This window comes from Dipodomys merriami, unplaced genomic scaffold (assembly GCF_024711535.1).
Source record: "Dipodomys merriami isolate MVZ:Mamm:240054 unplaced genomic scaffold, mDipMer1.0.p SCAF_10, whole genome shotgun sequence".
Lineage (NCBI taxonomy): Eukaryota > Metazoa > Chordata > Mammalia > Rodentia > Heteromyidae > Dipodomys > Dipodomys merriami.
Window position 1 is genome coordinate 19,189,455 of NW_027202271.1, and position 72,089 is coordinate 19,261,543.

The window sequence follows — 72,089 nt, forward strand, 5'->3', positions numbered from 1 at the left end:
TGACACTGTTATGCCTGCTTATCAAACATATTACCTCCATATAAATGTCTCTAAGCAGTCCCTTGTTTTCTTTGTTTGAGGCACCATGGACTTGAGTATTATCTACAGTGCAGCTCTTCACTTCCAGCAAATAGTAAATCCTTCTTAACACTTTTGCCTCCTGATTGCTGCTTACTGGCTTTGTTTGGTCTCCCCAAGGGGAGAATCCACTACATTCAGTTACACACAGTCCTTATGGGCTTCTAGAGTAGGGAGATAGAGACAAATTTGGGAGAACTGTGGTGAGAGCTGAGTAGGAGAGGCCTTTGTAGGGATGCTGGATCTGGTCGGTGCCATCTTGGCCATGTGGCCTATAGGGAATTGGGTTTAATTGGTTCTTGTCTGCATGGTGGAGGGAGGGGAAGCTCCATTTTCCAGGTGATGGGCACACCTGAATTCCTAGAAGCAGGTGCGGTTACTTGGACTATAGATTACTGGGCCTGTCAGTCGTGTGCTTTGAACTTGAGTTTCCTGTGACCCTGTTCCCTGACCCTTCCACTATTTAAGCCTAAACCAGCTCAGAGCAGGGGCACCAGTCCATGTGTCTCCTGTCTGCTCCTGTCTTGTCTCCTGGCTCTCCTCAAATCAACATAGTGCTCCACTTCATCTCTCCATTTGAGTTGATCTAGTTTGTATGGCTCTCAATGTCTCAGTTTTCTAAGTGTTAAGTATATTCATGGGACTGCAGGTCTTTGTGACAATAGTCTGCCTACAGATGCCGGCTTTCCAATAAAGACTCCCAATTCTACCTCTCAAAATGTGGCTTCTCTGTTTTCTTTTTTTTCAAGTTTTTTAATACATTTTTTATTGTAAAAATATTGTACAGAGGAGTTAGAGTTACATGAGTAAGGTAATGAGTATATTTTTTATCAAGCATTTTGCCTCCTCCTTTGTGTTTCCCCTACCATCCCTTTATTCCCCACCTTCCCAACTACTCCTCTGCCCCTCAAAGTTGTAAAGTTCATTTTCAACATAGTGTCTGTTTCCTTGCTGTATAAGTTTCCTGATACTAATAATAGACCCTTCTGCAAAACGATTCTCACTCAACTTCCAGTTCTCCAGATTCTGCTTTAAACTGGGAATTGGGGGAAAGAAGTGAATGGCAGAGGGGACAAAATGTTTCTCCATTTCTGTATCGCCTGTATAGCTTCATCCATTACTCCTCCTGGAATGTATCCCCTGACAATCTAGACACTGAGCCTGTAGGGAACAGTGGAGTTGACCTTGGCCAAATCTTCTGCCCCAGAAGGTGATCTCACTTCCGGATGGACATACTTCCCACGTGCCTTCAGTTAATCCTTTTTCTGGATCTAATCATAGACTTTGACCCAAATCAGGTTGTAGGGATGGTCTTACTCTGCAGCCTCCATCAATTCTATCAGCAAGATGGGATCACATGGGTTGTTAGTCTGAGCTCTTTATATGAAATGATCTTGTGCTGTCTTTTTTGTTGTTGTTTAACTTTTGTTACCAATTTTCCCTCAACTTGAGGAAAATAAGAAATCCTTTTTGGACTCCAGGCCCTTGACTTTTCTTAAGACATTTACTTTAGAAAATTTATGTAAATCCTTTCTCTGTCCTTTGAAGTTGCAAGTCCTCTTGCAGCCTCTTCCTAGGTTTGCAACCCAGGAATATCTTTCTCTACTGCCTGAGAGCCGAGTCTTAGAAGGGAATGATTAAAGCAGGGTGTTGATGGTTCACGCCTGTAATCCTAGCTACTCTGGAGGCTGAGATTGAGGATTACACTTCCAAGCCAGCCTGGGCAGAAAAGTCTGTGTGACTCTCCACTAAACTACAAAAAAAAGCCCAAAGTGGAGCTGTGACTCAAGTGATAGAGCATTTGCCTGGAGCCAAAGAAGCTCAGGAACAGCACCCAGGTCACCCACAAATCATGGGGTGAGAGCACCATAAGGGGCCTTCCAAATTGCATAGTATTCTCCTATCATCCTGATAGGAGACAGTTTGCATTTGGGTAAGGCCAATTAATGAAAATAGATGGCACAAAATTGCTCCCAATTCACTGTTCAGCCATGTAAGTATTCTGTCTGACTCTCAAATGTAGAGCCAGAATATTAAGACTGAGAGATCTCTGAACTCAAAGGGATTATTGAGACATTATTTCCCTATGTCAGCTGGAAAGATCCTGGATGAGTTGTGAAGGTTGGTAAAGTGTCTTGTTGAATATAGAGCAGTTTTATCAGGGAAACTTGGGTTGGAAAGGCATACATTGTTTACACTGAACTTATGTTGACTGTAGATAGGAGAATCAGGATAATCTAAAGTGAAGAAATCTGGGGATTGGGGAACATCTGTAAGAAGAACTTATTGCTTTTGGATTGTTTTGAGGTCTAAGTAAATTATGATTGTGCCTAGGAGCTTCTTATCTGGGGATTTTGTTAAGGATTGTAACACACATTCAGAAAATATGAAATAGCTTGTGATTTCTGTTGGTGAAGGTAATTCACACCAAAAATGGTGACTTAAGATAAACTTTTTCATCCTCACCCCTTTACAACTAAACTTAATAACATCACAGCTTTTTTTTCTCATTTTTCAATATACAGACTTCATCTCTGCCCTCCACCTATTGCTGGCAGTAATGTCAGAATAAAATAATATTTTTCCTGGCCAGAAACCTGTTATGAGGTATATTTTAACACTTTTTGTTATAACATCCTTCAAATTATTCTCTTCTGGTCTTCATTCCTTGCACTTTATTACCAACAAAGTAATTGTTGGAAATATGTGTCTTTCCTCTCCTATTTTACTAAAATTTTCCTAGGAAATGACTGGGTCTAAGATACTCTATACTACATTCTACTGAAAGTGCTCAAGTCTTGTTTTCAGGTAAAACATTTTTTCTCCAAGCAACCAACAGCTAATTAACAGTAATTGCCTCTAAAATCATACCAACTGCACAGAAATGGAAGGACAAAGGGTGAACAAATGCAGCAATAGTGCTCACTGGAAAATGAACTATATAACCTGTGGGTAAAGATGGGAGGGAAAAACTGGGACAGTGAGCAAGGAAAGGGGTTAACATTGTTCAAAAGAAACATACTCAAGTTTGATAGAAAATGTACTCATTACCTTACTCATGTAACTGTAACCCCTCCGTACACTATTTTTACAATAAAAAACTAAAAAAATGACTTTACCTGACTTATGTAACTGTAGCTCCACTGTATATCACCTTTATAATAACAATAAAAAATTAAAAATCATGCCAAAGAAGTGACATTGATCAAGATATATTGTGTTCATCAACTGCTTTGTTAAATGTGAAACTTAAAGATAATTTTTGAAAATTATGCCAAAATACAGGCATGTTGGTTCACACCTGTAATTTCAATACTTTAGAGGTAAAGGTAAAAGGATCCAGAGTTTGAGGCTAGCCAGATTACATAGTGAATTCCAGGGAAGTATGAACTATATAGTGAGAATCTGTCTCTAAAGAAAAGAAAAAAAAGAAAAGATTGTGGCACACTGAAAATACATTTTTATTGTTTTTCTGCCAGAAGAAAATACCGTGAATTTTTTTTAATTTTTATTTTTGCAAAGACTAAGAGAAAGGACTCTGAGGCCAACCCCTATATTTCTATATGGAATCTTGGGTAGTCAGAGTTGGACTTAAATGGGGGGGTGGGAGGATCCAAGACAGTATAGGACATAGGAAAGTCTCCCAGTCCATCCTGGATCCAACTCTGGTACTGTGGAAGATTTTCAGGAACTTAATTAGGAGTGCATAGGGTCCAGAGGGAAATCCTAGGTTGGCTTCATTGAAGTTTTTGAGATGAGGTTTTTCCTTCCTCTGTTAGCTTGAGGCCTTTGAGAGCATTCCAGAAGCCACCTTTAGTCCCCAAATGTAATCATCCTTGAATCTTCTAAATGCCTTCAGCCATGGCAAAGTCTGACAGAAATTTAAGTCTTTGTCCAATTTATCCATATCATGTAGGTAATTCCAACCTCGTAGAGAAACCAATGTGCTGGGAAATGAAGTGATGTGCCTAAGTTCTTGCTCTATGGTTACAGCTCATACCAGCATCAGGATGCAGAATCCAGCTCTCTTGGTCTGGTCTTCTTCTTGATATACCATGCTGTGGGTCTCCTAGTGCACTCAGAAGTTTCAAGTGCTAAGGGGCAAGGGTTGGAATGGCAGGGATGTACAACTTCCTGCCAGAGGTGGGAAGTAGGATCTTCTGGGAAGCCATTGTTCTTAGGATATGTGTTATGGTGTTGGTTAAGAAGGCCTGAAATGTAAATTTAAAAGAAACACATGATTCATTTTTTAAGATAACTTTCTATGAGTACTGAACTTGATATAATAATAATAATAGTTGTTGTTGTTATTATTATTATTATTATTATTATTATTATTATTATTATTATTGTCAGTTGTGGGGCTTGGTCTCAGTGCCCAGGTGCTGTCCCTGAGCGTATTTGCCTCTACCACTTTGAACCACAGCACCACTTCTGGTTTTCTAGTGGATAGTTGGGGATAGGAATCTCACCAACTTTCCTGCCTGGGCTGGCTTCAAATCACAGTTCTCAGATCTCAGTCTCCTGAGTATCTAGGATTACAGGTGTGAGCCACTGGCATCTGGCTTTGGTAGAAATTTTTATTCTTCACTTGTGGAATGATTAATAAGAGTTCAGGCTCAGATGAAGCTTAGTGGTAAACCACATGATTGGCATGGCCAAGGACCTTAGTTCCATGTCTAGTATCCTACAAATGTTTAAGAAAGAAATATTTAATGTTTTTAGCAGCTGCAGCTACAAACCAGAGTCATGTGGCTTAGGATTTCTGGTCTTCTCACCAGTAACAAGATTCCTGGAGAGTTAACCCCTTATTCCTTGATAATTACAGCCTTACTTATCATATGGTAAGACTTTTGCAAAATGTCAAGAGATTTTGTTTTTAATTTTATTTCTCCTCAGAGGCAAAACAACCTTGGGAAAAATTGCAAATGGGGTAAAAAAAATACTCATGCCATTCTAATTTCTCCCTAAAAAACTTTCCCATCTGATAATTCCTCTTCAGAATTCACTTTGGAATAAAAATCACGGTCTCCTTCTATCAAATTAGTAACAGCAAATGAATTTATTGCATAAGGATTAAATGATGAAGGATAGTGTCTGACAGGTAAGAATATTTATTTATTATTATATTATAATATGGTAAAACATTACATCTAAAGGAAGGGCTGTAAGTAACCAGTTCACATAAATTTACCAAGAACAAAAAAGTGCTTCGGGTTATCCACTATTTGGGATATCAAAGATTAGCTTGCTTGTTTGACTTCTCACCTAATCCCTTTTTCTCCCCTCCCATGGCCTCTAGCAGAGGGGCCATAGAATCAAGTAGAACAAGAAAAACAAAACATTTTCCTTGCCTCTGCCTCTTAATGAGACCCAGGCCAACTGCTTGAATTTCAGCAACAGGGCACCATGACTGTGGACTTGAAATTTTGGGGGAATTGTGAGGAATGATGAAGGTCATCTATTCCCAGGAACTTGGAGGGAAATGAAGACACATCCTTGCAGAGATTAAATGAGAAAGGAAGTCGGTAGGAAGGAAAGCAACTGGCTTGAGAGTCAGGTCTTCTTTAAACAGAAAAGGTATCCTGTTTCTAATTTCAGATGTATTATGTAAATGAATTTGATAAAAGACAACTTGGAAGATGAAGTCCCTAGAGATTTTGTATGGCAAACTCAGTAGGGCTGGATTCTAAGTCCTATTTGATTGAGGCAGGATAAGTTAGGGAAAATGAGGCCTGATGAAGGCCACTCAGAAAAAATACAGTTAGAAACGGAAGTACTATCTTTGTTTCTAAGAGAGACAACAGGATGCCTTCCTTATCTCAAGGATAAGCATCTGATTATAGCAGCATACTTTCTTATCTGGAAGAAATGACCAGAACATCCTGGAGCATTAGAGCAAGGATAAGATACCCAGCTTTGCATAACTTTGAATTAAGACCACTGCCATAAAAACATATAAACATCCCTGACAGCCAGAGTTGTAGGTCCCTCTCCCTTTGGGAGCACATACACTGTTAGAGTGTGCCTTCTCCTTTCTGCTTGGCTGCATGTCTGTCTGCTTGTCTGCTTACTGACTTATTCAAGATAGCTCCACCAAGTTTTCTTACCATTATGACTTGTCCAGCAACTCTTATTCTGTGATGAAGATTAAGGACCCTAAGTGAGGAGTTCCTACTTTTAAATGAAAACTTCACAAACCTTCACCTGCATCTAGTGACCCTATTCACCTATGTAGTTAAGGAACACATAAGACCATCCAGTTGAACTATATGGGCAGTTCAGTGTTGCTACTACTTCCCAGCCTCTTTTCTACTGGTGACAGTGAGTAGTAGAATAATACCTGGTGCTTGACGCAGCACTATTTAGGGGCATCATTTCATTCTGGGAGATAATTACAGACGCTTGAAGAAGCAGACATGAGACGTTCTCAGTATATCTAAGTAACAGTCTCACCTAGCTCTGCCTTTGGTGGTGGTGAGTGAATTTTCCCATTCTGCATTTGTCAGACAGGTGTTCATTTTACCATCACTGAGCTGTTTTCATAACTAGCTCACTCTCTTGTGATTTCTTCCAAGATAATAGAGGACTAGGTTGAGAAAATTAGTGTATAGTTTTTTGAAAAAATAATTCAATGTATAGAATACTGGAGGCATTGGGAACCACTAGACTCAATGATTCAGCCAAAGACTATGTCAGAAAAAGAGATCTCTTATTCTTCCTGCAATCTAGAAGGGTTATCTACAAAAATATCCCGCTTAAAAGAACTAAGTGTATTTTTTCTAAAGTTACTGTATTTAATTGAATCTAGTAAACCGTCTTTGTCAAACTTATAATTATTTTATATTTCATATAAGAAAACCAAAAGGCAATTAATCTTCAGATTCCATCATTGGCAAGATACATCTTGCTAACATGTGGGGAGATGTGTGCTTTAGAATCAGCTTAATAGAATTCCTAGCCATGATCTTGCTGAGATGAAATCCCAATACCTTGCCAGCAAATAAAATCTAATAATCTACAGGAAATGTATAACTCAGTATCACTCCCTTACAAGTTATTCTAGTATTTTTGAGATAATAAAACTGAGTTAAAGTGTACACAAAGGATGAACAAGTTTATTAGAAGCAGTAATGCTCTGAGCATTGCCTGAAACCCATGGATAGCCCTGAAAACCATAAATACCAATTCTGCAGGGCCTAGATCCCTGGAATTTTCTTGTGTGAGGCTGACATCTGCTGGAAACTAACAGTGAAGCAAAGCTTTGTGTTTTAGCATTAATCAAATTCTTGGCAAGGAAACTTAGTTATAGGTAGATGATATGTTACCCATTTCTTCTTAAACATGGTGAGTCTAGGAGTTGCTGTTATTTCCTGTATTCCATGGTGGAGTTTGAATGGGCTTGAGAATGAAGATTTATTCTCCATGAATCTCTGATGCACGCAAGATAAAGCCCTTTGATGAATCTGGTATTTCTTATTATTTGTCCTTGATAAAGCCCTTTGATAAATCTGGTATTTCTTATTATTTGTCCTTGGCTGTTTATAAAAGTGGTCACAAAATCCACATGCTTTTGAGCACTGACACTTTGCCTCATTAATAAAAAAACAGAGTCTATTTTCCATCCTTTTGAATTTACATTAGTTCTACTGTTTACCATGATCAATGCTATATAAGAGGAGGAATATTGTGTAACGTTCTAACGCATCATTATATCAGATGTATAGGGCATATTCTTGTTTTAATTTGCATTTCCCAGATGGCATATAATGTAAAGTGTTTTGTCACATCTTTATTTGCCCCCTGTCTACCTTTTAGGAGGTGTCTGTGAAGGTTGCTATCCCATTTTTCAATCAAGTTGTTTGTGTTCTTATAGGTGATTGTCCCCTCCCCCACGGTATAACCCCTGCTTTCACTCTATTTGATGTTGGTACAATTTGTGGAGGGGAAGGGAAAAAATAAATTGTTTAAATAGGGATACAGGTGGATCCATTTCAACAATGAGATGTACAGACACTATGTCGAAAAATGAACTTTACAACTTTGGCAGGTGCGGGGGTGGAGATGGGAAGGGATGGGAAGGGGAAACAAAGGAAGAGGCAAGGATAAAAGAAATGTACTCATTACCTTGCTCATGTAATTGCAACCCCTCTGTACGGTATTTTCACAATAAAAAAATCCTAGACCAAACATTTAAAAATAACCCTAACCCTAAACCCTAAACCCTAAACCCTACCCCTAACTCCTAACCCTAATCCCTAACCCCAACCCCAACCCCAACCCTAACCCCTAACCCCTAACCCCTAATCCCTAATTCTTTGTATATTTTGGACAGTGGCCAATCATGGAATACATCTTTTACAGATACTTTCTCCCATTTGCAGTTTGTCTTTTTCCTTCCCTGACACTGTCTTTTGGAGAGGAGGAACTTATCTAATTTTGATGAATTCCAAATTATTAATTTTTCTTTTCCTTTTATGAGCTGGATTCAGAGGTGTCACATTGGAAAGTCACCAACAAACAGGTTATCCAGGCTTCCCTTTATATTATCTTTGGCAAGTTTGTCTTGCATCTTATACTTACATGTGAGATCCACTCTGAGTTAATTTTTTAGAATGAGTGTAGTCCGTATACAGACTTTTTTCTGCATATGATAGCCAGTAATTCAGTATTTATTGATTTTTTTGTTGTTGTTTTTCTTTTTTTGGTTGGTCATGGGCCTGAACTCTGGGCTTGAGTGCTGTCCCTCAGCTCTTCAGCTCAAGGCCAGCAGTCTACCACTTGAGCCACGGCACCACTTTCTTTGTTTTGTTTTGTTTTACTTTCAGTATTTATTGAAATGGCTATTTTCCACTGTCATTTTTTGCTCCTATGTCAAATATCATGTGTCTGCTTTGGGGCTTTCTGTTCTTTTGTATTGATCTTCTATTTTGTTAACATATCCACTCTGTCTGGGTCACTATCACTTTATAATAATTTCTTATGGTTGAGTCAGGTCAGTCCTTCAACTTTGTTTTTGTGCAAAGTGGCTATTCTTAATCTTTGGCCTCTCCACACAAATATTATTATCAACTTGTTGCTGGAGTTACCACTGGAATTACATCGAGTATGTAACCAATTTGGAAAGAACTGACTCGAATCTTATGCTTTAGCATAAAGTATCTCTCCATTTATTTAGTCCTTTTCTGATTTTTTTATATTATAATTTTCCTCACCTAGATCATATCAATCTGTCATTACACTTGTGCTTATTTTATTTGAAAGTATGTATCAATGTGATAATGAGCTTCAGTTTTCAAATTCCACCTATTTATCATTGATATATTAGAAAACAATTGACTTTAGTATATTAACTTTTGTAGCCTTTTGCTTAATAGTAGCAAGAGTTTTTTTTCTGTTTATACATAGGTGTTTGTATGTAGGTGATCATACTATTGAATCAAAGACATTTTATTTCTGCTCTCCTAATATGTAACTTATATACTCTTTTCTTGTCTTTGTGTGTTAATTAGCACTTGTAGCATGATGTTGAAAAGTAGTACTTAGCCAGCACTGGTGGCTCTCACCTGTAATTCTAGCTACTCAGGAAGCTGAGATCTGAGGATCGCAGATCAAAGCCAACCTAGGTAGAAAAGTCTATGAGACTTTCTCCAACAAATGGCTCAAAAAAACCCAGAAGTGGCACTGTGGTTTAAGTGATAGACCACTAGCCTTGAGCACAACGAGGCTGAGGAACAGCACCCAGGCCCTGAGTTCAAGTCCCAGGACCAGCCAAAAAAAAAAAAAAAGAAAAAAATGTAGTACTTAGAAAGGACATTGTTGCTTTGCTCCTGATCTCAATAGGGGAGCTTTGTAGTACTACCCTTTATAGAAAAAAATTATGTGGGATTTGAAGGAAAGTAGTGTTTCTTGGATAAATTTGGGTACTCTGTTGTTTGGCAAATAGATATTTAAAAATGTAATATCCTCCTGAAGGAGAGATCCCTTAATTAGTATGTAGCGACTTTCTTTATCTCTTCTCACAAATTTTAATTTGAAGTCTATTTTATCTGATATTAGGATTGCAACTCCTGCCTGTTTATGGGGGCCGTTTGCTTGGTAGATTTTGTTCCAGCCTTTCACATTGAAAACGTGTTTGTTTTTATGGGCAAGATGTGATTCCTGAAGGCAGCAGATAGAAGGATCTTGCTTTTTAATCCAACTACACAGTCTATGTCGTTTAATTGGAGAGTTAAGTCCGTTAATGTTGTGAGATAGGACTGAGAGGTAAAAAAAATTATATTAAGTGAAGTAATCCAGGCTCAAAGAAACATAGGTCCCATGGTTTCCCTTATTTGCAACAACTAGTATATGTCTGAGTCAAGCAGAAAAGGTCAGATAAGTTGATGTTAGGGAAATGAACCCTAAGATATGTATTCAAATGTTTTTCTCTTTCATGCGATTGTTTCTAACATATTTATAAGATTATTTCTTTGTTGCTTTGTATGTCCCTCCCCCACGGTATAACCCCTGCTTTCACTGTATAAGATGTTAGTATAATTTGTGGAGGGGAAGGAAAAAAACAAATAGTTAAAACAGGGATACAGGTGGACCCATTGCAACAATGAGATGTACAAGTCGTTATGTCAAAAAATGAACTTTACAACTTTTCTGGGGGGGGGAGGAGGACTCGGTGGGGAGGGGTTGGGGGAGGATGGGAAGGGATGGGAAGGGGAAACAAAGGAGGAGGCTACAATGCTTGATAAGAATGTACTCATTATCTTGCCCATGTAATTGTAACCCCTCTGTGCAGTATTTTCACAATAAAAAATTTATCTGCAAAAATTTTAAATCAATACTTTTTAAAAATCAAATTAAGAAAGTTCCTCTCTATATAAAAAATAATTATCACAAATAGGGATGAAGGCGTGAGCAGCAGTGGCATGCCTGCCTAGCAAGTGTGAGACTCTGAGTTCAAACTTTACTACTGTAAAAACAGAACAAAAGAGGAGGAGGAAGTCAAGGAAGAAAGAAAGGAAAGGATACTTGCAGTACTCTGGAAATTTTTATATTCCTTCCTTTGCAAGAATCACTTTGGGAATTTTTCTCTGATATTTACTCTGAGAACCCAATTGAGCTCCTGGAGGTAAAACGCACAAGAATGGGGGGACCACTACTACTGGATGGCCTTGGAGGCTCTCCTTCATGGAAGACAACACAAAGACTCCAGCAATTTCTTAGTTTTGGTCAAGGTTTCTTACTTTAGCACTGGTTCTAGGTCTTAGCTCTGACAAGGAAGGAATTTCTACACTCTTCTGTCAAGTCTCAGTTTGAGAGACAATAGCTTGTTCTGAAACCCCACTTCTCTGTTAGATCTGAGAAGAAACTGGATCTATTTTAATCTCTTTCTCGCTCCCTTTCTTCCTTTCTCTGTCTTGCTCTCTTTCTCTTTCTCCATTTCTCTCTTCCTTTGTCTTTCTTTTCCTTGTTTCCTTCCTTCCTTCCTTCCTTCCTTCCTTCCTTCCTTCCTTCCTTCCTTCCTTCCTTCCTTCCTTCCTTCCTTCCCTCCCTCCTTTCTTCCTCCCTCCCTCCCTTTCTCTGACTCTCTGTCTCTGTCTCTCTGTCTCTGTCTGTCTGTCTGTCTCTTTTTCTTTGACAGGATTCTTTTTTTATTGTGAAAATTCCGTACAAAGGGGTTGCAATTCCATGGACAAGGAAATGAGTACATTTCTTATCAAGATTCTTATATGTACTTCAGGATGATCTCAAACCTCTAATCTACATGCCTCAGCTTCGTGGGTAGTTTGGGTTATAGATGCACACCACTATGCACAGTTCAACATCTTAAACTTTCTAAACTACAGATAACATATAGTTTTACTGATGCGTAACTTCTGTGGTTAGTGATTAAGTGTGAAGATACTATCTATATACCCAGGTGGAGGAATGGTTAAAAAAGAAAGAATAGTTAGGATCCTAAAATAACAGAAATTTAGAATGAAAAGAACTAGAAGGAAAGGTCTTTGTGCATCTTGGTAATTTTAGAGTATTAACCAACAAAGAAAGTTCTTAAGTTTAGGAAGTGCGTAGAGAGTACTAAGATTCCCCCAAATGGAGGGACATCTAAACAAGATGCATTCACTTGATTAAAGAATGATTTCAATTCCTGCTGTTCTGGAAAAAAAATCCTAGATGCCATTACTTTTCTGGTCCTAGGAGAGAAGTCGTTAAAAGCAGCGGAGAGATGAATTTCCACTTCATTTAATAATTTTCTTGTCAGACTTTTCAAAGATAAAAGGTATAGCTCTGAAAGAGTTAATATTAAAAAAACACATAACTAGAGGAAAGATGTTTTAGTTGCAGTAACAATGTGTTTAGAATGACATCATCTCATTCATAAGGAAATGGAAAGACTTGGAAAAAATCATATTAAATGAAGTAAGCCAGACCCAAAGAAACATAGATCCCATGGTTTCCCTCATTTGTAATAGTACATATAAGCCTATATATATAGTAATAGTATGTTGCTATATATGTATATTATTCTAACAGATGTGCAGAATAGGTCAATAGCTATGTACATATGATCCTATAAGATGAAGCTAAGGTATATGAAGTCCAAAATATGGAAACAAGAGGTTTTTCTTTGCTGTTGTTTTTAATGTACTGTTTTTTTCTTTTGAGTTTTTCTTTCCTATGTTTAATCCATTTTGTCACTGTATTTGATTTTGGTTCCCTGGGTATTATACATACATCAGTCGGAATTAAGGAAGGGAAGGGGGACAACAAAATGGTGAGAGAAAGGACAAAGGGTGAACCAATGCAACAGTGATGCTCACAAAACAACATGTTGGAAATGAACTGTACAACTTGGTGAGGGAGGTCTGGAAAGGGGAAAGTGGGAGAAAAATGAGGGAGGGGGTAACACGCTCCACAAGAAATGTACACACTACCTTATGTATGTAACTGTAACCCCTCTGTACATCACCTTGACAATAAAATTAAATTTAAAAATATGTTTAAGTCTTTGTCCTGTTATGAGGAGAGAAGGAAGCTATGTCCCAGATGAAGAAAGGAATGCAGGGTCTAAATGTGTATAGCAGAGGGGTACAGAGAGCCTGCTGCAAGTTCTACGGTAAGGACTAAGAGAGAATGAAGCCCTAAGTAGGTGCCAAGATAGAAATCCAATGGATCGGTATCTACTACAAGACTTTTCTACAATGATGTTCCTCAGACTGAGTGTGCAAACAAGCTGTATCACATCAAGGTCTGATAAAATTGTTACTGATTAATCTAGGTGGTGGTGCGTGCCTGAAATCCCCACTATAGTGGGGGTATCAATAATTGGAATGCAGACCAAGGCCAGCCACTGGCAGAGTATGGAGCCCTATCTAAAATACATCTGGTTCAAAACATCAAGGACTTGGAGTATGGTTTGAGTGACAGAGCACCTGCTTAGCCAGCAAAGTGCCCTGAAGTCAAAAACCCCATTACCAAATAAAAAGAAGTAAATGCACATTCTCAGGTCTAGTCCAGCCCTACTCAATTAGAAACTCTGAGTTAGGGTCCAGACACTCATATTTAACAAGAGTTTTTGGTCACTTCATATCTTTGCTAAATCTGAGTACCACTGATTTAGAGAAGTATTTTTCATATATATCATATATATGCATATTCTATATACATACATATTCCATATATATACACACATATGAAATTATAGCATATGGGATGTCTCATCATGGATATATATGTTTAAAAATTCTCCCCAGGAGAGTAAAATATGCAGCCAACTATAAGACAGGGACCCACTTACTTTGTGAATCTTTGCCGAGGTAAGTCTGGTAAAAGTGGAGTTGTCTGGGTTTGCCAGGCCACTGGCTCTCCTCCTCTTCACTGTTGCTTTTCCCCTGTAATCAAGATCCCAAGAGAACTCAGTCAGAGCCCAAGAATGGTATGGAGATGTAAGGGAGGAAATCTGGCTATATTTGAGAAACTTGGCCTCTTCTGTATGTCAGGGACCCAGTAATGAAGAGGAAGTTAGAAGCTCAGGTGCAATTCTACATTCAATGCGACATACTTGTGAATTATATTGCAAATAATCATGGGGTTTCCTGTGTGGCAAAGACCTGAGAATTCCTCCATAGTACCCTGACAGTTGATGGCAGTACCATCTGCAGACCCAGGTAAGAGAACTGACAAGCTTCAGATGGTTCACACAGGTGAATTTAGACAATGCACTCATTTGACCTGCATTACTTCTAGAACATGCTCTGGTTACTCACTAAATCGGTGGGTCAAATGGACCTGCAATGGATGCAGGAAACTGCGCTGGCTTTTGACTGACTTCTGTTCTCTCAAAAGCTTATCTCTCCATGAATGGGGAGGGGGCATCTTTAGGCTTGAGCCATGACAATGGCTGGCCATTTGTGTACATAAAGAATTGTAGTATTGGATAGACAGGCTAGGTGTGTATGGTTTAGAAGATGTGTAAACATAAGATGAGAGGGGAGAGAGCAGAGACTATGGAGATGTTCTGCTTACTCCTGTCTTCTTGCACAAGAGCCCTAAGAATCTGATTTCCATATGAATCTGGACTTTTCCATCATGATGGCTACATATTTGTCAAGGCTGAAGAGAAAATAGTTTCTTTCATAGTGTTTAATGTATAGATAACCTTCATTTGTACATTTATGAAGGCCCCCCTGTCAGTGATAAGGGCAGGTATGTTCATCAAAACCTTCCATGGAGATCAGAACAGTTAAGAATTACAAAAGCAGCTTTGAAGCCTGACCACTCTGAAGCCCTTTCTCTTTCTCTTTTGCATAACATACTTGCCAAGATTGCTGAGTTTAATTTAAGAAGTGATGCATCTGGCCCAAACATGACCCCCATATCTCCTTTGCTCAACACCCTTTCTCCTGCATCTTCTAGGCAAGAATACAAAGGAGGAGCTTATCTCTGCCAGCCTCTCCTTCAACTTCAATCCACTCACCTCTTCTGAGTCAAAACTGTCCTGGGGCTGTTGGGTTAGAGATCGGTGCATTTCCGGTCTTGTTTGAATCTGCTTCCACTTCTGCTTGATGCTGGACAGATCCAATGACTCTACCTTCCTGTCCAAAGGGCTCTTTTGAAACAGGCACTTTCTTGCTTTGCTCTTGCTTTTCCAGAAAGTCTCATTCTTGTCTGAATGGCTTTCCTGCAGACCACACAGTTCGTTCCTTGCTTGCGCAGGGTTTGGGCTCCATGGTGACTCTGTTTTGTTTAAGGACTGTGTCCAGCAGGATGGATCAGTCTTCCAATGTAGAGTTTGTGGTTTTTCCAGGGTTCCTTGCAGTAGTTCTTCTTTCGGGCAGAGGACTAATGGAAACGAAGAAGCAGGAAATGTTGTATCTCCTATGGGGGGTGCGGGATCTTCCCCAGGGCCTTCCTCAAAGCCAGGTCCTTTATGGAAAACCAGTTTCTCTCCTCCTCTTACTCTATCCATTACTTCCCATACCACTTGGTCCAAGCTGTTCCTTTTCGGGGTGCTGCTAGGTGATGACAGCCGATCTCGGGAACCTGTATATAGGCACATTTTGGAGATAGCTTTCCGAAGGCGTTCTCTAGGTGAGTGGGGTTCAGGCTCTGGGGTCAGAATTTTGATGGATGGCACGTCGGTGGGGTTATAATTCCAGAACATGTGGGATGGTGTGAACTTCTGGACGGGTGTCTTAGACACATAGGAATAGAGACAGAAGAAGGCATCTGCAGTGACAGCCAGTGTTTGCACCTGCTTAAACCTGCCTGGGCACAAACATTGAACATGGTCATCTCAGGGCTCATCAGAAAATTACCCTTTTTTTTTTGTCAGTCATGAGGCTTGAACTCTGCGCTTGGGCGCTGTCCCTTAGCATTTCCTCTCAAGGCTAGCACTCTACCACTTGAACCACAGTGCCACTGTTTTCTGAGTGGTTTATTGGAGATAAGAGTCTCATGGATATTCTTGCCCCGGTTGACTTTGAACCATGATCCTCAGATCTCAGCCTCCTGAGTAGCTAGGGTTACAGGCATGAGCCACCAGCACCCAGCTCAAATTACCTTTTTAAATGTCTCCCTGCAAAAGCCTTCACAAAGCTTCAACTCCAGAGACAAGCTGCAGCTTTGTCTTGTTTAGATTTCAGACATTCAGCCTCCCCTTTGTTACCTTTCTTGACTAGATACCTCAAGTAGGAAATAAAGAATGGAATGAAATGCAAAGATACTGTAGTGCATTGGTTCAGCTGAAGGAAGGCCTAAGAGGGGCAATGGTGATCTGAGACCTCTTAGACTTTTTTTTTGGTTGGTCATGGGGCTTGAACTTGGACTTGGGCACTGTCCATGAGCTTCTTAGGCTCATAAGCTACCACTATGCTACTTTGAGCTACAGACCCACTTCCAGTTTCCTGGTGGTTAATTGAAGATAAAGAGTCTCACAGACTTTCCTGCCCAGACTGGCTTTGACCTGTAATCCTCAGATCTCAGCCTCCTGAGTAACTAGGATTACTGGTGTGACACACCGGTGACTGGCTTAGACTATTTATTCAAGAGAATGAAATAGGCAAAAGAGTTCTTCATTTTTAGTGGAAACAGAAGAGACAAAGGGTCGAGTGATGTTATTCAAGAGAAAGTAGGGTTCGAAGACACTGAGCCCTGTTGGGAATGGACAGGGTTTGGTGGAGAAGTGGAACATGGCACTGTGGTAACACTCACTAGCCAGCATGAGGCAGGGCTCCTCCATCTCAATCCTCTGCACCTGGGACTTCAGGAAGAGCTGAAAATCAATGCCCTTGGCCTGGGAAGGGTTGGTAAAAAATCTCGCCGGGATCCGAGATGTGTCTTTGTGGTCTTGGCCAAAGCCAAGACTGAAAAGGACATCTTCTGCATCTTCTTGTACCTGGTCCAGAATCTCAGAGATGCTAAAAGGGTGGGAGCGGGGAGAGTGGAGGGTAGGATTTAGGGCAAACATGAGTCAGCTTTCAGACCTACTGTGAGTCTAAAACATAGAATAACACTACAGAAGAGTGAAATTGCTTTCTTGCCATTTCTCTACCTTCCAGTGTGACTCTGAAAAAAGCTTTCACTACTCTGAACTTGAATTCTGATCAAAACATGGGATGAACATTCCATATCTGGTTATAAAGCCTCCATAAAGCATTATTAGCACAATGCTTAAAGCTACTTGTAATGGATGAAAACAAATTTAAGTAAATACAAAACCCTTTTGGAAAAATGAACAAAAAGCAATACAGAGTCAAAGAAATTCTGTGGTTGCATTCACTGGCCATTCCCTATTTGGGATGCTGTGTTAGATCTGGCTTTTGCCAAACGCTTTACAATGTCCCATTCAACTTTCCATGGGAGTTGTGTGAGACATCCAAGCATGAACTGTGCAGGAATTGAGTAGACTTAATTCCAAAGGTAAACATTCATCAACAGTAATGGAAATCTCCATGTCGGCAGGAAGTAGCCAGAAAGGACCACCACATTCCCTCAACCTGTTAAATCCCTTCAGGGCCTCAAATGATAGGAATCTACGTTGTTCTTATTGCTCCAAGTTGCTCCCATGGCCCGCTGACCACCCTCCCCAGGGGACTCCTCTTGATTCTCATGAAAACTTCACCCCTGACTTTATCTGCAAATGCAGGATGTCAGGAGGACACCACACACCACAAACAGGACAGCTTGCATAATAAACCCCAATTTCTGCCACAATGACAAAGCCATTCTAGAGAACTCTCATATTTGAACCCTAAAATTCCCACGTTCCCTTCTTGTTTCACCAACTCTGCTCGTTGTTACTTGGAGACTCTCTGCATTCATGAGAAAAGCCTGTTCTGCTTGGTTGAGGTTTCTTCCATCTTTCCCTCCTTCCTTCCCCTCTTTCCAAACAAACGGGTTCATTCAAAACTTGATTTTGAGAGCTATACTTATTTTTTATTGGAATCTTTAAGTAGTTGTGCGAAGGAGTTGGCATTTAATGAAGCAATTTATGAATGCCAGATATCTTGATCAATGCCACCCTTTTCAACATTCTTACCCATCTCTCCACTATGTTCCCCTTCCCTCCTTCTTAATGTTGTTAGATACACATTGGATTCTTCTGCATTTCTCCCTTCTTCTTCTCTACATTAGTTGAACCATTTCCCCTTGGCTCCACACCACACTTTCTGAGAACCCGCTTCCTGGTTTTTATTTTGCTCAACTTTGGTTTTGACTTTCTAAGAATTTGAGATCTCCCTTGAATCTATCATATTTAAACTTCTGTTTGCATGCTACCCAATGTATTTACTTAAGTTTGTAAGCCAAATCTAGCTTCCACGGGTAAGTGAAAACATGGATCCTCTGTCTCTCTGGACCTGGCTTACTTCACTTAATGGAATTCTATCGACTGCTATTTTTAGGAGAATAGGCCTGTGTCCCAGGGCACTGTGGCATAGCCATTACTGTTCCTTCAGTACAAGGTTCAGTTAGGGAGACACCTGTATTTTATATACAGCATCCAGCCCTGAGAAGAGGATTCCTCCACATACCCTAATATTCTTGATGCAAATATGATTAGATTTCTCTGGTATGCATTGAAAGTGTATAAAGGCTTTCATAAGCTATCCCAGAAAAATAATGAATGATAGCTGTTGGTTCAGTCTCCTCTGTGTCTTTCTTCTCTACCCTTGCAAACCCCCATAGACTTAGTACCTACCTTGAACTAGTCTTGTTAGTCCCACCAGTCATGCTGCTGGAAGCCAGACTACAGCCCAGATCAAGCAGCTGGCCAGGCCTGGCTGTCTGGAGGAAATTCCTGTAGAGATCAAAGCTGATGTCATATGAATCTTGTCACCAATCTTGCCACCATGGCTTCAAATACCCTTCACTGAACATTTTCACCCTCTGATGGTACCATGGAACATAGTCTATGCCTTCACCACTAGTTAGAAAACCTTTCCTGCTCTGAATCAGCAGCTCTTTGTTCTCAACCTCTCTGACTTTGGCACTTTCTCTAGTTTACTATTTCTTAAGGAGACATCATTCATCCCCGCTGAACCTAATGCTTACCTGGAAAAGAGCTTGCCATTGGCATTCAGTAGTGTGGCTAGATAAGAAGAGAAATGCAAAGAACAAGTTAGAAGGGGTCAGGGAACTCACCTGACTGTTTTTCTGAACTTAAAGAAAAAAGTTCTGCTATCTTCTTCTACCATTGCTACATGATAGATGAATTCCTCTGATTCTGATTCTGCTATTCCTTTCTTACTTTTTCTTTTTGGCAGTATTGAGGTTGAAATGTAAAATCTTATGCTTGCCAGGTAGGTGTTTGTTCTATCCCTTCTGCTGTGCCCCCATACTTTTTGGTTTCCATTACTTGGTTTTAATAACGCCACATTTGTGCTTGGGTCAGGCTAGGCCATGATCAACCCAATGTATTTTCAGAGCTGGGGTTGACAGGCATTACACTGCAACTGATTTTTTTTTATTGATTCAGATAAGTCTCACAAATTTTCAGCCTGTCCTCGCCTTCAATCGTGATTCTCATGATCTCCCACTTCTAAGCAGTTATGATGACAGGTTCTTAATGAAGCCTCAAGATTTCTCTAACATAGCCTGGGAGAGAATTCCCAGCCTTGAAGCTTCTGAACTTTTGACCCGTGATGTCTGGCCAAGAGCATTTGTGTCTTGAGGAGAAGAGCTATACAGCTCTTCAGGCTCAGGCTCCTGTTCTGCCACATGGGTCTCTATAGGTACCAGGAGACACTGGTAGATACATATGTCCTATCCTTTTTAAAGCACTTATCCTTTGGCCAGGCTGCCAAAACCTATCAGATTTCTTTGGGATTCCTATAGAGAAAAGAGTCTCTCAAATATCTGAGTAGCAAGCGTTATGGCAATTTTCACATCATTTTCCAAGGGGTCAAGGGAAGACTCCAACAATGGACCCGTAGGAGCCACAATAGGCTGGTGGGAAAATGTTTCTGATCACATGATACTCTCTTCTTTTACATGATATTATAAAACTATTTTTTCTCTCCAGAGGAGCCCAGGGAAAACCTGCTCCTTTCTAAAGTTTTTCCTTTTTATTCCACCCTTAGTTCAACCAATGTGTTGCCTCTTCCCTGGTCTCAGCTTCGGAGAGTGGCACCACTCACCCTCTGCTCCAAGGGTCAAGTCATCTTCAAAGCTGGTCTCATGACTATAGCACCCTATAAAATTATAAATCAAAGATCACACACATACCTACAAGAAAAACCAAACCAAACCAGAAAACTCAGAACACATGCACACCTATTTATATGAACATCAATATGTGTCTTTGGATTTACATGACAAGTACACTAGGTAGCCAATGTTAGTGAAACTACTCCAAGTTCAACATATGCTATCTCAAAAACGGAATGCATGTCTTGAATCAGAATTTCACATACACCCACTGGTAACTAGTCTCTGTGTTCTGTACATAATCAGCTATACAATCTTCAGATAAATAGTAAATTCATGAGGGTAGATATAACACACACACATACACACACACACACACACACACACACACACACACACACACATAACTGATTTTCTCATAGCAGTGGTTATCAGAACAACCACTCATACAGCCTGTGACTCAGCCAACAACTATTTTTTCCGACATCTTGGACTTCCCCATGACAAGTTAAAGGATTTTTACACGTCCTAAAGACAGCCAGGCACTTTGCCACACACATATTTTTGCATGTGGGTATATATAAACACTCTCACAACTTCACAGAACTGTATCACTACCCACACAGAACAACAGAATAAGTCTAAACTCACCATTGTCGATACACTGTCCTGTGACTTCAGCAAGCTCCTCTTCAGAGTTTCTAAAACCCAAAAACAATCACTACATTGTCCCACTGTGTTTTTTCTAAAATATCTTCCACATGTTCATATCACTTTCCGATAGCACACAGACAGTATTACTCAACTATCTGTGTGTGTGTGTGTGTGTGTGTGTGAATGGTACTGTCCTGTATGGATTTTTTTTGGGGTCCGGTCGTGGGGCCTGAACTCTGGGCCTGGGCAATGTCCCTCAGCTCTTCAGCTCAAGGCTAGCGCTCTACTACCTGAGCCATAGCACCACTTCTGGCTTTTTTCTGTTTTACTTATGTGGTGCTGAGGAATCAAATGCAGGGCTTCATGCATGCAAGGCAAGCGCTCTACCACTAAGCCACCTTTCCAGCCCCGTCCTGTAGTTTTTTTTGAAGCAGAACATTATGTTCTGCTAGCACTCAATGACTTGAGCCACAGCTCCACTTCTGGCATTTTGGGTGGTTTATAGGAGATAAAAGTCTCATGAACTTTCCTGTCTGGGTTGGTTTTGACTTGCAATCCCCATATCTCAGCCTCCTGAGTAGCTAGGGTTATGGGTATGAGCCACTGGGACCCAGCTAGCTTACTTTTTATATTACAGAACACTGAGATCCAGTGGTTAACTTGCTTCACAGATAGATTCATAGATCTAATCATGAGGAGATGATACTGAAATATACTACATGTTGCTATTATGTTGGTACTGCCTTGACCATCTTGTCTAAAATCTGCTTTGTGATGATCCTTCCGATCTTTAGCTAAAGTAGAAAAGGAAAAATAAGAAGGAAAACTGAGGAAGATATGTTAGAGGAGAGGAATTTGTGGCCATAACAAATACAAACATTTCTTTTATCTTAAAACTTTTAGAAGGTCCCTTGTTCACCCACACCCTTTATTTTTCTCAGAATTGTGTTCTTGATGAATATCATGTGTTTCAGAAAACAGAAGAAACAGCACCTTGGTTAGAGATATTTTTAGATTTTACGATATGATATTATCAAACATTTACCATCTCTACCAGAAGAAGAAACAGTTTTACAAAGCATATCATTACATCTATTGGCATTTTTTGCTAGTACTTTCCTCTTTTAATAGTGGATAATTCAACTATCTTTTCCAAAGTCTGAATTTTATGTCCTTGTGAAAAAATTGTAGGTAAAATTATGCCAACCTAGTTAAGAATTAGTAGTTTGAATGATACAACTATGAGTACAAATGGGTATTTCTTAGTATATAATTCTATAAGAATATTTTGTAATATAATACTATAAATACTATATTAGTAATGGAAATTAATAGTTGGTATGACCCCCAAAGAACTATAACTAATTCAGCTATTTACCACTAGAATGCTGCATTTATTATTATATTTAATATTTGTCTCATACCTACATTTAAAATTCTTTGTCTGAAATGCTTGGGATAAGAAGCATTTTAGAAACCTTATTTCCAATTTTTTTTTATTATTTTCACAAACTAGGAGGATAGTCTGGACTAGAGGCCCAAGTTTAAAGATAAATTTATTTATGTTTCATAAACATATAGCCTGAAGGCAACTTTTTACAATGCATCCAACAAAGCACACATCGCACAAAGTATGGAATCTTTCCATTTTCGTTGTCCTGGTGGCACTCAAAAAATATGAAATTTTGAAGCATTTTGCACAGAATTAGCAATGCAACTTCTAGAGCTACTACTCCACTTGTGGAAATGCCTACAATATTCTCCTTAAGAAATACTAGTCGGGGCTGGGCTGGCTCAGTGGTAGAGTGCTTGCCTTGTATGCATGAGGCCCTGGGTTCGATTCCTCAGCATCACATAAGCAGAAAAAGCCAGAAGTGGTGCTGCGGCTCAAATGGTAGAGTACTAGCCTTGAGCTGAAGAGCAGAGAGACTGTGTCCAGGCCCAGAGTTCAGGCCCCATGACCAACAACAAAAAAAGGAAACTAAAAAAAGTACAAGTCATAATAACCCAGAAAGGACACCATGGAGTCTGTATTAATTGTAAAATATAAAGACTCTATAAGAACTACACAATTTAGTTCTATAATACAACAAAAAGCAGTGACCTACTACTGCATACAAATACATGGATGAAAATCACAATGTTAATCATAAAAGTAAAATATAAGTACAGGCAAAGTAATACATGTTGTAGAATCCTAATTATGCAAAATTCAAGAAATTCTGAAACTTATTTATATTAGGGTAACTATGTTAGTTACCCTCAGAGGCAGAAGTGTAAGTAGAAGCGAGCAGAAAGGAGGCTTTTAAAGTGTTCATAATGTTCCGCTTCAAATTTCTTGGTTCTATTCCCCTGGTGAAGAATCCTCAAGCTGTGTGTTTAAGAATCATTTGACTTTCAGTGAGAATAGCTCATGTCTCTCCAATTTATGTTGAAAGTAAAAATGCCGCTGAAATATACATGATGCTTCAATAAAAAAATTACATTGAAATATGACTGATAAAATTCTTGGTTTGTCCAAAGCAAATTTCATTGATATTTATGTATTTTGGGGGTATTTATTCTAGAGTTCATTAGTTTGCTGGGCATTTGCAATCTCCTGTTGGCAACCATCCCAGCAAGAGCCTCGTGGGAGAACACTTCCCTATGTGAATGTAGGATTTACTCTAGCAGTACAGACAAGGAGTAATTGTATTGATGTGTTCTCACTGAACATGCTGCTTTGAAACTTCTTGGTTATCATCCAAGCATGAGGCATTTCAAGGGTTAAAGCACAGACCACAAACTTTGATGAGCAGGGATTGGATTCATCTCTGTTCCCTTCTTTCCTCCCATGCTTTGAAAGGTCCCTTAGCAAGGTCTCTTTCAAGTCTGAAATAGAAACCTTGAAGTAATACTTCTCCATTATATTCAGTTCCTAAACACATAGTAGAGAAAGACATTGTATTATGGAAAGTAGGTGGGTATTTCCATCTTCTTCCAGTACTTTCCAGAGATGTATGCCTGCAGATTTAAGTGGAGGCTTATCTGGATGACTTGGGGTCCCCAAATTGCCTCTGCTGAGTCACAAATAATATACTCATACTCCACAAAATTCGCATCCTGTAGTGGAATGGGCTGCACCTACATTCAATTGCATTGAGAGATAGTAACACTAACTTGCCAAAGGTGAGAATGCATTTTCTTAAAGAATTTGTCAAAAAAGAACATCTTGCTACCATAGGAAAGAAAATGTAAATTCAGTGGTTTTGAAGCCGAATTTGAAAAGTACTTCCCAGAGCACTGGCCACATTGAGACAGTTAACCAGTGAATATGGATTTGCTTTCCTCTGTGGCCCTGGTAGTAGAAGAATCAATGGCCAGAGTGATTTACAATGTCATACACTCCAAGTGTACTTTTCCTCTTACCACCATTAATAACCACCACTGTCATCACTCAACTTTTCTCATTTTCTCACAGAATGAAAAAGCACACGCGCATGTAGCCTAAGCGGCAGGGATGTATTCTGAGAAATATACTTCATCGATGTGCAAGTATAAGACTAAAATAGCAATACGATCTTAGGGTATTCCTGGTGTTATAACTAAAGTTATGGCTACACAATGCATGACTATAACCCATACTTATTAGAGGGAAAATAGAAAAGCATGGAAATATAGATTACATATATATATATATATATATATATATATATATATATATTTAAATCTAACAATTTCCTTTCCAGAGAGAAATGTAAGTGTGCTTTTCCAAAGCACAGAGAAGTGAAGAACTCTGAGAAATACCCTGCTCCCTCCCATGAGATTATTCTGCCTGTGAACATAGTCATACTTGCTTCAGAAAGAAATAACATATTAAGTTAAACACAGAATAGAATATAAAATAATAAAAACAAAGTAAATAATAAGGATATAAATGTTGTGTTTCTCCATGCTTTCTGCCCACTACTGGTTTGTATCCATTATTGAAAAGTTGATGAGTATCATTTTTGAGCATATGCTTTCTGATAGATAAGTAGGTGTAGATAGAGTGATGGATCAGTCTATATGTAGACTTACTTTGTGAAATTTTAAGTAAGTATAAGCCTCCTTTTATTTGCATTGATTTATATTTTATTTATTTATTGGTAGAACTTGGCTTTGCACTTGGCTAGGCAAATGTTCTGTCACTTGAACCAACCACACCTCCTCCAGCTTTATTTTCCTTTTAGGCTACTTTAGATGTGGTGTCTCATTTTTTGTCTAGGGCTCATTCGGAATATTTCCCTTTATCTATCTTCTCTACCATATCTGAGACCACTATAGTATTCCACCATACCTAGTTTGTTTATTCATATGGGGTCTTGTTAATTATTTGTCCAGGCTAGCAACTCTGAACTATCTCCACCTTCTGAGTTACAGAACTGAATTACAGAAATGAACCACTGTGTCCAGCTATTTTTTTAACTAAACAACACAACTAGGTTTTTTAGATTGGACTAGGTTTCTAAGACCCTGTCTTGAACTCCTAGACTCAAGCAATTCTCCTGCCTTAGCTTCCCAAGTAGCTAGAACAACAAACTTATGCTCATACTGTCAGGCCTGATTTAAAAGTTTCTCCTTTTAAGAAGCATCATAAAGCCCTGAGCACTTATACATGCATCAGTTCACTTCAAACTGACATGAATATTTGAAAATTTGTGATGCTGCTGACCTACTTCACAGGAGTACAAGAAGAAAAGAATTTGTTTGCTTATAATTGATCACACAAGAATTTATTTTCAAATATTGGGAGCTTTTACTCTTTAGACCAAATTCTTCATGACAACTTTGGGTTTGGGATTTTTCTTTGTAGAACATGGATGGGGAACGGTGATTTCTAGAACTGGCATTCTTGTATTTCTGAGAACTCAGAATACAGGGTGTGTATATGCATATTTTAAAATACGTTGCACCATTTCCTGTGATTCAGACTATCAGACATTGGGCAAGTCAAAACTTAATGACTGTTGACTTGAATTGACAGGAGTGGCTAAGATCAAGACTTTAACGGAGCCAGTGATTCTTCTGGGCAAATTTGGTCTAGCTTTTTAGAACTCAAGGCAGTATTTATTTCTATGTACCTCACCCAAACCTGCAAACATTTCTGTTACAATCATGCTTTTCCCCTTCAGCATTTTCAGGAGGGCTCAACTGGCTTTGAAGTCAATAAGATGAGGACACAAAGAAAATGTAATTTATAAACAACAGAATCAGACACAAAATAAATCCTTACTGGCACTGCCATCCAGAGTCAAAACAAACAACCTTAAGTTATTCAGTAGCACTCATTTCCTAACCAGCAAGCAAGGATGTGATTAATTTTTGTCCGTGAATATTGAAGGATATATGCAGTTTGAAAGATGTGTGTAGGAAGCATAAGGAGCAGGCAGAAGTTGCATAGGCTGAGAATAGGTTGCAGACGCTTCCCTTTGTATCTGTGGAGACTGATCTACAATGGTAAGGGGTGGTGGGATAGGGGAGTTTCTATTTTGAAGTGCTTCTATGGAAAGAGATTATATATTTTGCTTTGAAGGGACTAAGTTTTCACTCCTTTGAATGGCCCTCATGCTAACCCTGAGCCTTCCAGTTTCTGCAGTAGTAACAAAGAGCACAGCCCTGAATTGCTTCTCAGGTAGACTAGACCCTTAAATCTATGCTGAAGAGAGTCTAGAGCTCAGTCCAGTCATTCCCCATAGATATAGATTTCTATTTCATGTTAGATAGACCTAGCCTGGTGATCCTGTTATTCCCACAGTGACATTTGATCCAAAGTCTAAATCACCAATTGACCCCCAAATCCCTTCAACCCTCTTGCCAACCACCTTATTTTCTTAATTCAAACCCATTTTCTGAGTTCTCAAGGGTCACAGTTGTAAGCTCAACCAACAACCACCCACGTCCAGGTGATTGTCCAGCACTCACCCACAATCCTGCAGCCAGTCTTCAATCTTATTGATTGGGTTTCCTAGGAAAACACCAGTTCATTGTGAGAACTCAGTGAACCACCCCTTGCTAATATAACTCATCCCATTCCACAGGTTATCTTGGTGGAAACAATATGATTTTTTTTCCTCCCACAAGCCAACCTTCCTTCCTTCCTTCCTTCCTCCTTCCTTCCTTCCTTCCTTCCTTCCTTCCTTCCTTCCTTCCTTCCTTCCTTCCTTCCTTCCTTCCTTCCTTCCTTCCTTCCTTCCTTTCTGTGTAGGGTGATATTGCTGAGCTTTCCTGTTCAAGGCTAGCACTCTACCACTTGTGCTGCAGCACTACTTCTGCCTTTTTTGGTGGGCGGGTGGTTATTGGAGATAAGAGTCTTGCAGACTTTACTGCGCAGGCTGGCTTTGAATCACAATCTCCAAATCTCAGTCTCCTGAGTGGCTAGGTTTATAGGTGTGAGCCACAGGCACCCAGCTTCTGCAAAATTTATCTTTAAGCTAGGTGAAGAAAGCGCCTATTTTAAAGTATAAAAGAGGAATATAGCTGCATCTAAAGGTATCAGATAAGTCTTTTCACTCTGCCTTTCTCCCTTGCTCCAGCAAACCTGAAAAAAATGCCCAAGATACCAGGTTCACTGCTTTCTGTGGTGAATAAAAGAAAGAATATAAGGCAAAGTATCTCTGTAGCTTTAATTTCTCTTTTAACAGATAAGCAAGGGTGAGTTTATTTCTAACGGAGAGTTTGTTTTAGTCTTCTATCAGTGGTCTCAATTGAACCTCAAAGGAGGACTGAGAGGCTGGGGGCTACGGCTTCCCTAAAAACTTACTCCCTTAAGGTCACACAGCCTGTTTGTGATAGAGTTATGGCCAGATGTCAGGCACAGGTTGAGTGTCATCTTAACAAGCAGACAAAAGAGAAATTGCCCAAAACATTTGTTCCTAGAAAAACCCCTGTCCTGAGTTCTTACAGAAGCTTCTCAGAATGATACAACTATGTTTTATAATCTTATACCCATAATCCATTATTTTGTGTCACTTCATGCCCCCACTCCCTTACACTAATTTCAACTAGTCAAAATGAGACTTGTACTTTCTGCCATTCATTCTTCCTGCCACAAGACATCATGAGATGCAAGGCAATGTCTAACAACCTCTTACCTTCCTGGAAAACATCATCCAGGTTGGAAGGCTCGGGACCTGGGATATCCTGCAGGGCAGCCGCTACCTCCTCTTCAAGAACCTGGGTCTGCCAGTTCCGGCTCTGTCGCAGCCAGGCCCTCCGCTTCTCCCAAGACGTTGGACTCAACACAGAAGCCTCCATGGTCCTGGCTCACACTTCGGCGTCTCCCGGTAGGCTGATGCTGTCCTGAGAGCTGAAACACAGTGGTACTCCCTCATCCTCTGCTCAGGGCCTCCTCCACACACAGGATACAATCTCTCTTTCTCCCTCAAAGGAGTACGTACCAGGTTACGTCTTACAAATCAGTTAAGTCTGAAAGCTTAGAACATCACAGAATCAGAGGAACATGGGAAAAAGTTTTATGAGTTCAATGCACCTCTCCTCATGCTAGTTGAATGGCTAAGACAGTCTGTTTTCATCAGGAAGGAGTTTGGCAAAACATGATAATGTCTTTAAAATTACAAGTTATGAAATTCATTTTATTTTATCCTATACAAGATACATTGAAAATAAGTTTCAAATCTGAAAGAGCAAGCAGCTTTGCTGAGATCTCACAACCAGAATGTCACCCTGTCTATTGACGTTCTGAATTTGGGGGGGGGTAGGCTAATTTTTTTTCCTAGGTCATATATTAGGGCTCGAGATAGGATTTTTATTTTTCTTAGCAGGAACAAAACTTGCTATCTTAAAAAGAAAGAGACACTTCCTGAAACAATTAGTAGACAGCACTTTTTTTGGGGGGGAATCACTTTCTAATTTGTCGTCTTGTTTCTGCATGATTGAGTTTCTTACCCTGTTTCATATACTTATTCATTTAACATGATCTAACGGGCACCGCTATTTTCTTGCAAAAAATAGGTAATAATGACCCAAGACATAGACTCATAGAGGAAAAAAACAAGGATAAAATCACCTGGTTGTCCAGCTGGAGCTTAACAACGTTGAAGGCTAAGTGTTTGGTCATCCCGGCTTTGTTTCCCCCCTGGCCATACCCGCTTCCCACCACAGTGAAAATCACACACTGCACCGGGATTCTCTCTGTTGTACCCTCCCATTCCTTTGAGTTTCCTGAGCAGCATAATCTTCAGAGCTACACTTCTGTTAAAGTTATGGAATATTAAACGGAGAGAAACAAGACAAAAGTGTTAGTTTCCAGAGATTTCTGTCCTTAAGACTGTGGGGGGGGGGGGGAGTGGGCACTCACTTAATAGATACTATTTTTGAAAAGAATCCTAACCACGGGATATACTTCTAGAGCAATAAAATCGTTTTAGATGCCTCTCCCTTAGACAAAACATGTCAGGAGAAAAATAATACATAATTACTGCTGACTGATCCACATTTTTTAAAATTTCAGATCCAGTCCAAGACTGATTTCCTAGAGGAGATGGCAGTGAGTACTATGACCCATTGTGTTTACTCTGGGCAACTGACCCTAAGTGTCATTAGGAAAATATTTAATCAGTAAATTAAACATGTTGTAAGAAAGCTACGTACAAGGGTGGTTTGGGCAGAATTTGTGGCGAAAGGAACTTCAGAGAAGATACAAAAAAGCATGAGATGGGAAGGCAAAAAAAAGAAAGAAGGAAAGGCTGGCAAGATGAAAGGTTAAAAAAAACAACAGAGGTAGGAGAGGAGAGGGGGAATGACTGATTTTCACATTTCTGCCAATCATCACCTTGGAAATTGCAATCCCTTTCTCTTATTTCAGTTTCTGGGTGAGGACCTGACTGCTCTGACATTTAGCACTTTTAGTACTACATACTTCTGGATACAGTATTTTAGTGCTGAGTGTCCATACTGCCTAGCACAGTCTTAGACTCTCATGATAGCAGGAAGGTTTCAACATCCCCTATGATATGAATCTATTCTACATTTCTCCCACATCTCTGAAAATATCTCATGATGTTAGAGGCTAATTTCTTCTCCACCCCTTTCCAACCGCCTGTGTTTCTTTAAGGTTTTTTTTTCTTAAATTCCTTTTATCTTCATCTTCAGCCTTTGACACACTCAACCCAAAAATGCCAACTCTGAATCAACTTTCTCTCCCAGAAGCCAGGCCTAGATTCTACTGTCCATCTTAGCCCCATTCACTAAGTACCTTTCCTGCTCGACTTCTTATTTTTATCACTGATGTGCTTTATATAAATATTTTCATTATATATTCTGCTTTATTGCTCACCTTCTTTTTTAATCCTCATTCATCTGCTTTGCATTTATTTTTTTAATTGTGAAAATACTGTACAGAGGAGTTACAATTACTTGGGCAAGGTAATGAGTACATTTCTTATCAAACATGTTGCCTCCTCCTTTGTTTCCCCTTACCGTCCCTTCCTATCTCCACTCCGCCCTTCCAACCCCCTACCCCCTTGACAAAGCTGTAAAGTTCGTTTTTCGACATAATGTCTTGTACATCTCATTGTTGCAATGAGTCCACATGTATCCCTATTTAAACAATTTGTTCTTGCCCTTTCCCTCCCCACATTATACCAACATCAAATACAGTGAAAACAGGGGTTATAGTGTGGGGGAGGGACATACAAAGCAACAAAGAAATCATCTTATATATATGTTAGAAACAATAGCAATAAAGAAAAACCACTTGAGTCCTTATCTTGGGGTTCATTTCACCTAACATCAACTTATCTGACCATTTCTGCTTTTCTCAGATATATACTAGTTATTGCAAATAAGGGAAACCATGGAACCTATGTTTCTTTGGGCCTGGCTTACTTCACTTACTATAATTTTTTCCAAGTCTTTCCATTTCCTAACAAATGGGGCAATGCCATTCTTTCTGATGGAGGCATAGAATTCCATTGTGTATATATACCACATTTTCTTGATCCATCCATTCATCTACTGAGGAGCATCTGGGTTGGTTCCATATGTTAGCTATGGTAGATAATGCTGCAATAAACAGTTGTGCTGGTAGCTTTAGTATGGTCTTGTTTGTGATCATTTGAGTAAATGCCCAAAAGTGGGATTGCTGGGTCATAGGGAAGCTCTATGTGGAGTCTTTTGAGGAACCTCCATACTACTTTCTAAAGTGGTTGTTATTGTTCACCTTCTGATTGGCATATAAACTCTGAGAGGAGAGAGGTGCTTACAGGAATTATTTTTAGCTGCATTTCTAAAACAGAACCTAACATGTTATAGCAGAATGGCATACACTTATTCTCAAAGAAAATTAATATTTTGTGGTTGATTGTTCCCTGTGTGATTTTTATGCTTTAAAGACATAAAAGGTTGCTTCAAAACTGTACTCATATTATTTAACTATGTACTCACTAAGCAAGTAAAATATTGGCAGAGGGAAGGTTGAAAACTGGAGAAATAGCAAAATGTTATTCTATGACTTGTCTCTCCCTTTAGAGTCCCTATTATTGAAGACAGAGGCTGTATTTATTTGACTATTATCTGTATTTATCTATCCTGCATTGTCTGTCTTTATGTTCTGCTGGCAGAAGTTTTACTCAATGTAAATACCTAAAGGAAAATGCTTGTTGAAACAGAATTGTTAATGCTTAATGGATGCCAGAGAAAGGTTTGCAAATAAATGGTTATGATGTTTAAAGCAATGAAAAGACTTAGGTGGCTTAAAAACTCCACTGTTCACTGCAGAAGACAACTATCCTCAGGTAACTCAGATGAGAGTTTGATCATCTGAAGATGCTGCAACGGTCTCAGACTTGAGAAAAGAGATGCAAGGTAGCCATTCCTCTCAATGTGGTACACAAGACATGGAGAAATCAAACAAACGAATTGGCCCAATATCTGCCACACTTGAGCTTGTAAAGGCTGTTCATAGAGTATTATGTGGAAATCCTGTACAAAAAAACCACCAAAAATCAAAATCAGGAAAACTACAAATGTGTGGTTCATGGTGACAGGAGGAAAGTATAATGCTTGAATAAAAAACTGAGTATTCTTTGTGATAATTCGGAGGAAGTGGCAAATGATGATCAGATAAACACAGGCACACTGAGCATGTTTAAAAAAAAATGGAAGACCGATATTGAGATATCCTCTCTGAAGGCGTTGGGACCCCTTGCAATACCAAGAAGGGTCCAGAGGTGCTTTCTCTACGGAAGTCATCCAAAAACAACTGAATCTGGCACTGTGAAAAGAATGCTGAGCAGGAATAAGACACACAAACGTTCTTCCAAACTCCTTTGTCTAATTGGTTGGCTCTGGCAAGTTAGGTTTTCTAGTTAGCCATCATTTTTGTGTTTTTTAAAAAAAATAATTTTATTACCTTTCATTAGTTGTACAAAGGAGTTGTCTATGCAACAAAGTGGTTTATGGATACAGTGCATGTTGATCTTTGTATTCTCATCCACCCCTCTCTACTTACCCCTTTCCTCACAAAACTAAGAAAAATAAGGGAAGGCATAAGTCAAATGGGGATGTGTGTGAAAATGTTGAAGGGATGACATAGATCAATGTACATTGTATACATAAGCTACTTGTGAAGTGGCAAACAATTTAATACATATCTTTAAAAATTATCCATCATTCCATCACCTAGAGAATGAATTAATGGGATCCAGTGTTGTCTAGATTTACCCACAACACCCCTGCTTATGAATTTATTTTCAGACATTCTGACTTAGTTTGAATTATTTTAGAAGTCATAGCAGTAAAGGAAAATGCAGTCATGTAGTCTTCCTAGAAAGCATAGGAAAAGACCCAGTGGCCTCTGGAATTATTCCCCATTCACAAATTCCCATTCATAAATTAACATTGAGTTTCGGGATTACCAGACATGTAATTTTTACAGCTTCAGAAAACTGGGAAATCCAAACAAGGAAAGATTTTATGGAACCTAAATAAATGTGACCAAATCAGGTGTTACTTGTGGTCCCCTATTCTTGAATTTTCCACTTTTTTTTTTAGTTCCAAGATCAGTACTCACACTTAGTACCTAACATTTCAGTTCATGGATAGCACTCTACCAATGGAGCCAAGCCTCCAACCCTGAATTTTCCACTCCTTTGCCTTATTTTATCCAGATTTATCACCTTGTCTCCTCACACAAGTCCTATCTGCCCTTCTAAGCCCTGTTTAAGTGAATCTGCCTCTGTTCAGCCTCTACCAACTAGCACACATGCCTGTGTCATTTTCAGCAAGAGAATAAATGATATCCCCTCTGGTTTTATGCACCATCCCTGGTAATCTAACCCTTAACTCCCTCTCTTAGGGCATGGCACAGTAAGTTTCAAGTTGTGATTGGGTGAGTGAATGTTGTAACTGCAAAGGAGCAAGAATCATACCTGAAATCATAGACTAGAAGAACTTTACCAACTGATGCATCATGCGGCAGATGTTTCTGACTTTTTTCGAGACATTAAATCCTCTGCATGTCTTCCTTCGAGTGAAGAAGAGAAAGGCAGGCATACTTTTTCCAGTCCTTTGTTGGTATAGCTTCTGAATTATCTAAGTCTGACTAAATTTATAAAGCTTAATCTAAAATTTGTCCTATCTGCGTAGAACTGTTTCCCAGAATTTTCTGCTCTAGGTTTTTAGCCATTTCTGAGTCAAAAGTTCCTTCTAAAACCTGACTACCACATTCATTGATAATATTTTTACTATTCTGTTTATTTTATCCTCTACGAGCAGAAAAATCTGAAGCCTGCACATATCTCTCTCCCACTTTCTCACTAACCAAGGAAGTTCCCACACTAGTTCTGTTGCTTCCTGTCTAAATCTCCCCCAAGACCTTACTTGCCCTTCTATTAAGATTTCTAGCCCTTTGTCCACTTACCTGTCTTGCCCTAGAAGTGTCATTCCCAAATCCTCCACAACCAGTTCTGGAATCCAACTACCACTGAAGAGAATAATAGGATTTTTGTCATTTTGTACAGTACAGAATGTTTCATTATTCTACATTGTACAACAAATGCAGAAATTGTAAGATAAGATGAAGGTTAGTCAAGAAAAATCACTTCTAGTGGCTTAAGACCAGGGAAGAGCTGTATCTTCTCACCAAAAGTACTGTCAAAGCAGTAACTGCAGCAGTAGTAGAAAACCTTTAGGGATGCAGGTTAAGGTTGAACTGTGAACTTCATCTTCTCTGCGCTCTCTATGCTAAGGGACACAATCAGACTTCTCCTGTGCATCAGGGCAAGTGAGTCAAAGCAACAGGAACTCAGTAACTGATGTCCTTAAGTACCTTGTAGGCATCCATACATCTGACCTGCAAACTACTGCAAATTATTCCAGAAAAACACCTCTGAACTAATCCTTGTCCAGTGAGGTTCATGAAGGAGTCAATAGGTAGGATTTTGTTGTGCTAAGAGTTAAGCTCAAGTTGGTCTGAATGTGTTAGACAGTCTTTCCACTAACAAGAGAATACGAAAAATCACCTAACTCCATCATCCAATTGTAGTAGGGAATGTTATCTGAGATAAAGGAAAAGAGAAACTTTTGGATTTGGTGTAAATTCTCCACCTTGTAGTCTAGTAGAAGAGGCAGCATAAACCCAACATGATTTATACTTGTTGGTGTGGAATCTTAACAAGTATCTTTTTGTTTGTGTTATTAACATAGTTTTCTTCTTGACTCCAGCTAGGTCAATATGAGGCTGTTTTGCCTCTCTCAGCCTGACAAATTTTTTGCTTTGGACAAAAGCTCAATTATGTTCTACTTGAGAGGAGCAAATCTACCTAGAATAGAGTGTTTTAGGATTACTGCAACATTCAGAATATTTTATAATGGTTATGGGTGGCACTGAACCATCAGAGCTGGCAAGAATCACAGCCCTGTAAGTAGGGCCTGGAGCAATGGGTATTTATCAGACTTTTTATGGAAATAGTTAATATTTCAACAAGCATGAGACTAAGGACTTGTAATTGGCAATTAGCAGCTCTGCTTCAAATTATAATTATTATGAATCTGCTCTCAGTCTAAGTCATTCACTAAATTCAGGAACATTTATAGGAGTAAGAAAGAAGATGGAGGGAACCAAAGTTATAGTAGAGTCACAAAAGGATGCTGCCAAGAGGAAGATTTGAACAATGACCAGTGAAAATCCTTTGTTCTTATAAAATGCCCACAGGGATTAGAAGGAATACCTAATCCTGATCTTGAGAGAAATAGAGACACAGCAAGACAGAGACAGAGAGAGATAGTAAGAGATAGTGAAACAGAAAGAGAGAAAGACACAAGAAGCAGAGACAGAGAGATACACAGAAGGAGACAGAGACAAGAGATTCATACCTGTAGTGTCACAAGCAGTAATAGAGGATGTAAACGAGAGTCTGTCTCACAAATTCTGGGTCTCCAAAAGCATGCTTCCTTCCTTTATATTATGCAGCCTTCCTCCTCCCACTCACGATTCCTAAGGCCCAGTCTGGGGTGTATCTCCTGGGCTCTGAGCCTTCTTAGGGCATGGATCAGACAGGCCTCCCTTCTCTATCTATATTGTACCTATGGCCCAACCAGCACCTGTGCTTTGGGACTGAGAGTGAGAATGAGTGTAGTAAGAGAGGCAAAGGAAATGGAGCTTTCACGATGTGGCTGAGATACATCCCTGTCATTGCATTCCCCGGGGGTGCGGGGAGGATCCAAGATTAGCCATCAATTATTTTTGTTTGTTTCTAGGACAAGTTTCTACCTCTAGTCAAGTCACTGTCTCCCATTCTACATACCCCAAACTTACAACAAGCTCTCTTGTTCCTTCGGAGATGGTTTCCAATTCACTCCTATGTGACTGTAGTGTGGAAGACCGCCAGAACTCACTCTGAGAATAGCATTCAAGCATTCTTCTGTGGCCTAAGAGAGCATTTGAGTCTATGTCAGGAAAATGGGAAGGTAGGTATCCTTTGCTAAACAGTAGCAAGAAAAATGCCAGTTACTCAATATAACCTTTTTATTCTCTCCTCTAGCATGCCTTCCTTCCCATACAGGTTTAGTTAGATTCTTCAGGTAGACCATCTAAGTCCTCTTTTCTTTTTCCCATCTCTTTCTTCCTCCATTTATCAGGACGTGGCAAAATCATAAGGAAGGCTTGCAAATCACCACAGCAGATATTTAAGCTGTTCATTAGGCAGGAAGGAATCCCGTAACCCCAGTTACGGGAGAGACCACTTTTTTTTCATCTAGATGGGTTGTTCAGATCTCAGGAATGAGAAACAGCAGTTCACCTGGTTGGCTTATGAATGGTTTCACAAAAAGAGCAAAAAAGCAGGCAGAATTTTTATATGTGTTCCTGTGCCAGGGCTTGAACTCAGGTTCTTATGATCTAGCTTAGCTTTCATGCTCATGGATAGTGGTGAGTAGAATTCTTGATCACTGAGTTGTGTCTGGATTTATATCACTAATTCTTAAGTCTTATTTTCTTAGTAATGAAGCTGTTTCCCTTATGTACCTTATAGTCCAACTTCCTTTTTTATTTCTCAGTAGCTACATTTTTCTTCTCATCCCTCAGCTCATTTGAATGAATTATGTATATGCTCACTCCAAACCTCTGTGTTAGGTCTACATGGACAGAGGACACAGAACTCCATATATATTGAGTTAACCACTTCCATCTTGTTCTTTAGGTGGGAAAAGAGCTCTTAGCTTGCAAGTAGAAATGTCTGCTCTTCGTCCTTTACTGTAAGCCAGAGGGAAGCATATAAATCACAACATGGGCTGAAACTGAACATTCTCTCCATTTTCTATTTGACTTTGAAACATCAATCATGGACTGAAAAATGACTGTGTTGGGGCTACAGGGCCACTCCATAATTTTTACTCTCAGGATTTCACCTCCACTTCCAAGGAACGAGAACATGCCATTCCTATGGTTGTAAGTAGTTTATGGGTTGCCTATGAGGAAGAAATCATGTTCGACCTCTTCCTATTTCTCCTCGCCAGCTTCTCATCATGGATTCCTATTCTAACAGACAGACCACAAGCCTGTTTTCCTCTATTCCCAGCAATGCTTCATGGCATAGGACAATCCTGACCTGTGGCTCTAACCGCTCACTGGGTACAACTGGAAAGCCTGAAGTTTCGACATTCAAATACGGAAGCCTACAACCTCTGATGCACTGTTTAAAAAGTCCCTTTGACTCTCTACTCAGGGACATTTATGGTAGACAAAGTTATTCGTTCTTCCCTGGGTATTTCTTCTAAACCTTCTGTCTGCGCACACCATGTCTATGGGACTTTGTCTTGTTCGTGTTTGCTCGGAGGATGAAACTCTTCTCTTCTATCTGCTGGTGAGCTCAATGGCCTGCTGGGGTACGGGAAAACCCCAAATATGGAGGATCTTTCCCCTCCTACACCCTACTCAAGAGTCATGTAGGTGGTGACATATGCAGCCTGCTATCACTGAGATGAGGGGGTATGGGCAACTGATGCCCCCCAACCCCGGAATTATGGAGTTCATTAAGAGATCCATTTCTGAGAACTAGAACTGGAAAAATCACTCCTGACAGGAGATTAACTGCCTTGAGACATCGTGTCTGACATCGTCCCTCAGTGCCAATCTTCCTGCATGATGAACCCCACTAGACCTTACTGTAATTCACCTGCACCGCAACTTTCTTCTTCAGCTTTTAAAGAAAGAGATCCCAACCCACAGAAAGCAAAGTTGGGCCAGGTTAGATCTTCCCAATAGAGGCATGGTGACTAGAACAGGGCACATGAGGAAACTGGACATTGGCTCATCGAAGTCTCTCACTTGGAAAGAGGTGAACCCCAAAAATGAGTTTGGCAAGACTGAGGGAGGAAGTTCTTAGAGTGAGAAAAAATGACAAAAGAAAAATAAAAGTCCTAATGATGGATTCCCCACACCAAAGGAACCCATCCATGCATTGTGACCATTGAATGGTCACCGTTCTGGTAGTAGGGAGGAGAAGGAAAGTGACAGGCCATCCCCTTCCTAAGGTACAATGATGATACCTGCAAAGCTACCGTGAGGGAGGAAAGAGGTATTACCTCTTGGTAGGCCTGACATTTTCTCTAGCCTGTTTCCTTGTCTCCTAACATCATTCTAGATCACCATGGCCCCAAAGAAAACAGATTTAAACTGCTCTTACCTGACTGAGGGTAGAGACCTGAGTTGGAGAAAACAGAGTTCTCAAAGCTGAGCCAAGCCTTTCAGTGCGAGGAGACAGGGGTTAGAACAATGGGGTGTTCTCATGGTGTCAATCAGAAGGCGACTTTCTCCCTGTTCTCATTCAACTGCTGCTGCCAGCTGGAAAGGGGAAGCGGAAATGAACACACACACGCGCTCGCGCGCGCGCGCACACACACACACACACACACACACACACACACACACACACATCTGCACAGGCATCTGCACAGTCCCCGCCTTCTACACAGCCACATCCTTTGCTCTAGCTCTGGAGAATGAAGAAGAAAATATCGCTTACTGCCAAGCTCACAAGTGGAAGCCCTTCTGTTCAGTGGCCTCTGGTGTGTTTGAAAACAGCTCCTGATCTCTTGCTATTGAGAGAAAGTGGCATACCATGGAAGGACGTGTCTGGGTGACATTTCCATGCATGAACCCAAGAAGGAGCAGTATCTAAAAAACTCTAGCCAGTCACAGTGACCCACACCTGTGAGCCCAGCTTCTCAGGATGCTAAGACAGGAAGAATAGCCAGTTGAAGTGATCAGTCATCCAGAGCTTCTTTCAAAGACAAAATAAAAAGCTAGTGTAGCATGGCTCAAGTGGTAGAGTCCCTACCTTGCATGTGGAAGGCACTGGGTTCAATTCCCAGGACCACAAAATAAATTAATAAATAAAACTCCTACTGTAAATCATTTCATATTTCTCTTAGAGAAGGGGCTTAACACCCTTTGTGTACCAAAGTTGATTGGTTTTCATAATATTTTCATGCTTTTGTACATTTCCCAGAAGCTAGTTTTTTTTTTAATACGGTATAACATTGTAAGGAACTTTTCATTCTGTGTTAATTTCTTAGCACTGTGTTTTTATGTTTAGACAATGTCAAAGTTTTGCTTTCCTTAGTAAATGACTCCTTTTCTCAAAAAAATTAAAATCTGTTACACTCTAGAGACATTTTTCATTTATTAGTTGTCAGTTCCCAAAAGCCTTGTTAAGCTCTAAAAAGTTTCTCCTCATCTCTCCTTACCCACACATAGGGTGTGTGTGTGTGTGTGTGTGTGTGTGTGTGTGTGTGTGTGTGAGAGAGAGAGAGAGAGAGAGAGAGAGAGAGAGAGAGAGAGATATGTGTGTATGTGTTCATGCCTTATCCATCTCTCCCTGATCTCCTTTAGTACTATCTTGAGTTTTTTCTCTGTCTTTTCTCATAATATTTACTTATAAATGTTTATGATAATACTTATTATACAATGCATTCCTTCAATATGCTATTGATGATTGACTTTTCACCTGTTCTCTTCTTTCTAGTTTTCTAGCCACAACCACAGTTGGGGATCCTTTTTACCATGTCTCTAAATTCCATTTTCAATCACCAAAAGGTTGACTCCTCTGAGAAGTGACAGCATCACTATCATATGGTGGAAAGAAGCCTAAATAACATTTCTGTTCAACTTAATTCTTGAGTATAATAGGATGAGAATGATAATCCTCTTTTTCCTATTTCTGTTTTTCCTGTGCAGGCTGCTTTTGAATTACCATTCTCACATCTCAACATCCTGTGCTGTGAGGATTACAGATGTTAGCCTCAAGTCCTTTGTGTTTTCTTATTTTATAGAATAAGAGGTTCATTTGCTGGAGGCTCATGAGTCAAACCTATAATCCTAGCTCCTCAGAAGGCTGAGATCTAAGGATCATGGCTCAAAGCCAGCTCAAGCAAGAAAGTCTATGAGACTCTTATCTTCAATCAATCACCAAAAAACTGGAAGTGAGGCTGAGGCTTAAGTGATAGAACACTAGCAACAAGCACAAAAGCTCAGAGACAGGAAGTGGTGCTGTGGCTCAATTGGTAGAGCGCTCGCCTTGAGCTGAAGAGCTGAGGGACAGCGCCCAGGCCCAGAGTTCAAGCCCCACAACCAACCAAAACCAAACCAAAACAAAACAAAAAAAGCTCAGAGACAGTGCCAGGTCCCAGGGGAAGCAAAAAAAATAAATAAATAAAACAAAGTAAGATTTTCTATTTTTTTCCTAGATATAAGAAAAAGCCTGTGTACTAAGTGAAAACAAGTTTACTCACCATTTATTTGTGTTTCACCAGTCCAGTTCCTCATCCTACAGCTAGATTGTCATTCCCAGGGACTGCCCCTTGTTTTCATGGAATTTGTTGGAAACAGTGAACTAGAGCAAGAACCCTAGGAATTCAACTTGAGTCCCACAATACTTTCTTAGTTTTATTTATATGTTGGTATTCTCCACTGCCAAAGGGAGAAATACTACCCAAATTTTTTTGGACTTAGAAGTCTATAACAAGCCTCCAGAGCTGTATGGTTTGCTGTGGAGAATGAAAATGTTAAGTAACAGATATTTGGTAAGAAATTTTAATAGAAATCCTAGAAAATGCATTTTTAAAACTCTCATCAGTTGCAAAGCCAAATAGACACTGTTTTCAGATGATATTAACCTGTGGGCATGTCACCTGGGAAGTCTGGGAAGTTGGGACTATGTCTAAACACGTATGTGCCCATCCGACAGATGGATGGGGCTGGGCACAAGTTTGGAAGCCACAGAGCTGAAGGCTCAGTTGGCAGCTTGCCCAGTGCTGGGGCAGAGCCAGGACAGCTGTCCAGAGAGGCTGTCCCAGGGCAGAGAAGCCGCTGTTGATGGTCCCTACTCTGTCAGACAGCTGGGCTCTTCAGTCCAGGCCCAGATGCAGATCATCTGCTTCCATTTACCACTCGGATCTGGAGTTGGAAAATGCCTTTGCTTTTGTTTTTTGGGGGTGTGGGGGGGTAGGCATCTGTTCCTCCAAACTGCCCAGGTGGGATTCTTAGTGAATTTGTCCTCCTCCTTTCACCAAAGGCTTGAAAGGGAGAGAGTAGATGGAGTGCAAAGGGAAGAAGCAGGAAGTCAAGTCATCAACATTTTCTGGAATTTTCGCTAGACAGAAAATGTTCTACCTAGATCTTCATGTCCTTCTCCATTTTCTATGTTTTAGACATGGAGGCCCCTAATCAGCTGGCCCTTTCTCATGTGTGTGAGTGTGTGTGTGTGTGTGTGTGTGTGTGTGTGTGTGAGCACACACACATGTGCATAAAGAGAAATAACAACAAAAACATACCTGTCACTTTAAATAGCATGCTTTTTTAACACTTAAGATACTTCTAGAAGGAGAGATATTCCTTGTATTAATAAAATGATTTTTGAGGCACATTCTGAGGAAATTACATTGGGGAAAATTGCCTCCACCCTACAGATACTTCAGCTCTTTCCTGTTTAGATTCAGCAATAGCATTCATGGCTGTAGTCAGATGTGTGGAATACAGGATTGTTAGCCTGGTGAGCCTATGCTCCATCTTCCTTCTTTCTGATCCAACTAATTCAGCTCAAAGGCATAGGCCTCCTGAACGCCAGAAGTGGGATTAGATGCTGGGTGGTCTGTGTTTTAGAAGCCCACAAGGAGGAGAGAGCCTAGAGCCTTAGGATGGGGCAGAGTACACAGGAGAAGGAGGGATCTGGGGATTTAGCAGGATCAGTGTCAAAGTCTCTCTTCTAGCAATATACCTATCTAGAATCTAGACTTGAGAAACCAGAAATGTGGAATGGCTGTCAACTCAGCCTTTGTCCTTGAAAGAGAAGAGTAGGCTTCTGGCAGGGATCTCTCTCTCTCTCCCCTCCCCTCTCCCCCCCCCCACACTAATACACTGTGAATTCTCTCTCTCTCTCTCTCTCTCCACACACACACACACACACACACACACACACACACACACACACACACACACACAGATACCACTGTGAATCCTCACAGCAGTAGTCAGACCCCAGGGAGGAATGGAAAGGAAAAGGTATCCAGTGTTTCCTTGAGGGTGTATCAATAATTACGTGCAGGTGTTTTTTGTCTGTCACGCTTGGGGGAGAGAAGGAGGGATCCTAGGGAGAGGTGCTGAGGAAAGAAGAGAGGCAGCAGCCTCAAAGAGAATGTGAAAGGAAGAAGTTTGCAAAGCAGAGAAAGTGAAACTGGATGGAACCGCCCACCTAAACCACAGGAGGCAAACTTCTCCCAGCTGCCCCTCCCCCTCCCCCCCAGCCTGTTCATTCTCAGGCCCCAGTCCCTGCAGCTATCCGCCCACAGCTAGCACTGCCACCTGCTTTAGAAGGGCTAAGGAGGATGGGTGCGGTGTTAGATTTAATCTCCTGAAAGCACTCTACAGTTATATGCTCTAATGTTTGAACTGGTTCCTTCTGACCTACGGGGCCAAGGGGGCAGGAGTGGCAGAGCCTGTCCTTCAGGCTTCCTTGTACTTGTGTGGATTTCACATTCCTTCATGGCAAAACGGTGCAAGGATCCTATATGCTCCTTTAAGGTACTTTGCAGAATACTTGGTTTCCAGTAATGCTTGTGATCATTAAGAAAATCTTTAAGACACTATCTTGAAGATAATCTACAAAATGGGTGTTGTGATGGTCCAAAGAATTAGATGGGGCTGTGTTCAACCTCCTGACTTTGCCTTTAAAACTTCCTGAGCTCACAGATGAACTCCCAGACTGATATACTTCCACTGGCCACCAGGTGGAAGCCTACACTCATCACCTAAGCACTCAGTTGCCTGGGCAGGAATCGGAAACCGCTCTGTCCGAGGTGACTTAACTCAAATTTAGGAAATCAATTAACAGACCTTTCTAGATGATTCTGCTGATCTTTTGGCTTACAGGAGATTGAACCAATTCACAGGCTGAATGTGCAATTGATTGAAAGAAAACTCAAATTAGTGATTTTAAATTAAGGTTGATCAGGTTGGATAGAATTTTGAAAGGGTCAAGAGAAGAAAAAAAAAAAAGGCTGTCTTGGCAGAGATCTGAGTCTCCATAAATCCCAGGATGGAAATCTATAACATATGTTTGGGGGGAAAAATTAAGTTGTTTGGATGTTGCTATACCATGAGTGACATAAATAACCGAAATTCACAGAAGTTGAGATGAGAGACAAGAAACACTTGGACAGCATATTTTAGAATTAAAGTTTAACTTTTAAATATTTATTTTGAAATAAGTTTTGAACTTCCAGGAAAGCTATAAGAAGAATAAGAAGAACTGGGTACCAGTGGCTCTAATCTGTAATCCTAGCTACTCAGGAGGCTGAGCTCTGAGAGTCGTGATTGGAAGCCAGCACAGGTAGAAAAGTCTATGAGATTTGTATCTCCAATTAACCAGCAAATAGCCTGACTTGGGGGGCAGCGGGGGGTGATTCAAGTGGTAGAGCAACACTATGAATACATAAGCACAGCAAGCACAAAGTCCTGAGTCCAAAATCCAGTACCACTAAAAAAGTACTCAAATAAGTGTATAGCACAAATGGAAAATGTAATAAAAATAGGCTGTTCATCAAGTTTTTTAATATTTAAAAATGCTTAATTATTAAAAAGGAAATAAAGCTTTGAGTATAAAAAAAGCATAATGCCACATCACACTCGATAGTGGGAAAACCTTTTCTAAATGCTTCCTGATGTGACACATTGAGATACAGCATCACCAAGTCCATCCTGAGAGCATCACCCCACCATGGTTGATGGAAGAGACTTCAGACTAAGTAAATTGGGGAATCCCGCACAGACAGAAGCCTGTGCTCTCCAAATTGTCCTGCCAAAGAAATTAAAAAGAGACAGCCTTAGATTCAAGAAGGCAAAAAACAGACAGGCACCGGTGGCTCACACCTATAATCCTAGCTACCAAGGGGGCTGAGGTCTGGTTCAAAGCCAGCCTGGCCAAAGAAAGTCTGTGAGACTCTAATCTCCAATAAACCACCAGAAAAACAGAAGTGGCATTGCAGCTCAAGTGGTAGAGCACTCACCCTGAGCTGAAGAGCTCAAGGACAGCGCCCAGGCCCACAGTTCAAGCCCCATGACTGACAAAAAAAAAAGACACACACAAAAAAAAAAAAAACAAATAACAGCCATATGAAATATGTGATCCTGCACACTATTGGGAAAACAATACTGTTGAATTCAAGCTATAAATATTTTACCTATATTAAATTTCCTGAATTTGATAGCTATACTATAGTTAGATAAATCACTGTCCTTGTTTAGTAGGTAAACGTTCATGATATTTACAACTCTCCAAATACAGTATGATAAAGCAAAATACAAACAATTATACATGAGAATGATGGGAGTAGAGAAATTAAAATGATGGGTATAGAGAAATTATTTTGATTTTTGTTGTTTTTTATTTTGAGCAAATATACATTTTTAATATGAGGAAAGGTCATTGTTTTGTTTTCAAATGCTCATACAGTGAACTTTGAACAAAGTTATCCCCACTCATACCTTTGTGTGTGTATGTGTGTGTGTGTGTGTGTGTGTGTGTGTGTGTGTGTGTGTGTGTGTGCCAGTACTGGTACTAGGGTTTGAACTCAGGCCTCTTCCTTTTTTCTGCTCACATCTGGAGCTCTACCACTTGAACTATGCCTCTACTTTGGGCTTTTACTGGGTAACTGGAGATAAAAGTCTCACAGATTTGTCTGCCTAAGCTGGCACTGTCCCATGATTGTCAGTTCTCATTCAACCTCCTGAATAGCTAGAATTACAGGTGTGAGCCACCAGAAGCCAGAATTTTATTTTCTTAAGGAATGGAAAGTCACAAAACAAACAAGAAAAATGTTGCTTTGGGCAAAATAACATCTTAGCCATTATATTCAGTATTCAGGAAGTCTCTCTCTCTCTCTCTCTCTCTCTCTCTCTCTCTCTCTCTCTCTCTCTCTCTCTCTCCTTCCCCCCCACCCTTCTCCTCGTGTGTGTATGTGTGTGTGTGTGTGTGTGTGTGTGTGTGTGTGTATGTGTGTGTTCTCCTTTCTGCCTAAGACTCTGGTACTGGAGTTCTAAACTGTTGTTGGAATCTTTTAACTTTTAATCTCACACATAACAACCTCGATAGGTTATAGGGAGAGGAGATGCTTCTCCGTGAGGCCTTTTGTTGTATTTGCTCCCTTAGACAAGTACATTGTAGAAAGCACAGTCAGTACAATCCTAAATACAGAGCCACAATTTGGATTGGATGCAAGAACCTTTATTAAGCTCCAGTTCTCCACCTCTCTGCTACTTATTTCATTATCCATTTTCTCATTTTAAACCATACAGCAATCCTTCAAGGCAAGCGGTATCAATGATCTAATTTACAGTCTTTATTAGAATGTTAGTATTTTCCTAATAATGTACAGGAGCATACACTCTGTGCAGCCATTAGAGTGAGATCAAGAAACTTCTCCTGGCTCTCTGCACATGCGCTGTGAGGCTGCGCGTCCACAGAATTCACGAAGCAGAACTCATCTGTGCCCTGTTTGATTCTGTTTGCTAGGACCCAGGAGATTGTCAGGACCCTAGAGAAGACTTTTCTTTGCGGGGGTGGGGAGAGCAGGGTAGGGCAGATGCTGTGCAGCTGGGCAAGCAGAAACAGCAGTGGCTCCTCCAGTCCCTTGGGTTATCAGAGGCCCTGAGAGAGCCCCCTTCACCTGTGGGAGCATGAAGTGGCAACCATCCTCTCCTAGTTCCAGTGGAAGTGTTTACCTGGAACAGAGTAACAGAGTTCTGAAGTACAAACACAAAGAAGAGGAGGAAATGGGGCTTCTCCTCTGCTTCAACGTTCAAGCCAACAGACAGGTGGGGTGAGGCAGGGGTAATTCTGCCTCTCCCCTGTCAGGGGAGAAAAAAGACTGAAAGCTACAGGAAAAAATTCATTCTGAGAGTGAAGAAAAGGATCCTCAATGCGTCTCTGCCTGCCTTCTCACTCCAAAATAATTAGGCAGACGTTTGAACGAGGCTGGAATAGACCTCGTGTGAATAAAGGTTTCTACAGACCTTGGAAGCTTTCTGTGACTCGGTGGGTTGAACGAATCTTGCAGATCTATTTGGACGCAGAAGGAGGGACATAGATAGCCCTGCCCAGAGGAGCAGCCTGCTCCTCAAAGAGATGGCATTTAGAGACTGTGCTGCCTGTAGTTGGAGGCCTGGGCTGTCATTAATCAGCTCTTTGAGTCTGGACAAAGTGCCGGGCTTTGAAGCCCTGATGTCCTCATAGAGCAGGAAAGAAAAAAATAGCATCCCTGTCAGTGGGATGTGTGTGTGAGAGCAGGGACTGTGGAACTTCTGGTGCATCACCAACTACATGAGGAAGTGGGCAAGATACTCCACTTTTAGCACCCTGATCACTTCTAGCAAACGTGGCATTGGGTTGAGGGCGAGGAATCTATTTTCCATTTGTTTTCTCTCTGAATAGCAATCTCTTCCCTTGGCATTCCATGCCCTCCACAGAAGCAGAATTATCCGAGACCCAAGTCCACTTCCAGTCCTGACACTAGCTCACATTCAGTGCTGATGCACACTTCTTCAGCACTCAGAGTTTCAAATTCCCCAAATGTACGCTGAGGAAACCAAACCTATAGTGTTTAGAATCCGGCAGGCCTAGATTTGAACTCTATCTTCCCCACACTTACTAGCTGTATGACTCTGGTCATTTTATTTCATCTCTCTGAGCCTCAGTTTCCCCCCCTGTTAAAAGGGGGAGAGATGATAATACTGAATATCTTATCTGGCTTTGAAAAAAAAACTACTTAAGATAATAAGTATAAGCTGCTTACCCGGAGCTTAGCACCAAGTAAGTACCTTAGAAGCGATGCTGTCTAGGGCAACAGATTTGTTTTCTCCACTTAGGAAAGAATTAAAAGGCAGGGAAGTGTTTAAGGTAAACAGAGTACATTTCTTTGAAAGTGAAAGGAAAGCCACGAAAGAAAGTAGTGACATTCTGTATCCAGAGAGAGGCCTGAGTTGGAGTCCATTGGAATCCTCTTGGAGAACAGTTTTAATGTATAGGACTCCTTCTGCACCTTCTCTCCTGAGTTTTGTGCCCATTGCTTGATGGCTGTGTATGTGCTGTCCTGGCTCTTTTCATTAGTTGAGAAGGCACCATTAGTTGAGCAGGAGCCAGAGATACTATGGGAACAAGAAGCACTATGATGGGACATAGGCCATCAGCCATCCTTTGTGTCTGCCACTTTTGAATCCCTACCTACCCTACAGCTCCCTTTTCTTCTCTCAGAAGTAAATTAGTAGCTTGTGGGTTTTTTCTGCATAAATAAAAACCATCTGAAGGGTATTTTAGCCACAATTCTTCTGTCTAAACAGCAAGGAAAGAATGGATGTGGAACATTCAAATCCTTACCCGGCTTTCTTCATCTAGGTTGATCCGGTAAACGAGTATGGGAGAATATTTCCCCAAATCCAGCCATAAACAATTCCAATACCCCATAACTACTCTGCTTCAGCATGACTCACAAAGCCCATCCATCAACTCACACACTTACACTTTTGTCATGCAGAGTGGACTAGCCTCTTAACTGCACACACACACACACACACACACACACACACACACACACACACACACACACACACACACACAATATCTCAAAAGTCAAATTAAAGTCACCTTTGATCCATTGCCAGAAGCCCCCTCCCTTTCCCTTCTCCCAAGGGACTCCTCACCTTCCATTGACACCCCCTCTCCCCACCCCTTACTCCACCCTCTAACCCTGGCACACACTGGTCACCATCCTTACTTCCCCTCCCCTTCTCCATTGCTCAGTAATTATATTCTCCGCCTCCCAGTGTCATGCTAATACCAGTTCTTGCCACAGCTGCCCAGATTAAATTAGAGCTCCAAACCAGCAGGCTGATTAATTATATTTTCTGGGTTCGAATTGTCTTCCTCTACCTTTGGGGTACTGGACCAATAAAGAGTAAATGAGCACTGCCAATATTTGCTGAGGATATTTGAGTCTTCTTGCCTGGATGGTTTTTGTCCTCCCTCACCAATCTGCACCCCTTGAATTAGATTAGGCCAGGATGAGAGAAGGGAGTTTGACTCAAAGGACTTCCTCAAGGCCATCTATTCTGTTGCTGGCATTAGCCAGCTCAGCTGGGCCGTGACCACCATCATCTGGCCACCAAAGAGAGAAAGACACAAAAAGACACAAGGCTTCCTCTCTCTCTCAGAAAGAGTAACTGTTCCCACTTCTGTGGGTCTTCCTCGTCTTCCGACTGCATGTCTCTCCTCTAAGTATTCACTGCCTCGTGCTTTGCAAGGAGCACTGTTGAATTCTTTTGACTTGTGACTCATGTGCAAAAAATAAGGTGGCTCTCCTTCCAAAGCAACATTTCAGATCTGTTTGCTGTCTTCGACCTTTCCTTGCTCATGTCTAGAATAGGAGAAGTTTCAGTTTGCCCAGGGAGAATTTTCTTCAATGCTTTTTATTAATGTTTACTAAAGGAAACCAATCCTTTTAGAAAAGTATATATTCCGCTACCTTTAAGTAGGTGTCCAAAGGGATGCCTTCAACCAGTCAGCTTATAAGTGCAATGCTTTGTGATCCATGTCACCCCTTTCCCTCCCAACCCAGCACCTCCAATGGAAACATTCTTTACTAATGTTTATTCCACAGATATTGATGCCACCTAGCAGAATGGCTTTCGGAGAATGTAAAGGTATAATTTCTGTTTTCCAGAAGGTTCATGATGGGTTTAAATATGTATAGACAGGCAGGAACAGGAACCAGGAAGTCTGCACAACCCATTGCAGGCACAAAAGCTTTGGTGTCAGAATCAGAAGACAGCACTGAACAAGTGAACCTTGAGGGAAATCAATCTCTCTCTCTCTCTCTCTCTCTCTCTCTCTCTCTCTCTCTCTCTCTCTCTCTCTCTCTCTCTCTCTCTCTCTCTCTCTCTTCTCTGTCTCTCTCTTTTGTCAGTCCTGGAGCCTGAACTCTGCCTGTCCCTCAGCTCTTCAGCTCAAGGCTAGCGCTCTGCCACTTGAGCCACAGCGCCACTTCCGACATTTTCTGCTTATGTGGCGCTAAGGAATCAAACCCAGGGCCTCATGCATGCAAGGCAAGCACTCTACCACTGAGCCACCTTCCCAGCCCAGAAATCTCTTTTTGCAACATTAAAAAATTATCTTTAGGTAGCTGCATAAAGAGGTTACAATTGCACCTCTCAGTTTGTAAGTACAATGCAAGTGGATCAGTGCCACCACTTGCATCATTCCCTGCCATCTCTCCCAACCCCACTCTCCCCTCAAAGTTCCTAGTTCCACCTTCACCTATGTACGTTGAATAGTATGACTGTATTTGCCCACCTTTTCCCTCTCCATGTCTTCTCCCCTTCTTTGAACCTCCCCTGACAACACAGGTCTCACTCAGTTTCCTGGTTTTTCATGTTGTTAAACTAGGAGTTAGAAAGAGTCATACTATCGCAAACTTCCCCTGAGGATACCATGCTCTGGTCAACACTGGCATAGGCTGGCACTTGCTGAGCCCAATTCCAGGGGCTCAGAAAACTGACAAATGGGATTGCATCAAGCTGAAAAGTTTCTACCCCACAAAGGATATAGTAACTCACCTAAAAAGCAGCCTACACAGTGAGAGAAGATCTTTGCCAACTGTATGTCTGACAAGGGCCCAATAGCCAGTACAAGCAGCTCCAGAAACCAAGCCCTTAAAGAAATCAATAGTCTAACGAATACATGGGCAATGGAGCTAAATAGAGACTTTTCAGCAAAAAAAGTAAACATGAGTGATACCTTGAAAAACTGTTAAGACCAATAAAACAAAGGCAGGACTTCTATGCAGGACACACAGCACCTCCACCACCACCACCACCACAATGTAATGACCTACAGGCATGAAGAATAAGCCAGAGGAGTAGCTAGAGATGCATTTAACAGGCAGATGAATGTTTTATTTGAGGGGTTTTCTGAGCTCCAAGTCCATGTCTTCTTAGCTGAGAAGAGCACCTGGTTTCTTAACTAGGCTCAATTAGGGAACTTGCCTCCTGAGTTTGCCTCCCACAAGTAGATATTCTATTCTACTATGGCTATTTCATTTCACATTGCATTTAAGGAAGTATTTAAGAATTTCAAAGCACCAAAGGGGAAAACTATGGCAGTAAAGTCATGAAACTGAAGCAAACCTCTGCCTGGATTTTGGAGCAGATTCCTCTCCCTCCATCATTCAGCACCCATTTCTCAGCTCTGTTCTGGAAATGATCAATGCAAAGGAATAGGAGGATCCTTCCCCTTCAGGATTTCAGTCTAAACAGGTAACTAAAAAGTGGATATAGTGTGCATGGCATTCATTTCCGTACCTTAACAAAGCTCTGGCAACAGGTGGCTTTTGTGTTGTGAACTCAGTGCATATCAGGCTGTCATCTGGCCATACTTCCTCAGAAGCTTATAGAGGAATTGTTCCTTGAAAGCTAATAGAAGTATTTCTAGATTCTGATAGCTTATTGGCCATCCTTGGCCATTGCTTGACCTGTATATACAGCTCTGCAGTTCTCTGTTCTTAGAAAGCATTGCCAGTGTATGGCTCTGTCTTCACATGGTTGCTTATTATAAGAATGTCATTCACCCTGGATTAGGGGCCATCCTACTCCAAATGACCTCATCTTAACAACCCTATTTCTTTCTCTTTTAAATGTATTTTTATCTTTCCCTTCCTTCCTTCTTTCCTTCCTTTCATCTGTCCTTTCTTCCTTTCTTCCTCCCTTATGCAGGTCCCAGGGCCTGAACTCAGGGTCTGAGTGCTGTCCCTAAGCTTTTGAACTCAAAGCTAGTACTCTACCACTTGAGCCCCACTCCACTTTCAGCTTCTTGGTGGTTCGTTGAAGATAAAAGCCTCACAGAGTTTCCTGCCTGTGCTGGCTTTGAACTGCTACCCTCAGGTCTCAATCTTCTGGGTAGCTAGGATTACAGGTATGAACCGCCAGCACCAGGCCTAAAATATGCTTTTAATTCATGCATATTAATTACACAAAAGAAGTGCATTGTGCTATTTCATGCATGCATGTAATGTACTTTGATCAAATTTGCCACCCTCTTCATCTTTTCTTAACATTCTTGTTTCTTAAAATGTTCCATTCTGAGTTACTAAGATTTGGGATTTCATTGTATTTTTTGAGGGAGGGACAGTCAGAGCAGGTGTATCAGAGGAATTGTCATAACTGGAAGGAACTCAGTTCTAATTCTAGAACACCAAGTGTAAGTCAGGTAAAAGGGTAGCATAGGGGAAGATATTCCTATGGAAGAAATGACATGTGAAAGGACATAAATTATTAAAGACTTGCAAGCATAAAGGATAGGACAGAGAAGCCAGCTATGGGTGACACATGCCTGTAATCCCACGGAGGTTAAGGAAAAATGCTACAGAGTAAGACTCTTCTCTCTAAAACAAGCCCAAGGGTTTGGTGTGTGTTAACTCAAGGCCAGAGCATTTTTCCATCATGGACAAGGCCCAGGGTTTGTGATTCCCAGCACTGAAACAGAAAAAGAAAGATAATTCTCAACACAAACATCTCAGTAGAAAGGAGAAAGAATCTAGGACAGGTGTAAGACAAGGTAGAGCATCCTGACTTTATAGAACAAGACCTTTTTTCCTCCACTGATGTTTAAAGAATAGCTGTGAGCTTTACATTTCAGATTTTTATTTAAACCTAAGTCATATTGTATCATTGGAAAGTGACTTGTCAGCCCCAAGTTCCCACCAGATCCACAGTTCTTAGAGCAATGTCTAGCCATCATGCTTGCTTTATAAAATGGTTTCACATGAGCAGTGTGTAAGGGTTGAAACAACAATAGTTTTACTCAGCATGTATACTGTGTGTTGTGTTGCAGAGACTGCATTGAAATGACAAGTCTTCAGCATGGAAAGAGCTTGTGTTCTCTATAGGCTCTACAGGTGGCACAATTTAATTATTATATGTATATATATGGTAGCATTGGCTATATGTTATATATATTATATTATTATATATAACATTACAATATCAGGAGTGATGGGTGACAATGTTGTCAGACATCTTGTATTCATATACTGCTTTGTAGAATGAGAACTTCTTTGAACAACTACTTAAAGATAATAATAAATGTAAAAAATATATATTATTTTATATAATATTACAATATATTGTTATATATTATATTATGTATAATATTACATCATTATAATATAATATATTATTATATAATATTACTTTATAATATGTTCATATTATCATATATTACATTATTATAATACATGATCTAATATTACATTATTATAACATACTATGTATTATATTTCATATAATCATATTATAATATATTATTATAAAAATATATATACAAGAAAACACCAACTGCTTCTTTAATTTTTGGCAAAGACATCATTGAGGAGATGGCATGGACTCCAAAAAAGAAATAAATAAGATTTGAATAAACAGTGAATCTTATCTAGAGATATGGAGCAATATAACTTGATTATCAGTTGGATATTAATAAGAGAACGAGCATTGCAGGCTGAGAAAATAACAAAGACCATACTGATGTCCTGAGACACAATCAAGATTTACAAAAAAAAAAAAATAGCAAGGAAGCTGATGGGCCTGGAGCCCAGTATGCAGACCTAAAGTAGACCTAAGGTTAAAACAGAGAGAGAAGAGGGCCAGGAAGGGATCAGGTGTATACGACATCCTGTAAGTCATTGTAAGGACCATGACCTTTACCCACTAAACTATGAATAGGTTTTGATCCAAAGGGGAACATAGTTATGGCTCCCATTACTGCACTGAGAACAGATGGATGGAATCAACAACACAGTCAGGACACCATGACAGTATACCCAGTGCTAGTAGAACTGGTGGGATTCTGAAATGTTGAAAGTGGAGCTAACAAAAGTGTGCTGATGGATTGGGAGTGTCAGAGAAAAAGTAGCAGGAATGACCTTGGGTTCTTGGCCTGAGCGTCTGGAAAGCGAAGGACTGCCTTTTGGAAAGAGAAATCGATTGGAGGGAAGGCCAAGGGCTGGCCTCCACACAGGCCAAAGAGGAGACACCTCTTGGTTGCTACAAGGTGATACTGGTTGGTAGCTGGATCTGTGAGCCTGAATCTAGGCAATGGTTAAGGTAAAGGTACTTAGATATCTTAATTTTTGCCAATATAGCCTTAGAACACAATTTATTTAGAAATTCAGGAGAGTACTATGAGTAGAGCTAGTGCAGAGTTAGGAATATAAACTATAAAAGGAAGAGGAGAGTTGTGATTTCAGAGTATATGACTTGAAACACCATGTTGGATTATAATTTTAAGATTCTCTGTGCTCTGATGGTGTGGAATACATTTTAAGAAACTTGCAGTTTGTTTTTTGACATAACATCGTATACATCTCATTGTTGCAATGGGTCCACCTGTATCCCTATTTAAACAATTTGTTTTTTCCCTTCTCCTCTCCAAATTATACCAACATCAAATGGGTGGTTGGGGGGGGGGGAAGATGGGAAGGGATGGGAAGGGGAAAAGGAGGAGGCAACAATGCTTGATAAGAAATGTACTCATTACCTTGCCCATGTAATTGTAACCCCTCTGTACGGTATTTTCACAATAAAAAGAAAAAAAGAAGCTTGCAGGGAGTCCTTTGGAGTTACACATTGACTATTAAACTGGTAAAAGGATATCATTTAGAATAAAATGATTAAAATTACCCATAATCCAATGCATGTTATATAGGCATAAGAACAGACATAAGGATCAATGGAGTAGAAGGCCCAGAAATAAAGTCCTGCTTCTACAGCCATCTCTGATTCTTGAAGAACATACCAAAAAAATACATTGGAGAAAAGCCTCTTTAACAAACAACGCTGAGAAAAGTGGATACTCAGATGCAGATAATTGAAACTACATCCTTTCTCTCATCCTGTACAAAAAAATTCAACTCAAAATGAACCAAAGGCAATGGGCACAGTGACTGATGCATGAAATTCCTGCTGCTCTAAAGGCAGAGTTCAAGGCCAGTCCTGGCAAAAAACTTAGTGGAGAAACCATCTCAAGCAGTAGTTGTGCATGGTGGCATACACCCATTATCATGGCTATATAGGAAGTATAAATGGGAAGATTATAGTTTAGATGTCTGGACTACATAAATGTCAAGCCTTATCCCCAAAGAAAACAATAACTAATGCAAAAAGGGTGAAGGCATGGCTTAAGTGGTAGAACACCTGCCTACTCAGTTAGACTATGAGTTCAACATCCAACACCACCATTTTAAAAAGTGGCTCAGAGACCTTAATGTAAGATCTGAAACTTTGAAACTGCTAGAGCAAAAACTCTTCAAGAGATATGGAAAAACAACTTTCTGAAATAGGACTCAAATAGCTCAGAAAATGATAGTTTCACCTTAATGAAATCATTTACTGTATCCAAAGAGAATTGTGAATTGGATGGTTCCCTTTTAGGCAGAAACGTGTGAGGTAAAATTGTGGGATGGAATGATTGTAATCACTCCAAAGTAATTACGACTGGCTTTGGGTTTGATTTGACTTATTTCCAGGTAAGTTCCAACCATATAAGTTATGTCACCTGCATGAGCAACCTTATTCCATTCACTATGGACATTTTACCTTTCCAAACTTTCTACCCAGGGGAGGAAAATTTCAAAACCAATAAACATATGGAGCTCATTGCAAATGTAAGCTTGTGGTTCTCTTTAGCTCTAAGTGGTTAAACTCTTAAGTGCTGCCATAATTATGCAATATTTTTCACAGTACATTAGGCATTGAATTTTCAAGTGCAGGAAAAATGATAACTAAGTCCACCAGATTTTCTCAGCCTTCACAACATGCTATCTGCAAACACACACACAATCTAGCTTTTTCATCTTTAAATAAGCCCTCTGAGCTTACTTATACATGTTATTTAGAACACATTATTGAGGAGCTTCAAAGAAAATTGCATGCAAATGCTCATTTCATGTTCAGTGCTTAGTTAAGGGAAATAAAGTGCAAACCAGAGATGGAAAGCTTCAGTGTAAGTAATTTCACTTCCTGTAGAACCCCTCCCCAAGCCAAGAGATGCTCTCTCTATTCCTACCTACGTTACACTTCTCCTCTTAGACTCCCCTGCGAAAGTTATTCATAGGTATGTGTAGGCTCTATTAAACAATGAAACACTGTAACCCCTGGAGGTTATTCTATTGTTTTCATGTCTGTGTCCTCAACATCTCACAAGATTGGAACAAGAAGTATTTCTTGAATGGGATATAATCTTAGATGATCAGCCTTTCTGCCCTGCCCCACCCCTGCCTATGTGCCTAATCCTGTGTTTACCATCACCCCATGTTCCATTACATCAGTAAGTCTTTAGTTGTCTGGCAGCAGACATCCCAGTAGGGGGGAAGACACACAAAGCGGCTTATCTGGATTGCACATGCTCACTAACTTCTGTGATTTTTGTGATGTTGTGATCTGAGGTGACAGCTAGAATGAGGTTGAGGGTGGGGTGGGGGAAAGCCAGGCTAGGAGGAGAGGAAGTTGGGGAATGAGAAGTTTGCCTAAATCCTCCACAGCCTGCTTAGAAAAGGCCCACCTGGAAGGCCCAGGGGAGGGGCCCTGGCTGCAGGCCAGGGAGTGGATGGTGAGAGGCTGACAGATGGAGTGCTCCCTCTGAGGGCTCTCTGAGGACTGGCTGTTGCAAAGCCACACAATGTACAGAAGTAAATCAAATTGAGGAACATGTGCACTAAAAAGAAGGGGAGAGGGGGGGGAGGGGTGCACGTTAGGGAGGGGCTGCGAGGGAAGTGGAGATCCAATTAGAGCCCAAAAAAGAGAGAGGAAGAGAGAGAGTCAGGGACAGATAGGAAAAAGGAAAGTGTCTTGGGAGGCCTTCATCTTCTAGAGCAGTTGGGGGACTGAGAGGAGGAGAGGAAGGAAGGCTTGATCTCCATAGCACTCTTAGGCATCAGGGAACTTGTGTGGCTGCTTCATTCATTCTCAAGAGTCTTGGCAAAGCTTGGCCCCCGTAGCTCAGTATAGCTCCTAAATGCAGTTCAGAGTGGTGGTTTAAACCTAGCCTAGACAGTATTGGGATCTGATTTCTCTTTGAAAGAGATCAAGGCCCTTCAGGCTCGGGAGGTATGGGTGGTTAACAATGCTTATCCTTTTTTTTTTTTTTTTTCCAGGGCTGAGAACCGAACCCAGGGCCTTGCACGCGCCAGGCGGGCGCCTTTCCGCTGGGCTAAACCCCCGGCCCCCACAATGCTTATCCTTAAAACCAGACTTGAACTCTAACTCCTAGATTCATCTGGGCAAATGAAGACAGATTGGGGGCTGAATATTAAGAGGCTGCGCCCGAGGGTATTTTTCCTCCCCACTTAGAAACCATATTGCTTTGTTTGGTTTTGGAGATACTGTCTCACTATGTGAGCCAAGCTGGCCTTGAAATCTCCATCCTTCTATTTCAGCTTTCCAGGTGCTGGGATTACAAGTGTACATTACCAAGCCCAGATAAATGTTTTCCTTTAATTTAACAGAGTAAAACTAGGATGAACCAAGGAAAACCAAGTTCCTGAAATGCATTAATGGACAAGTTTGGTACTTCAAAGTGATGTGTGGTTTGGGCCTGTACAAGGTATACAATTTTGTAACTAGAAGAGGCTTTAACAGAATTAATAGGCAATCATTGGTCTATGAAAGCTACTATGAGAATACTAAACAGAAGAGAATTTAGGGTCAGACCAAATTGGCATGTAATCTGATATTGTGGGGTGTGTGTGTGTGTGTGTGTGTGTGTGTGTGTGTGTGTGTGTGTAGAAGTCAGGAGTATAAACTATCCAACTTGTCACAGAAAATCCCACCTAACAGTAACTGTGTATTACATCTGTTTATCTAACCAAGATTACTCTTTGTGGACAGTGGGATTCTGGAAAATAAATGTTAACTTATTCCATTCTCATTCAATCTATCCTCCCTCTGCTCAGGGATAAAAATCTAATTGAACACACAACATAGAAATAAACATATATCCAAAGTATTGCATGCTTTCCCCCCACTGTGTGATCTTAAACAAGTTACATATCCATTCTGATTTTTTTTAATTATTTGTGAGTTTGTTCTGTTCCTAGGATTTTAACTCAGGACCTCTCTGCTCTCACTAGGATTTTTCCTCTCCTGGTTGATAATCTGTTGCTTGTGCCATGCCTCCACTTCTGTAAGTTATTGGAGTCCCCCCCCCCACACACACACGATAATAGAGGTACCCATCCCAAATAACTGTTGCAGCAACTAAATGAGGTAATGCAGGCAAAGATTTTAACTCAATGTAATCACTCAAAAAATGATGGCTATCAGGTGTTTTTTAAAGGAGATGATCCATGCAGATTACTGATCCCACTAACTGTTGTGGTATAGACTCTTAGCAAATGTCAGCTTCCTCTGTCTTTATCTTTTGTCATGACTCTATAACTCCATTATATTATTAAATACTCACTTTCAAGCACCAAAGAGGACAGCACAACATTATGTTTCTGAGTCATCTGACTCCTTGCCTGCCTAGCTCATTCCAGTCTGCACATGTCCAGCTAATAGCTCTAGCTGAGAGACCCTTACGTTCAACTAGAACGACATGGTTAGAGGACCATTTATTATAAAGGTGGAAAGTCAGACTTCGAGAACTAAAAATGTGGATATGTTTTAAAATCTTTTGCTATCCTTGTTCCCTTCAAGTTAGTGGGAAAGGCTGTGATTCTGACTCAGAAGTAGATTGATTGCCTCTCATGTGAGCCCCTGTATTGGATCCCCAGCACCACACGCACACACACACACAAATAACAACAGGAGAAGGGGAAAACCCAGTTGGAAGAAAAACATCAGGCTGATGAGCAGTCTCTGGGTGGTTTATCTACAGCTAGCTCCCACAATGGTGTCCACCCAACATTCCACTTGGCTGGAACTCTACAGTTTTGCATTCTATTTATTTGCATATGAGAGGTCATGCTTTATGTTATAGATTTATGAAATACTACCCTAGAACTTCAGATTAGGGGTGAGGTGGGGCTGAGGGAAGGTCAGATGAGCAAGAGGGCTCCTTAACCATTGCAGGAGCCTCTAGGGGCCACACTACTATCATTATGTCATATTGTGTGATCAGCTGTAGTGGCAGAAGGCCTTTAAACATGTACCTCAGGCAAGCAAACTACAATTCTTATTATTCATATCCTGGGAATGGGGAACAAGATGGTGACGCCAGACCCAGTGTGATGGCTCATGCCTATGATGGAGATACTCAGAAGGTAAAAGGAGGAGAATCATGGTAGATTTTCATGGTACAAGACTGCGTAAAAGTGTAAGACCTACTCTGAAAAACCAAAGCAAAAAATACAAAAGGCTGGAGGCACAGCACAAGTGGTAGAGCACCTGCCTAGAATGTGTGAAGTCCTGAAATCAAGTCCCAGGTCCTCTCCTCCACCACTCACACACAAAGATAAGGAAGTTATCCTCAACAGCTGCTTCAGACAGTTACATGCTAGTCACTACTATTAGAGTCCCTTCTGGAACATCCAGAGAATAGATTCTAGACTTACAGTTAACTGCCAGCAACCTGCTTCTGGATGTCCATATTCAAATTCCACCACCACCACCTTTGTGTGACCTTGGACAAATGGTTGAATTCTCTATAATCCATGAATTACATTTATAGAATAAAGATAATAATTAAAAATAAAAATCACGCCTGATTTGTAAGGTTATTGTGATGACACAATACAATTAATACACGCAAAGCACTTAAAACAGCATTTGACACATGGCAAGCAAGTATTCTATAAGGATTAGCTATCATTGCTACAGTTCTTAATTGGTTTCATCTTTTTGGCTTCTGTCTTGCCTGGCTGATGCATGCTTAGGAGAAATGACATGACTAGAGCCTTGGGCTGGTAGAGCAGATCACTCAAAGTTCCAAAGGGATTGCCCTCAAAATGGCAGAATGCCACTGTTTCAACTGAATGTCCAGGGCAGTGCTCTGTTTGGTACTGCTAGAAGACTGGATCTATCTCTGGAAAGCTGGATGTGGTTTTATTCATGTCTTTATCCTACATTATTATTATAATTACTTTATTACTATTATTATTATTAATTATTATTATTGAGTAGTACAAATGAAGTCAAAATTCTCTGGAAATTTTCACTGTCCTACCCCACATATTTTAAATTCAACCTAGATTTTTTTTCCTCCTAAGACCAGGCAAGTGTCCTTGGGGACAAAGTAGGGGAGAGCTGGTAAGAGTAAAAGGCAGTGATCTTTTCATGGGACAGTCTTCTCAGTTTATATACAGCAGCGTTGAATGCTGGGGTGTGTGGCTCTCACATCCTGTTCTGAAAATGTTTGCCAGTAGGATTTTGTTTTTAATGCTCACAGAAAGTAGTGGGTGGTGATTACATTTATGTGTTTAGTATTCTGCCTCTGCCCCTGTAGTAAAAATTGATTAGAAATAATAACTCTTTTTTTAAATTGTGACACAGAGGGGTTACAATTACATGGGCAAGGTAATGAGTACATTTCTTATCAAGCATTGTTGCCTCCTCCTTTGTTTCCCCTTCCCTTCCCTTCTCTTCCCATCTCCCCCTCCCCTCTGCCCCCCTGCCCTGCACCAAAGTTGTAAAGTTCATTTTTCGACTTATTGTCTTGTACATCTCATTGTTGCAATGGGTCATCTGTATCCCTATTTAAAGAATTGTTTTTTCCCTTCCCCTTCACAAAGTATACCAACATCAAATACAGTGAAAACAGGGGTTATGCCATGGGGGAGGGACATACAAAGCAACAAAGAAATCATCTTCTAAATATATTAGAAACAATAGCAAGAAAGAAAAACCATTTGAGTCCTTATCTTAGGATTCATTTTGCCTAATATCAACTTATCTGACCTTTCTGCTTGTCTCAGACATATACTAGTTATTGCAAATAAGGGAAACCATGGGACCTATGTTTCTTTGGGCCTGGCTTACTTCACTTAATATAATTTTTTCCAAGTCTTTCCATTAGAAATAAGAACTCTTATTTAGTTCTGTGCTCAGAATCGTGCATAGTGCCTAGGGCTTTATATACTCATAAAACATATTTGTTGGATAAATTAATAATGTGTTCATTACTATAGTAAAGAGTTACTTTGATTGAGATAGGAGCACAGAGAAAGGACACCTAGGCAAAGATTCTGACATTCGTTTTTTCTTTGGCTTCCAAGGGTTAAAAATCAGATATAAATGTTTATGATAACATGTCAACAGCTACCATTTGCTGATCACTAGCTAAGTGCCAGACACTACATTATGTACTTAGCATAGGTTATCTAATTATATTGTTCAGTGAAAATTTAGTGGGTAAGCATAATAGCCCCCAACTTACAGCTGGAGAAAATGGAAACCAGAGCACCAAGGAACTGGTATGAACTCACATCACTGGGAAATGGCAATGTAAGGATTCAATGGTATCCTAGAGGACTTTCTGGTGAGAAATTAAGCATGGCACCAAGTGCCAATGGCTGATGTCTATCGTCCTAGCTACTCAGATGATTGAGATCTGAGGATCAAAATTTCAAGCCAAGCCTGGGCAGAAAAGACTCTTATCTCTAAAAGGCCAGAAGTGAAATGTGAATCAACTGGCAGAGTACTAGCCTTGATCAAAAAAGCTAAGGCCCTGGTTGTAAAAGAAATGCAAATAAAGACAACCCTGAGATACCACCTTACCCCAGTCAGAATGGCCCATCCTAAAGTCAGCCAATAACAAATGCTGGAGGGGATGTGGAGAAAGAGGAACCCTATTACACTGCTGGTGGGAATGTAAACTTATACAACCACTTTGGAAAGCAGTCTGGAAGATCCTCAGAAAGCTAAAAATAGACCTCCTCTATGACCCAGCCATACCACTCCTAGGCATCTATCCTAAACAATAGGAACCAGGATATAAGGACATATACACCTCCATGTTTATTGCAGCACTCTTCACAATAGCCAGGATATGGAAACAATTCAGATGCCCCAACACAGATGAATGGATACAAAAATTGTGGTACCTACATAAATAGAATATTATGCAGCCATTAGAAAGGTCAAAATAATGGCATTCACAGGGAAATGGAAGGAACTAGAAGAAATCATGTTGAGTGATGTAAGCCAAGAGCAAAGAGACAAATGACACATGGTCTCCCTGATAAGTGGATGTTAAATCCAGAATATAAGATGATATGACAAAGTAAACAAGACTCGAGAAACAAAGGACCTCCACTCATCTGGTCGAATCATTACTAAATGATCTCATGTTGCTGACCACATATATGGTATATATGTGCACATCTGAGGGAAACTAAGAGGAGGACACAGAAACAGAGGGAAATGGGAAAACATACAACAGCAAGACCCATCAGCTGACTGGACATTGATCAAAACAAACTAAGCAACTAAGCAAAAGCGATGGGAGGAAGGGAATGAGTGGGAAAGAGGGAACAGCTGACACTAAGCAAAAGGAAAGAAATGTACATATCACCCAATGTGGAAGAAATAACTGTATTGTCAAAGCTCATAGAACTCATAAACTCTATAGACCACGATAAAGACAATTTGCCCCATGGTGGGGGGGGGGGGGAGGGGAGGAAAGCTAAGGAACAGTGCCCAGGCCCTGTGTTCAAGTCTTGACACCACCACCACCACCAGAAGGTAATTGTGACATTTGCCTATATCAGAACCCATTAGGGTTTATTGTTTATCAGTAAAGGTGATAGTAAAGTTTAGAAGAAAATACATATGATAGAGAAAGATTGTATGTGGTATAGACATACCACAGGAGCCATTAAGGTTTAGGACACAGATTTTCCTTTTTCTTCTGCTTAAAAAAATTTTTTTTTTCACTGCACTGCATTTGAAGTTTGTGAAAACAACAAAGGTTTTCCACAGTTGCAAGGGAGGGTTACTGAATCGCTTTGATGCTGTTCTGCAGAGGCTTAGAAACAGCTGACACTTCTGTGTTTTATCCCTGTCTTTAGTCAGGAGCAGTTTATTCCACGAATCTCTGATTTAATGTTTCCCCATTACTTTTAAACCTACCTCATTTTGCTAGTGGAACACATTGCTGCTTGCAATCAAAGACTATTTCCTTTATCTCCTTCCCACAAACCTAACCGCCCCAACTTCTTCAGATCCCAGAACCTGACATACATAGAAAGCAACTTTAGGATTGGCTCGCATTTTCTTTCTGAACACAAGCAGCCCAATTCTTCTTTTCCTGGAAATGTACCTTCCCCCACTCTGTGTAGTTGCTGATTTCTGTCTCGGGATCCTGCTGTTTGACAGGATTTGTATTGTAATTCTTTCAGCTAGAGCAAGAGATCTCCTAAGGGAAGGTGGGAAGGACGGGCATCTGGGGACCTGACTGTTAGCCACAGGATCTGTGGTTTGTAGCTTAGCACCCTGGGGCCTCATGTCAGACATTGGTCCCAAGTCTTCAGTGTCTGGTGGAAGAAGGCAGTTTCTACTTCCCTTAGGGGCCCGCTGGCAGGTCTCCTTTGGGAGGTCAGGATTACTGGGAATACTAATTAATTCATTAGTGGGGTTGATGGATTATCAGGCTGTCTCCTGGCAGAGGGCCTTTGGGGGGGGCGTGGAGGAGAACAGATTGCTACCCATAAATCTGCCTGTTGCCTCCCCTCTCTCTGCTTCAATGGCTCCGGGCATCAGGCCTGTGGGCCAGCAACCGAGTGAGTACTGGTCTTCTTTTCCTCACTCAGCAGATGGTTCTAACAGGTCAGCTCAGAGCTTTATAAAAAGCCACAGAGAGAAGAGGGAAGAGTTGGGGATTGGCCCTCTGGCCCAGAAACCATGTGGTGGGGGGAAGGGAGGGGAGGGGAGAGCATGAATGCAAATGCCCCTCACTCTCCTCTCCTAGGGCCGGCACCTCCCCTTTTCTTTCTCTGAGTTCAGCAGCCAACAGTACAACCTTCAGGGAGTTGTGAGAAGGGGGACCCTGGTGACCCTGGTGAAATAGATTCCACCCACTTCTCTACAACAACAACAAAAAAAAACGGCTCTGGAGAAAATCCAGTGTCCTTCACTCCCAATACGGCACAGAGTGCGCACACGCGCGCGCACATCCCCACAACTGAATGTATTTTGAGGCTAATCCTATTATGTTCAGTCCCTTACATCTGTCAGAGAAAGCAAGGAGCGCCCCCACCCCCGAATGTTCGGTCCCCACCCTCGTCTTTGTCTCAATATGTTCACCTTTCTGCTAATCTGCTCGTCCTCCCCACCCCCTAAAAATTTTACAGGCAAGAATACCAATACCATCAATGCGCCTAACTTTTAAATATCCACGTCCTTGGCTTTGAAGTCACAGGCCAGGGAGGAACCCATTCAATACGTGCACAGGGAACAACCATGAAGCAATTCTATCCCATAGAAAGTCCCCTGGCTGAGGAGTTGGTTTGATTCAGATTTGGTTTGAAAAATCCGCCAGTCCTGTTAGAATTGGTTTGTTTTAAATTACCTTGAAAATGAAGGGGGTTTTTTGTTTGTTTGCTTTTGAAAGATATGTCCTGGATAGGGAAAAGAGAGAAAAAGAAAGTAAAGAAAGGAAGAAAGAGAGAAAGAGAGAAAGAAGGAAGGAAGGAAGGAAGGAAGGAAGGAAGGAGGGAAGGAAGGAAGGAAGGAAGGAAGGAAGGAAGGAAGGAAGGAAGGAAGGAAGGAAGGAGAAGAGCTTACATTTTTGCTGAACATGAATAACTTTCTATGAAAACAGAAAAAGAACTGTTGTTTTTTATGTGTGTGTGTGTGTGTGTGTGTGTGAGAGAGAGAGAGAGAGAGAGAGAGAGAGAGAGAGAGAGAGAGAGAGAGAGAGAGAGAGGATGAGTCATAGGATAGCTATACCAGACTTAAAGAAATTAGACTTCTTTAAACTACTTCCAAGTTAGATATTTTTTTCTTTATTGGAAATAAAACTATTGGGGCAGAGGGTGTGTGCACAGAAAGCTCCCAGTGTTCCATGCATAACACCAAACAAAAACAAATTTTTATTTAACCCTTTGTACACTTGGACAAATATACAGGAAGCATATTTTTCCATCTCCATTAGACATCTGCCATTTATACTGGAAGAAAAAAAATGAATTCCCCAAATAAACTGAATTTGGAGCACTGCTGCTGGAAAAACTTTAAGGGACCAGCTCATGGACTAGCTGATACCAAAATGACACTGGCTTCTCACTATTTTCTCCCTTCATTTGAACCACTAGATAATCACAAATATTTGACATCTTAATATTTATCCTTGTTAAGTTTCTAGAAAGATGGGTAGGTACATCCATAAATTCACTGTAAATTATTCAGGATATTTTCTTATAATAACTTAATACCACTTAATAATAACAAAGAAGTATTAGGAATCATATAATTGTTCACTCCTTCCTTCCAAGTATCATCACTCAAGAGATCCTTTGCTACCTAAATGCTCAATGATTTATCTTCTTTTTATTATGCTTTTTTGTACATTTTTATTGTAAAAATACTGTACATAGGGGCCACCGTTATATGAGCAAGATAATGAGTACATTTCCTATTGAGCATTATTGTTGCCTCCTCCTTTGTTTTTCCTCTATCATCCCTTCCCTCCCACCTCCACAACTGCCCCCCCCCCCCCGCCAAAGTTGTAAAGTTCATTTTCAACATAGTGTCTTGTACATTTCATTGTTACAATTGGTCAGCCTGTATCCCTATTTAAGCATTTTGTTTTTTCCCTTCCCCTCCCTGAATCAGAGAAGTGTATATACAAGATGCAGGGCACCGACATCAAATACAGTGAAAACAGGGGTTATACCATGGGGGAGAAACAAAAAAAAATATGGTACATTATAAATACATTAGAAACAAGAACAAGAAAGAAAAAAATTGTGTCCTTATCTTGGGGTTCATTTTGCTTAACATCATCTTATATGGTCATATGTACATAGTTTTTGACCTTTTCTACTTGTTCTACACATGTACTAGTTATTGAAAATAAGGGAAATCATGGGACCTATGTTTCTTTGGGCCTGGCTTACTTCACTTAATAGAATTTTCCCCAAGTCTTTCCATTTCCTTACAAATGGGCCATGTCATTTTTTCTGATGGAGGCATAGAATTCCATTGTGTATATACATACCACATTTTAAAGACTATTGGGTCACAGTTTGCAATTCTAGCCCTATTTTTTGCCTCATTCTTTCTTTTTCCTTTCTCCCTTTTTAAAGATATAATCTGGGCTTTCTTTTTTCTTTTATTGGTACTACTAAACTTTGAATTCAGAGTTCTGTGGGCTGGCCTTGCAAGTCTTCTATCAGTTAAGCCACTCTTCCAGCCTGATTGATACCCTTAAAGTGAGGGTTGTCCTGAATTTCTTTCTATTTTTATAAATTTCAAATGAATTGAAAATTGGAGGCATGGTACAACAAATTCACCAACTCACACACGAGTTTAAAATGGGAATGAGTTTGACATGCTGAAAACTAGTACGAGGCAGATACTACATCTTTCTGCTTTTACACTCTGAAAGATGGAAGAAAAGGACATGAGTGCACATGTGTTAGGTTGCAGTTACTGATGCTGTGTTCCTGGCATGTATCTTTCTCAGTTTTGAATTCTTTTCACACATTGTCCACAGTTTCATTCATCTTTTTCAGTTCTCCCCACGTCTGTCTCCAGTTTTCTTTCTCTAGTCTACTCACCCTGCTCCACTTCCAGCCTTTTTAACCATAAGGGCTTCCAGCTGTCATTTCCTTCACCCCTGAACTTCAGAAACTCTCTATCCCCTTTACACACACACACACACACACACACACACACACACACACACACACACACACACACACACACACACACACACACACACACACACACACCAGTGTTATTCAAATAAATTAGCAAGCAAACAGGCAGTGTCAAAGCTGGACTTGATCAGAGGAGCCCTTTGAAGTAGGCGTGTCTTTCAGCTGGGGAAAGGGAGGGGTTAGGCAGTGGGCAGCATAGCCCCTCCCTCTCTGGTCATCTGCAAGAGCAATCAAAACTGCTCCAAGTCAGAGGCTCCAACCAGAATGCAGGAGCTGCCCAAAGGCTGTGGTCCTGAAAGCATCACTGTGGGGAGCTAACCAGTGAGAAGAGGTCCTGAAGAGAGGGAAGAAAAGCAGCTGCCCCATACATCAGCCCCCAGGCAACCTGCAGTAGCATCACAACTACAGAAAGAAGTGGAATAAGTAACACTCAGCAGAAACAGACCCCTGAGGAGCCGTTGAGAGGTAGCTACCACGCTTAACATGGATCTTTGAAAGCAGCTCTTTCCCTAATCTGCATGGTCAAGGAGATTCGCCTGTTCTGACTCTCCTCAAGGCACAGATTCACAGAAGTCATCCTAGATACTACCAGTGGCTGAGGTGAGCAAGCAAATGGGGTAGGGTGGTGACAACTAAAGTTTCTGTGGGAAGTTGTCACAGGCCTAGAGAGAAGTTGGGTAAAGTAGTGTTGTGGGCAGAGGGAGGAGGGAAGAGGCTATTAAAACATAGAAGCAGGGGATTCACAATGCTGAGAGATATAGATGGATTTTTTTAAAAAATATTTTTATTAAGTTTTATAGAATCTGTCACCCCAAGTGAAATTCGTGGATACATACTCAGACTCACTTTTATCAAATAGAGATTACTGATTAGCCATCTATTGCTTGTCAAACCCATCCTTCCATTTCAATAGTGTTGAAAAAAAATCTCAAAAAGTTAAACTCCCTAGTAAGTGGGAGTTTTTAAAGCTTGGATCAAGTTCACTACTCCATTCACAGAACTGAAGAGATGTGCAAGGAGAGAGGGTTGAGAGGAGGGTAAAATAGAATGAGGATTGTGTACAATTAACATATACGTATGAAAAATAGACCAGGGGATGGGGGGAGATCTTGGACAATCATGAGAATGGATTCTCACCATTACCCCTTATTGGGTTTGTTAAAAGTTCTTGGATGATTCAGATGGGAAATTAGAAGAAAAAGATCGCCCTAGATTTTTTTCCTTTTTATATCATACATTAACCAATTACCAATTTAAAAACATATAGGAAGAAAATACTAATAAACATAAAATATATCCCCTTTTGTTTTTTGATGGAAGAATTAAGAAATGACATGCTGCCAGACATCAGTGGCTGATGGCTGTAATCCTATCGACTGTGGGGGCTGAGATTTGAGGACTGCAGTTCAAAGCCAACCCAATCAGAGAAGTCCTGGAGACTTTTGTCTTCAATAAACTATCCAAAAGCTGGAAGTGGAGCTGTGGCTCAAGTAGTACAGTGCCAGCCTTGAGTGAAAAAAAATTGTGGACAGTGCCTAGGCCTGAGTTCAAGCCCCAGGACTGGCATGGGAAGGAAGGAAGGAAGGAAGGAAGGAAGGAAGGAAGGAAGGAAGGAAGGAAGGAAGGAAGGAAGGAAGGAAGGAAGGAAGGAAAGAAGGAAGGAAGGAGAAAGAAAGAAAGAAAGAAAGAAAGAAAGAAAGAAAGAAAGAAAGAAAGAAAGGAAGGAAGGAAGGAAGGAAGGAAGGAAGGAAGGAAGGAAGGAAAGAAGGAAGGAAGGAAAGAAGGAAGGGGAAAGGAAAGGAGGGAGGGAGGGAGGGAGGGAGGGAGGGAGAGAGAGAGAGAGAGAGAGAGAGAGAGAGAGAGAGAGAGAGAGAGAGAGAGAGAGAGAGAGAGAGAGAATATTATGCTGAAAAACAAGGAAAGAAAATCAAGCAGTTGATAAACTTCTGTTAGCAAAGTTTGCCAGCAAGGATCTGAGTCTACCGAAGTGAAGTATGACATGCTTTTCTGGGTAAAATGTGCATGTGCATGTGTACATATATGCGCATTTAGTCATCAAAGAAGAATAGGAGATAGAATAGGATGGATACAGAGAGCACAGAACAGCCTAGTGGCTACTTGTAGGTACTTGGTCCACTTCCTGTTTGTTTGGCTTTAATCACACATTCTGCAACACTGAGCAAGGCCATTAGTTTATCTGTCCGAGAAGTTGGACTGGGTGGTCCCCTTTTCTGTTGTGACTATGATGTAGGTTCCTAGGATTAAGAGGTAACTAAGTACAATACTACTTGTAAAAACTTAAGTAGTTGTATGAAGTGGTTAAATTCTGTAAGTCAGGTTATGAGTACAATGCATTTTGATCAACATCACCGCTTCCATTGCTCTCCTCATTTCCCCCTCCCTATCCCCAAGTTACATAGTTCAATTTTTTACATAATATTACTATCAAGTTGTAATGATGTTTGGCCACTACAAACACACATTGCAGAGCCCTTCACTTACCTGCTCATCATTTGAAACTTTTCTAAAAACAGATAAGAAATTTGAGAAAATGTAGGAAGAAACTTCGTACAATTGTTTCAGCCATACTAATGATACGCTGAGACGTCACGATTGGCCTATTTGCAAATATTTTCCTAGAACAGGTCCCAAAGAAAAAAAGAGATATGTTTTGAGCAATTAGAATATAGCTTATATTTGACATTTCACTGAAGGAACCTAAAAGAAGGGAAAATGTTGTTACATTGTGCAGATAAATGTGAAAATCTGAAGACGTTGATTGAAGACTGAAATCAGGCTTTATGATATCTGTGTGTGTGTGTGTGTGTGTGTGTGTGTGTGTGTGTGTGTGTGTGTGTGAGTGTTGAGGAATGGCTGATTCCATCCCCAGTAGCCATTGAGTCTACTTGCTATGTGTTTTGAAAGCCAATTTCATTTCTAGGAATTGTGAAATTTTTTAAATGATTGATAGTGATATTTTAATGAGATAGAAATTTATTAACTCTAAAGCAATTGCCAAACGAAACATCGACCTGAGTTTTATAGAGTTAAAGTTCTAAATGAGATAGAAAAGGTAAACATATTTCTATTTATGCCTTTAGAGTAAAAGAATGAAAATCATTTTTCTATGCTCATTTTCTCAGTAAGTGATGGAGGAGGGTCTTTTTTTTTCTGCTTCTTCCAGCACAACTCAAGGAAGGTTGGTTAACTGGCAAAAAGCCGCATTACAGTCAGATGTCTGTTCTGCTGAAGACCAATCCAGTTATATTCTTTTCATCAAAACTTGGCATTCAAATCTTTTATAGCCCCTAGTTCTGGAACTTGTTTTGTTTGGGTGTTGTTTTTTGTTTTTTTTTTTTTTAAGTATTTTTGGTTGTTCTTTTGGGGAGGGTTGTGGTGGTTGGTCTACATTTTCTTAATAACATTTTGATGCCTTGAAAACTATTTAGGTGGAAAAAAGAGAAAGTTTTATTTTCTTTATCTTTGAGGAGAGTTGGCTTTTACTAGTATTGGAAAGTCTTCGTCCCCATATTGATCACCAAAGGTGAACAAGTCCAAGTGTCAAGAATTGTCTTTATTCCACCAGAATCTTCATGAACATGAATATGTGTGTGCTAAGAACGAATGTCCTGCCAAGTGACCTTCCCCCAACACCCACTGGAAGGCAGAATGAAAGCTATGAAGCTGACCTTCTGGTGGAGTTTAGTGAATCCAGGAGAGGCAGCGGATATATATGGTCTGGCTTCCTCATCAATTGCAACAGAATCAGAGCTGTCATATTTTCTTGCATAAGATGTGTGGAGAGCAGGAGGGAAATTTTTTAATGAAATTTTAAACGGAGCCACTGACTTTTTTGCTGACATAAAATCAATATGAAGCACAGATTATAATTATGCCCATTCTTGTCCAAAGAAGCTCTTAGTGATGCTCAAGAATAATGATAATAACTAACATTTGTATGGAATTTATGATGTCTTGGTACTATTCATATTGCTTCAAATTTGTGAAGGCATACTATGCCCACAGAAATCCTATGAGTTGAAGCCAATATTATTCCTACTTAAAGAAGAGGAAACTGAGGCAGACAGGTTTGTGATATTTGTGTGAGACCACTTACAAGTAAATTGTAGAGCTAATATTTGAATACAGACAATTGGAACCAGAGTTTTGTGCTACTTAGTGCATTTGAACAGGGCAGGGAAAATGTCAGATGAACTTCTAAGCCAATCACACAACATGACATCCAGACAATGAGATACGGTAGGTAAAGCAGTTCATTTTTTTATTCATCTATGGACACAACTTATACTTTGAATGAGTAAAAAATACATAAAGATATATGTATATATTGATTATTTTTAAAATCCCAAGATTAAATGTATGGACAATTTTTATGGCATTGGAAACAAAATTCTTCCCCATGTTTTTTACTTAGAATAATATAAAACGATCTATTTTCTGTCTTATCAAAGAAGAAATGGAGAAGAAAGAATTTATGTGTGCTTGAGATCAGTAATCAGAGATGAGAAGAATTAAGACTGGAGTTTTCAGCTGTGTTTCTCTAGCTTCCATGTTTGTGAAACTCAACATATACATGGGAATTCTTTTAGCGCCAATAGACCAGTGTGTATGGGATCAGAAGATGTGAAAACAGAGCCACTTCTATTCTTCCCATGGGGAATAAGAAAAAAAGTGAACACTCATGGCCTTTTTCAGTAGTTTGGCCAAAGAAAGTTGTTTTGTTCAAACTGACAATCTGAACAAACAAATCCTCGACTCTCACGAAACGATCAAAAAATGTTAAAGGCAAAAGTTAATGTATTTTATTCTTTCAACTCAACCTGGAGTTGACTCATGACAGAGCTCAGTAAGAACCCCTCCCCCCACCTCTGTAAGAATGGTGAAATGCCAAATGCCAAAGCCAGGGGTGGTATTCAGATCCAGGGGTAGGTCAAAGAGACTCTCTGGTGGTTCATATGCCTTCTCTTCCATCCTCTCCTCTCCATGCAATGCCATGATGATCATGAAGGTGATAGAGCCAGCAGGGGAAAGAGGAGGATTCGGAAGAGAAAGAGATGATCAAAGCTATGAAGTAAGGAATTGGGAAGAGGAAGAAATCTTGGAATACAAGGTTAAAGGGCATTCAGAGGACACAAAACCATTCTTATTTGTCACTGACTTAACTGTACTGAGCTATATCTGGTAAGGTTGAAGTGACTTTCTTCCTATAGTGATGAACAAGGAAGAGGAAAAAAAGAAATAAAACCTTGGATCTGGGGCCAGAACTGGATATTTTGTCTCATATAACCAGCTCTTCATTATTTCTGTCATATAAAGGACTTGACCCCAAATCAGCTATAAAATAAGCATGAGAATCTCTACCTCCCTCAGAGGAAGCATACAAACTGATGAATGCAAACGTGCTGCAAACTTTAAAATGCTACACAAATGTTATTATAATCACAGGGGGAGCATTATGTTTCCCAAGTCCACCCCAAAGCCCCCCCCCTTTTTTTGGCCTCAGAGTGCACCTGCCTCAGGAAGATCTGTGTTCCTTTAACAGAAAGTTAATTAGGTCCTTTACCCTCCCTCTGGATATCTGCCCGAGTTAGAAGTGCAGCTCAGCACACAAGCTCCATCATCCATATTAAAAGTGGGATTTTCTGAGTTGGCCTGGACAGCCAGTTGACCAATAGGTTCCAATGTGTGTTTTCAATAAAAGCTGCTTACCCAGGAAGCCTTATTAAGTGAGTAAGTCAAGCTGACACGATTTCCGTGCTGATTAACATGAAACCTGGGCTGTTTTCGCAATGTAGTAGCATTAATTATTTATAGGTGGTAAATGAGGTAACAAGGAAAACAAGCTCCAATTACCAAAAACAAGTCAAATCATATATTTATATATTTTTAAAAGCTATATACTAATCCCTGTGTTTGTTAATTTGAAGCTTAAGCTTCAAGGATAAAAAAAATTGTCATGTTCTCCTCTTTCTGGTAACCAAAGGTGATGGAAGGTTTAATGTTTCAAAGACTACTCAGTGAACTTGAATGCCCTGATGGCTTTATCAGATACTCTTATTTGGTAAACTATATACTACGGTTGCTCAAAAAAATGTCAAGACAGTGAAAAATCTTGCAGAATTGAACGCAAAATGATTTCCTAGATCACCAAATCTTCTGTTTTTAAAACAGAAAAATTTACATAGAATGTTCTAACCAAAGAGTATAAGGCTAAGGAATTAAAGTAGTCAAGCTATTTCTGTCCACTGTCAACTGTTCTGTAGGGCATTTTTTTTTCATTTTTAACAAGGTATCTC

At 40.4% G+C, this 72,089-nt stretch overlaps 1 protein-coding gene across 4 annotated transcripts; it reads right to left on the reverse strand.

The window, feature by feature from the left end:
- Window positions 1–3,532: 3,532 nt before the first annotated feature.
- On the reverse strand, window positions 3,533–38,187 carry Tespa1 (thymocyte expressed, positive selection associated 1). 4 transcript variants are annotated; one of them, XM_070042307.1, is made up of 13 exons: window positions 35,675–35,754; window positions 33,779–33,841; window positions 33,288–33,382; window positions 27,990–28,204; window positions 26,821–26,863; window positions 20,875–20,924; window positions 20,214–20,267; window positions 19,129–19,165; window positions 18,776–18,874; window positions 16,789–16,994; window positions 15,053–15,843; window positions 13,874–13,967; window positions 3,533–4,289 (listed from the first exon to the last, which is right to left on the reverse strand). In XM_070042307.1, the coding sequence occupies exons 4-13, from the start codon at window positions 28,150–28,152 to the stop codon at window positions 4,084–4,086; spliced, it is 1,743 nt and encodes a 580-aa protein (XP_069898408.1). In that variant the 5' UTR covers window positions 28,153–28,204; window positions 33,288–33,382; window positions 33,779–33,841; window positions 35,675–35,754; the 3' UTR covers window positions 3,533–4,083. The 4 variants fall into 4 exon arrangements, with proteins under 4 accessions (XP_069898408.1, XP_069898427.1, XP_069898398.1 ...); XM_070042326.1 differs by lacking the exons at window positions 33,288–33,382; window positions 33,779–33,841 and adding an exon at window positions 38,043–38,187 and having other exon boundaries at window positions 15,053–15,618; window positions 35,675–35,787; XM_070042297.1 differs by lacking the exons at window positions 33,288–33,382; window positions 33,779–33,841 and adding an exon at window positions 38,043–38,187 and having other exon boundaries at window positions 35,675–35,787.
- Between the last annotated feature and the right edge of the window lie 33,902 nt (window positions 38,188–72,089).

What these genes read in the sequence shown, in the direction of transcription:
- Tespa1 (XM_070042317.1), bottom strand. Translation starts at nt 28,152, where the DNA reads ATGGAGGCTTCTGTGTTGAGTCCAACGTCTTGGGAGAAGCGGAGGGCC. An exon ending in AGGACAGTGTATCGACAATG is followed by an intron (nt 20,268 to 20,874) that starts GTGAGTTTAGAC and finishes ATAATTTTATAG; the next exon opens with GGTGCTATAGTCATGAGACC. An exon ending in CTTGACCCTTGGAGCAGAGG is followed by an intron (nt 19,166 to 20,213) that starts GTGAGTGGTGCC and finishes CTTCTTATCTAG; the next exon opens with CCACACTACTGAATGCCAAT.